We start from the raw sequence: 72,089 nt of genomic DNA, 5'->3' as shown, positions 1-72,089 counted from the left end.
TTTTCTGCATCTATTGAGAAGACCATATGGTTTTTATTCCTTAATTTGTTAATGTGGTGTATCACATTGATTTGCGTATATTGAAGAATCCTTGCATACCTGGGATAAATCCCACTTGATCATGGTGTAGGCTCCTTTTAATGTGTTGCTGGTTTCTGTTTGCTGGTATTTTGTTCAGGATTTTTGCATCTATGTTCATCAGTGATATTGGTCTATAATTTTCTTTTTTTGTGATATCTTCTTCTGGTTTTGGTATCAGGGTGATGGTGGCTTCGTAGAATGAATTTGGGAGTGTTTCTCCCTCTGCAGTTTTTTGGAAGAGTTTGAGAAGGGTGAGTGTTAGCTTTTCTCTAAATGTTTGGTAGAATTCACCTGTGAAGTCATCTGGTCCTGGACTTTTGTTTGTTGGAAGATTTTTAATTACAGTCTCAATTTCATTACTTGTGATAAGTCTGTTTATATTTTCTAATTCTTCCTGGTTCAGTTTTGGAAAATCATACCTTTCCAAGAATTTGTCCATTTCTTCATGGTTGTCCATTTTATTGGCATACAGTTGTTTGTAGTAGTCTCTTATAATCCTTTGCAATTCTGCAGTGTCAGTTGTGATTTCTCCTTTTTCATTTCTAATTCTATTGATTTCTGTCCTCTCCCTTTTTTTCTTGATGAGTCTGGCTAATGGTTTATCAATTTTGTTTATCTTCTCAAAGAACCACCTTTTAGGTTTATTGATCTTTGCTATTGTTTTCTTCGTTTCTATTTCATTTATTTCTGCTCTAATTTTTATGATTTCTTTCCTTCTACTGACTTTGGGTTTTCTTTGTTCTTCTTTTCTAGTTGTTTTAAGTGTAGGGTTACATTGTTTATTGATCTGTCCATTGGTGTAAGTGAGGTGTTAAAGTCCCTCACTATAATTGTGTTACTGTCGATTTCTCCTTTCATGGTTGTTAGCATTTGCCTTATGTATTGAGGTGCTCCTATGTTGGGTGCATAAACATTTATAATTGTTATATCTTCTTCTTGGATTGATCCTTTGATCATTATGTAGTGTCCTTCTTTGTCTCTTGTAATAGTCTTTATTTTAAAGTCTATTTTATCTGATACCAGTATTGCTACTCCTGCTTTCTTTTGATTTCCATTTGCATGGAATATCTTTTTCCATCCCTCCACCTTCAGTCTGTATGTGTCCCTAGCTCTGAATTGGGTCTCTTGTAGACAGCATATATATGGGTCTTGTTTTTGTATCCATTCAGCCAGTCTGTGTCTTTTGTTTGGGGCATTTTATCCATTTACATTCAAGGCTATTATCGATATGTATGTTCCTATTACCATTTTATTAATTGTTTTGGGGTTTTGTTTGTGGGTCTTTTTCTTCTCTTGTGTTTCCCACCTAGAGAAGTTTCTTTAGCATTTGTTGTAAAGCTGGTTTGGTGGTGCTGAATTCTCTTGGCTTTTGCTTGTCTGAAAAGCTTTTGATTTCTCCATCGAATCTGAATGAGATCCTTGCTGGGTAGAGTCATCTTGGTTGTAGGTTTTCCTCTTTCATCACTTCAAGTATATCCTGCCACTCCCTTCTAGCCTGCAGAGTTTCTGCTGAAAAATCAGCTGATAACCTTATGGGGATTCCTTTATATGTTATTTTTTGGTTTTCCCTTGTTGCTTTTAATATTTTTTCTTTGAATTTAATTTTTGTTTGATTAATATGTGTCTTGGTGTGTTTTTCCTAGGATTTATCCTGTATGGGACTCTCTGTGCTTTCTGGACTTGGGTGACTATTTCCTTTCCCATGTTAGGGAAATTTTCAACTATAATCTCTTCAAATATTTTCTCAGACCCTTTCTTTTTCTCTTCTTCTTCTGGGACCCCTATAATTCGAATTTTAGTGTGTTTAGTGTTGTCCCAGAGGTCTCTGAGATTGTCTTCAATTCTTTTCATTCTTTTATCTTTATTCTGCTCCTTGGCAGTTATTTCCACCATTTTGTCTTCCAGCTCACTTATTCGTTCTTCTGCCTCAGTTACTCTATTATTGATTCCTTCTAGTGTATTTTTCATTTCAGTTATTGTGTAGTTCATCTCTGTTTGTTTGTTCATTAGTTCTTCTAGATCTTTGTGAAACATTTCTTGTATTTTCTCAACCCGTGCCTCCATTCTATTTCTGAGATTCTGGGTCATCTTTACTGTCATTACTCTGAATTCTTTTTCAGGTAGATTGCCTATTTCCTCTTCATTTATTTGGTCTTGTAGGTTTTTACGTTGCTCCTTCATCTGTGACATATTTTTTTGCCATCTTATTTTTTTTTTTTTTTTGGAGTGGGATTGTGTTCCTGTCTTACTGGTTGTTTGTCCTGAGGCTTCCAACACTGGAGTTTGTAGGCTGTTTGGTAGAGCTGGGTCTTGGTGCTGAGATGAGGACCTCCGTGAGACCTCACTCCGATGAATATTCCCTGGGGTCTGAGGTTCTCTGTTAGTCCAGTGGTTCCGACACGGAGCTACCACCACAGGAGCTTTGGCCTGACCCCCAGCTCATGAACCAAGATCCTGCAAGCCATGTGTAGTGGCAAAAAAAAAAAAAAGAGAGAGAACAATAACAAAGTAAAAAGTAAAATTAGACTAGGAAACTAACAGATATGTTGTAAAGAATATAAAAATATAGATGAATCAACAACTGGAAGGTACAGTAGTACCACAGTAGTAAAAAAAAGGAGGAGGTAAAAGAGGGAAAAAAAGAAAAATAGGGAAAAAGCTTTGGCTGTGGAGGGCAGGGCCTAAGCAAGGGAAAGGTTTGGGGGGTGGGCGGGGCCAATGCTCAGGACCCACAGGACTGGAAAAGGCCTTGGGGGTTGTGGGGGGTGGCGCTTAGGCTCAAGGAACAGAAGGGGCCCAGACGTACCCCCCACCCCAGGTCTCAGAGGGTGGGGGACCTCACCTGGGAGTCCAGCAGGCTTCCTGGGCTCGAGTGGGCAGGGCAAATGCCCTCCTCTCCTCTCCTGCTCCTCCTGCTTCTCCTGTCCCAGGGGGCCCCTCCCACCTGCCTCTCCTGTTCTCCCCTTGTCCTTCTTCCTATGCCCCCAGGACCAATGCACCCAGGGGAAGGAGGGGAACTTGGAGGGCAGGGGGCTGGCCTGGGAGCTCTGCAGGCTCCCCGGGCTGAGTGGGCCAGGCGATTTCCCTCTGCTCCTCTCCCACTCCTTCTGGAGGGCCCCTCCCACCTACCTCTCCTGATCTCCCTGGCCTCAGGGATGCTGATCCTGTCTGGCCTCCACTTCTCCTTCCCCCTCTGTCCCCGCACATCCTACTGGTTCACTTAGGGGTTCCTCCCATCTCCTTGGGTGTCAGGGTCCCCCACCAGTGGCCAGCAGGCGCCTTAGTTGCAGGGAGACGCTAACTCGATGTCTTCCCACACCGCCATCTTGACTCCACCCTCATTATTTGTAGACGTTTTGATAATGGCTATTCTGACTGGTGTGAGGTGATACCTCCTTGTAGTTCTGATTTGCATTTCTCCAATAATTAGCAATGCTGAGCATCTTTTCATGTGCCTGTTGGCCATCTGTGTATCTTCTTTGAAGAAATGTTTGTTTAGGTTTTCTGCCCATTTTTTTTGATTGGGTTGTTTGTTTTTTGTTATTGAGCTGTATGAGATGTTGGTATATTTTGGAAATTAAGCCCTTGATGGTCACGTCATTTGTAAATATTTTCTCCCATTCTGTAGGTTGTCTTTTCATTTTGTTTATGGTTTCCTTGGCTGTGCAAAAGCTTTTAAGTTTGATTAGGTCCCATTTGTTTATTTTTGCTTTTATTTCTTTTGCCTTGGGACACTATACTGTCTTCATCTTATACACTACACATTATGTTTTGAAATTAAATGTTGATAAAATAGCATATCTTTTTACATAAATTATTTATCTGAGATAATAGTTACTTCAGCACCAAGGCCACTATGTGGTAAATATAATACTTTAACTAAAAAGTTTGAAAATGAATAGAGTTTGCTCAGCCCTCAAACATGCTTAATTTATTCAGAGGGTTTAGTGTTCACACTTGGAAGATCTTGTTCTATTTATACCCACAGAGTGTGACTCTGTGTGGACTCTTTATTTTGAAGAAGCAAGTGCAGAATTTGCTGGGTTTGGGGATAGAAAAAGAGATGTGCCTACAAAAATTACATTCCACCTGTAGCCAGAAACTTTAGAGAGAGCTGTTTTAGAGTGTACTGGGCACTCCCTGTTGTTTCTCCCAAAAATGGGTTGCAGATGTAGATCTGTGTGTGTGTGTATACCCACTAGTGTGAATTTCTTAAAAAGTCAAGTAAAAAATAAAGTACATATAGTCTGCATATATACAGACGTATAAGGTAACAGTTATTTTTCATTTGGTGTTTTTGTGTATATTATTGCATTTGATCTTTATTTGCATTTGATCTTTATTTGAACCCTTTGAAGTAGGTTTTATTATTCAAAAATCTCCCTCACCTTTGAGTTCTATTCTTCCTCATCTAAAAAAAACAAACACAAAGCAAAAACCCCATGAAAAACAAAAAATAAAAAATTGCTCTACACATACTTGCCAAATTGCTTTTCCCACGAGCTACTGCTACTTCAGTGTCTCAAAGTTTAACCAACTTTTTGTGATATGCAAGGCTATAACCAATCCATCACTCAATCAGTGAGTTTTTGATGTGTAACAAACCACCCCAAACTTTACTGGCTTAAAGCCACAATCATTTATTAGTGCATAATTTTATGGGTCAGCAATTTGGGTTGCGCTCAGCTGGACTGGGCTTCACTGAGACTCACTCACGAAGCTGCACTCACTGGCAAGTCAGCTGGAGGCTGGTTACTTTAGAATGGCTTCATTTAAATCACTCATGTGTCTGGCAGTTGGTTCTTACTATTAATTAATTCTGGGTGTCAGCTGGAGTGATGGGTCTGACATGTCTCCAGCAAGTTAGCCTGGCCTTGGCCACATGGTGGTGTCTCAGGGTTTCCAGCATCAGCAAGAGAAGTGGAGCCCAGTGCATAAGTCTTTTCAAGCCTCTGCTTGCATGTTTGCTAATAGACAAGTTCAGAGTCAACATAGGAAGGAATTACCCAAAAGTGTGAGTGGAGAATGCATGAATCATTAGGAGCCAATACTGTAAAAATCTATCACCATCACCATGTATGCATCCTCAATACGTTCTTGAATCACTCCTTTCTTTTCCATTTTCACTGCCGTTGCTCTAGTCTAAGTCTTTGTTTTATCACTTGGTCTTCCTAACCTTCCTCATCCACAATTCACTCATGCTTTATACTTTTCTCCCTAAATCTCTCAACGTGACTTGTTGTTTTTAGTTATAATAAACTATACATTTCTTAGCTTGAACAAGACCCTTCAAGATCTGACCTCAGTTCATGATCCTCCGTGTCCCATGATGCTCCTTATACTCCAGCTACACCCAACTACTGACTCCACCAACTAGCCCTTTCTTGCCTTTGTGCCTCTGTACATTCTATTCTGTCTTCCACCTGTGAATGCATACCAATCCTTCAAAATTAGTTCAGATGTTCTCTGTGAAGCTTTCTGACTGTCCTCCTTGGACTGAGGCTGCTCTTGCCTGAGATGGTCACTCTTGCCTTTGTGCTCTTAGAGCACTTTGTGCATGTAACCATTATAGTATTTATCTTGTTATATTCTAATTTGTCTGCCTCCTCAAATTCACTGAGAATATTGAAAGAGAGAAATCATGTCTTATTTATTTGTGAATGAAGAGAAGTTGGAGAACTGCTACCACTTTCCATTCATTTTTGTAATAAATATTTGTAGGTATCTACTATGTACCAGCTATGGTTTAACATATACATCTAATATTTGATTTGCATGTTATATTTTTCCTTTTTACTATATGTATTTATTACAACACTATGTGAGAAGTAATTCTCAAATACACATAAAGTAGTACATAATTTACTATTATATATGGACTAATCTAATCTATTTTCTTCACTGTTGCAAACATACAATTGGTCTTATATTAAAAAAAGACTGTTAGACTATCTTGTATTTGAAACGGAGAGAGAAGTAAGTGGTTATTTACATGTGAAGGATAAAGGTTACCGGAGACACTGGATGTTAAGGTTGAGCAAAGTAACTTTCAATAAGAGTAGAGTGATTTTATTTTAACTAAATAAGTGAATATTCAAATATTTGAAATATACTCTCTCTCCATTTTTAACAGTAACTTTGTAATAAATATATATATATTTCTCAAGCTTTAATATATTTTACGTGTATATATGCACCCCTAGAATTATATAAATATCTTTTATTTATAAACAACCAGAGGTCAAAATTTTACTGAAGATAAGATTTATCCTGCTTTTTAAATTTTGTTTTGAAACAGTTTTGATCTAGAGAAAAATAAAGTGAGTAACATAACACGCACATATGTACTCTCTATCCTGGTATTTTTACTTTTCTAAACAACATATCAAATAAGAAATAAACATATTAGCATCAGTCACTCAGCAGGCTTTATAGTATGGAGAGTTACAAGGCAAGAAGAGTATCTTATCACAGCCCTTCGGAAAATCTGATGAAATGTCTAGACACCTGAATGGGGCTGAGCAGCACTCTCTCAGTAGAGTCACTGCTGGTTCAGGACTGAGTTATTAGCTCTTGACTTCAGTTCAGGCTTAAGCTTCTGTCTATCTTTGGAATGATGGTGGTAAAAGAGGTAACTGTTATTCATGAAATTGTCTGGTAACTGTATTTGGCAATGGCTACAGTGAGTTCTGGCTCAGTGTCAAGCAAGGAGCTGAGTGATTATTTTACATAGCAATTATTTTATTTTATTTTGTTTCATTTCATAGTTCCTAAAAACTGCAACCTGGGAAATAACTTTTCTTTTTCATGCAAGACTTGTCCATTTGTCACCAGGCAATGTTGATCTTCCCTTTAAATAACATTAATACCTGCCATTTATCCCATTTCCAAGGACACGTTGCCTTTCCTGGTCCTGATCACTGCCCGGGTGGAATCCAGCCATAGCTTCCTTGAAACCCGTGTTCCTGGCTTTTCCCCAAATTAATTGACGTTTTACATTGATTTGCAGTTATGGGGGAAAAAATGGTTCTGCCTGCATCTAAACTGGAGCCATCAACTAAATTCTAACCAACTGGACATATTTTATCTTTATTTTTATTGACTCCCTCAATCCTCTCAACCATTTCTTGATCCTTTTTCTTTCTTTATCTCCTCTTTGTTCTTTGTTTTCTAGTACTTCTTTCTCATTCTACATGCAGTAAGAACAAGGAAGAAAGGGGTGGAAGGGGGGCAGGGAGAAAGGAGGGAAGGAAGGAAAAAATAACATGGCACACTCAAGACTGAAGGAGGAAGAAATTAGACTTGAAGAAGGAATGTAGACATAATTAGCTGAAATTTATAGGAAAATTGCAAAACTAATAGCTCATATTTTAAGAATAAGCCTGGGAAGTTTGTCCAAACTTTGTAAATTTTCTTCATAGCAAAGTCTTGGACTAAGTAGTCATTCTTATCTGGTAAGATATCCTTATAACTTGAACTTGCCTATTTAAATATTTTTTCTTTATTGAGATAAAATCCACCATTTTAACCATTTTGAAGTGTACGATTCAGTGGCGTTTAGCATATTCTCAATGTTGTGCAACCATCACCACTAATTCCAGAACGTTTTCATTACCCAAAAAAGAAACCCCATATTCATTAAGCAGTCACTTCCCATTACCCCCACCTCCAGCCTCTCACAATCACTAATCTACGTTCTGTCTTTATGGATTTGCTTATTCTGCACATTTCATATGGATGGACTCATACAATATGTGGCCTTTATATTTGACTTCATTCACTTACCATTATATTTTAAAGTCTCACCCATATTGTAGCATATATCGGTTCTTCTTTATTTTTTATAGCTGAATAATATTCCCTTTTATGAATATACCACAGTTTATTAATCTACTCAATAGTGATGGACATTGGGTTGTATCTGCTTTGACTATTATGCATAATTATGCTATAAACAGTTGTATTCAAGTTTTGATGGGAACATATGTTTTCAATTCTCCTGGGTAAATATATTGGAATGGAATTACTGGGTCATATAGTAGCTCCATGTTTAATTATTTGAGGAACTGCCAAACTGTTTTCCACAGTGGCTGCATTCTACATGCTCACCAGCAATGTATGAGACTTCCAATTTCTCCACATCTTATTTTCTTTTTCCTTTTAGAATATTATAACCATCCTAGTGGGAGTAAAGTGCTATTTCATTGTGGTTTTGATTTGCATTTCCCTAAGAAAAATGATATTGAGCATCTTTTCATGTGCTTATGAAACATTTGTTTATCTTCTTTGGAGAAATGTCTATTCAAATCTTTGGTCCATTTATAAACTGGGCTGCTATCTTTTGATGAATTATAACAACTCTTTATATATTTTGGATTCTAGACCCTTATCAGGCAAATGATTTTTAAATGTTCTGCCATTCTGGTGTTTCCTTTTCACTTTCTTGTTAGTGTTCTTTGATGCACACATTTTAGTAGAGTTCAATTTATCTTTTTTGCTTGTTGCTGTGCTTTTGGTGTCATATTTAAGAAATATTTGCTTAGTCTCGGGTCATGAAGGTTTACACTTAGGTTTCCTTTTAAGAGTTGTACAGTTTTAGGGACTTCCCTGGTAGTCAAGTGAGTACGACTCCTCACTCCCAATGCAGTGGGCCCGGGTTCGATCCCTGGTCGGGGAAGTAGATCCCACATGCATACCTCAACTAAGAGTTGGCATGCCACAACTAAAAGATCCCGCGTGCCACAACTAAGATCCGGCACAGCCAAAATAAATAAATATTTTAAAAATAAAATAAATAAAATAAAAGAGTTGTACAGTTTTAGCTCTTATATTTAGGTCTCATCCATTTTGAGTTAATTTTTGTACATAGTGTGAAGAAGAGTTTCAGATTCATGTGGATACCCAGTTGTTTCAGCAGCATTTGTTGAAAAGGCTATTCTTTTTTCATTGAATGGTTTTAGCATCTTTGCAAAATCAGTATTTGCTTCATGTATTTGGGGGATCTGTTGTTAGGTTCACAACTGATCTTACTTTTATTTGAATGTAGCAACAACATGAAATTTTTTACCTGAAGGCAAAATAAGTAGTTTCTATATTTAAAATGTAATCTTGGTGAACATAAAAAAAATTAGGTGAGGTAGGAACTTTCACAGAAGAAAGTTTCATAATATATGGTCACTGCAGATCATACTACACTCAGAAAGAGTCTAGACAAGGAGCAAGATGTTTCTCAGAATCATTCTGCAATGAAAGAAAAAATTTTCTTTTTTTTTTGCCTATGAGCACTGAAAGGGATCTAAAGTTTCAGAATAAAAATATTAGGTACCTTTTATTGAATGCTTACTGTTCCAGGCACTGTATTAGGGTTTTTTTAATAATGTTTTATTTAATTCTTACATCAGCACTATAATGTGGTGTCTTATGTCAGCAGAACATGAGTCAAGCAGTCATCTACAAATGTGATTTTTAAGAAAGTGTTTCTAGGAGAAACAGGTAAAGGAGTAGGGATAGCAGGACAGAGAAGGGGAAGTAGCCAAACGAGGATGGGATTCCAGGAATTATCCAGCAGAGAATGCTTCAGCCTGATCCCACAGAGGAGTTCTGGATTGTAAACTGCAACTCAGATGTATCTACCATGAGGTTAATGAGCTGGACTTTTATTCTCCTTAATCATCAGTCATTGGCTAAGGGCTACCTAGGGGATGTATAAACACTGAGGTGCTTGCTCGCTCTGCCTATGGGCAATGGTGGTCCAGGAGCCAAGGACAGCTCCTCCAAAGAAGAGTCTCAGGTGCTTTCAGGTGGTGTTCGTGGTGGAGCTGGTTACTGGAAACAAAAGGAAGTTGAAGCTGGAGAAAGGGTGGTTTGAAAATGTGAGGGGGATCCAAGAGGATCTGGGCAAGCACCCATGAGTCTGCTACAGATAACGTACTATTTTTTCCAATTTAGAGAGAAAGAAACAGAAGGGTTAAGTGCGCAGAGTCACAAAGAGAATGAATGTTAATGTATCGGACTCCAAATTCCTTTCCCCTTTAATGTGGTGCCTCCAGTCAGGAAGGTAATGTCATTTGGGAACTTCCAAGAATCTCCTTTTTTGTATATCGTTGTGTTATTTTCTTCAAACAGAATAAACTTTTTTAGATATACTTTTTTGGGATCTGTCAAATTGCATGCAGAATTTTGTATGTGTGTATGTGAGTGTATGTGTGTGCTTTTTTTCTTCTGGGGAGAGAATCTATGGCTTACACAAATTTCTTAATGGGAATATAAAAAACAAAATGTTTAGAATCACTATTTTAAAAGATCATTCTCTATATTTGCCTATTTTCCTGCCTAGGTTTTTATGACTTGCTTATCACTATTATGTCTCTAAAACATTGTTCTCATGAGGTCAAATTATAATTGTCACAGATGGCAATTTAGGATGATAGAAGGTTTTTTTCCCCTGCTCACAACACCACTTTTACTGCATCACATAAGTTTGGGAGGGATTGGCATTAACTCTTTTAAACATTTGGTATAACTCAGCATTGCAGCCATCTTGTCCTAGGCTTTTATATGTTGGAAGTTTTTTTATTACTAGTTCAATTTCTTTACTTATTGTAAGTCTTTCAGATTTCTATTTCTGACCAGTAGTACAAAGAACTTACATGTTATTTTGTTAGGCAGAGAGTTTACTTAAAATTAAGGCAAAAAGTTCATTTAGAGCCTTAAATGGTTTGTGTTTTCACTGATCAATTCTGGATAAGTGCCAGATATTCACTTAGTGTCTGTATGACTTACACACACACACACACACAATCAACCTGGATATCAAGCGCTATTAAAAATTTTTTTTTATCCCAGTAATTTTCCTGAATGTTTTTCTTCTGATTATGTGATATAAGTGGGCAGAGTCCTGTTGTGTACAGTTAACCACTACGACTTCCTTTACAAAATGAGTCTGAGGGTGTCTCTGTAAAGAAGGAAGATTCTAAAGTTTAGTATTGTAGAGCTAAGCCCCATGGACTGAGAAAACTCTGAGGCTTTGGGGGGGGGGGACTGGGTAGAGGAGATTGATTTGCAAAGTTGTGGGGAAAGGTGGTGGTATAGCCTCAGAACTTTGGGTGCCTGGATGGGTGGATGGCCCCAGCCTGGACCCAGCTTCTGGAGGTACAACTAAGGAGAAAACCTTTGACAGAGAGGTGGTGCCTTTCCCATAAGTAGTGCGAAAAAAAATGGGTAAGGGTCAAATACACTCATAATCTTGGCCACCTAGGCAAGTTAATGCTCTTAGATTGTATTACTCCTCCCCCAAATCCACCCTTCAGCCATCTATCACCTTGGGTCCCATTTTGTTTTTCCTATGTTATATTTTGATGTAATATAGTTTAATATTAAATTAAACTTCAGGGGTGATTTATCTTTCTAATGCTCCAAATGAGGGTGACAGGTTGCAGGTTGTGGTGAGGCGATGTGAACCAAAGCAGGATTCTTGCTCTTTCTGGAGAGCACTAAGCATATAGACAGCAAGCACAGGGCATTATCTGTCAAAAGAACAGAAGATGAAAGGAATGAAGGATTATGTGGCAGTCAGGCAACAGAGACCCCAAGTCTATTGACTTTTCCTTCTTAAAGAGAGAACAAGATATTTTCCACCACATGACTTTCTTGCCATTTTGGATTGGAAATGAAATATGGCGATTTCTTTCATTTTTCATTTCAACAAACGTCCATTGCACTACTACTAGGTATAAGAGGTGAGGAATCGTCAGGGACGGGTTTAAATTACAAAACATGTAGGGAGTGAATGCATCTTTTCCTCCAAGCTCAGGGCCAGATCCTGGAGGGCAGAGAGGCCCGGCATTCTGCGCCCGGGAGCAGGGCCCTCTGGACACTCGTGGGATGCGATGGCGTCTGTCCCAAGTCACTGAGAAGGGCCCTCACCACCCCCTAGGATTACTCCAGGAATAAATCCACCGAGGACATGTTGTGCAAAGACTGAGCGGTGCTCTGGGGTCCTCCTCTCCTGGCCTGGGCCTGCAGAGTCAAGGCTGTCCGCGGAAGCATCCTTGTTTTCTCCTTAGAGTAGGGATGGGGACAGTCGCTTTTCCTCCGAAGATGACAGTGGCGCTTTCTTGGTTCTTTTTGGGAGCTTTGGGTGTGGAAAGAGTGCTCGGTCCCAGGGCAAGATGAGAGAAAAGGAGGAAAGAGGGGAAAGGAGATGTGGGGAATGGGACTCCATCGCTCAGGCTCGACGAGCGCAGGTGAGGAAGTGAGTTCCAAGCTGAGCATCTGCCAGGATGGCAGACAGGTGGAGAGAGGCAGTCCCGCCTCGGCCCACCCAGTTCCCAGGGCGGTCCGAGCTGTACCTGTGCGCGGCCTTCCTTCTCCGCGACGCCCGGGGGATCCCGAGCCGCAGCCTCCGTCCCCGCCCCAGCGGCCCCGGGTCCCCAGCTCCGCCCCGCCCCGCCCCGCCCCGGCTTCGGGGCTCCGCTGGGAGCCGGTCGAGCGGCGGGTGCCCGAGTCTCCGTGGCCAGGAGGATGGCCAAGGTCCCGGAGCTGGAAGACGTCTTCCTGCAGGTGCAGGCTTCTCCCCAGGTTTCCCCCGAAGTCCAGGAGGAGTGTTGTGTGCAGCTCCTGAGCAAGGGTTTGCTCGTTTTCCCCGAAGAAAGGGTGTACCTGGCGGCTGAAGCGCAGCCCGGGGGTGCGCTGGGCAGCGGGGAGAAAGGGGACCACCCGGAGCTGCCGGTGGGAGTGAAAGCCGGTGAGTGCTCTGCCCCCTCCCGGGACGTGATTGGGACGCGGATGTATTTTTTACAGGGCATCCGCTAATAAAAAGAAACATACCGCAAACGCGCATATATTTCCCCTAGGAAAATGATTGTTAAATAGAAATTAAGTCGAAAGGATTTTGCATAGCTCTCCCCTGAACGCCCCATAGGCCACCCTGTTTGACGCCAAGATACATTTAGAGGCTAATTAATTGATTTTATATTCTGATTTTATTTATCATCTTTTCAACTTGCAATCAGAAATGCATTTAAGCAATGGTAACTTTTCCTCTGAAGAAGAGGTTGCAGACAATCAAGACAGCAAAACCAAAGCAACCGATCCACACCTCTCTCAGAAGAAAACCATCACGCAGATTATGAAGGATAAAAAGAAGCAGACTCAGCTCACCCTGCAGTGGTAAGACTCGCCCAAGGATACCCTTAAGCACCTGTTGAATTTTTAAAGTCAGTATATTCAGATTCTTTGCTTTTCTCAATTTGCTTCTCCCTCAGATTTTCTTGGAGAAGTTTAAAAGACCAATTAGAAATTCATCCAAAAATTGTTTTCACTGAATATTTGGTATAGAGACATACTCTGGTACTGGTGAAAAATGATCTGCAATACAAATAAAAACCATCACTCTGTTCATTATTGACTAAAACTATAATTTCTTCGAATGTAAGCAATAATGAATTTTTTCTTACTTATTTGCTTAACATGCAATCAATTCAGTCCTTATATATTTGTTATTTTTATGTTGATAAAACATGATTCTTAAAAACAACTTAAAAGGAGGAAGGATCTTAACGGTGCCTTTATCCGTAGAGGGCAAATTCAAAATTGTGTATTGGCTATAAGATGAAATGTGTTTGAACTAGAAGACATAGAAAAATCAGTTAAGATGACGCTATTAACTTAAATAAATGTTCAACTACCTTTCACATATGATTTATTACAGTGAAATATCACTAATTGGATTTTGTGGAAAATCTTTTAAAACCAAGAGTTTATCAGTAGGCTCTCTACATATACAGAACATTTTATAATATTCTAAAAGGAAGAGAAATTTAAAGTAAAAACATAACATTAATCTTCCCTATGTAGTGTGAAGAAATAGAACTATAAATTTCCTCCCAAATTCCAAATAAGACGCAAATAAGTAAAAATGTCTATTTGCTGATAAGTTACATAATCTGTTTATATGTAAAGTGTGATCTAAATCTTAGAAAAATACAATAGAAAAAACAGTATCTTAAAAAAACTAGTACATCTTATTTTATTTAAACACTGAATTGCAATTTGCATGTAGTAAATTTTTGTAATTATATCCTTAACTCTTTCAGATATTTGAAATATAAACTAAATATCTTTCTAAAATTACGGTTTAACTATTGAAGTTGATATCACATTTACTGGTTAAGAATATACTAGAGCAGTAAATAGTTGAGCTAATTATCTGAAATATTTAGGACACAACTATTTTCTTTAGGATAATTGGAGCTAAAAGATTTTGACTTCAGATATGTTATGAAGGTCTTTTGAATGATCACTTGCATTATTCAGTTCAACTTGAATGAATGGAAACAAACTTGGGTTTTTATTTTATAAATATAAATGCATTACAATTAAAGAAAAAACGTCATACCCCAAATTAACATTATACTTATGTCTAGGATTTTTCAGTATTTTGAAGACAAAAATAATGCCTACACCATCAAAATAGCCAGGTGAAAAAGTGGGCATTATATGCGTGTCATTAAAATATAGTTTTAAATAGTTGAATATTTCTCAGTAGTTTTCATATTTTTTGAAACTATAAAATGTTGTCATTTTGTTTGAATTCTCCATACTCTCTCTTAAAAAAGTGTTACATAATTTAAAAAAAAATAGCCTAGGTGAGTTATTTACCTTCTGATAATTTTTTCCTTAAGGTTATAGATTATAGCAGGGATGTTAAACAGTAGAATTGAAAATTAAAGTGAAAAATCTGCCTAACTTCAATTTTCACTGTCAACTAGGTGTTTGGTTTTATTTATGCAAATTTTATTGGGTTTTGATTCTTTTTTTCCTTTGTCATAGAAAAATGGATGTCTGATGCTTTACCTGCTTAGGAAACACGTCCTGTAGCTTTTATCTCATGCACCTTGGGAACGTGTTAAATCAGAAATCTAAAGAGTTTAGAAGAGTTTCACTCAATTTTAATCTGAATGCATATTCTATATTGCATTGCTCTTGTATAGTAGTAATTATGATTTTACTATACATAAAAAGAGTATAAGTAAATTTTAGCCAATATCATCTACTGAAAGGTTAGAAAAATTGAGAGTAGGATCTACAAGTTCTGATTTCCTGATTGCTGTTCAGATATTTATAACACTTAAATATGTTATTACATTTATATAAATTGTGTGTAATTGCAATTGCAGGCATCCAAATTAAAGGGAATTACTTCTAAATTTTCAAAGTTTATATAATTATGTTTATAATATGGAGCTGAACTGATATGTCATGTTTGGGGCCATCTATAGAGAATAACAGTGTGTTTCGAGTGTACAGGATCTTTTAGGTAATTGTAAGTACTGATTACAGTAAAAAGTGTAGAGATAGAAATAGATCAGTACCATTTCGAACTTAAGTGAAGTTAATTTACTCTTATGTATTTTGCAGATAAATGTATCACCATGCTTCCCTAACTATTCAGTGTTTGGAACTAGTTTGTGAATGAAAGTAAGAGATTATAGACATTTGCCAACCTGAAGCCTGGCAGCCCTTTAGTGTTGAGAATGTTATTTTTAAAAACCATCACCTTCAATTTCACTATTCATATTTGATTATCACAGAGCAAAGCGTGATGAACAGGGAAGACTTACACAGAAGTAAGACCTATTCTTTGGGAGGTGGACCAGGCAGGAATGGTTTTGTCTTAGCCATGGTATTTTAACTGCACTAGCAAGTGTTCATTGGGGTTCTTGCTCTTCTAACTTTAATCCTTGTGATCATATTTTTAATATTATCCAGAATAAAAGAAGTCTACTCATGTCTGCTCAAGAACTCATTTGTATAGAGTCTGTATTCAAAAGGAGCATTAAATCAACGTGAGAGGGGAAAGGAAAGAAGAAATAAAGAAAAGGTTTGACCTAATTCTTTGCCCTTTTTCTTAGGCTTGAAGAGAATTACATTGTATGTGAAGGAGTTTGCTTACCACGGTGCATCCTTTATGCACACTATTTAGATTTCTGCCGGAAAGAGAAACTGGAGCCAGCCTGCGCGGCCACCTTTGGAAAGGTAAATAACACATATTGGCTATACTACCTTACAACTGAAGTCATGTCAGGCAGACAGTATGGAAACAAACTTATCTGTTCAAATTTTCTTATAGAATATTAAGAAATCTGTTTTGTAAATGAAATCTCTTGGCTGTATTTGGAACTATTATATGTTTAACCTAGATTTTACCTACTATTTGTTTTACCTTGAATTACTATATGCTTTGAATATTAGAACCCTGGCTATTAGAAGATTTAATGTGACCTTAAAGGAAGCTCTATTTGAGCAATAATATTTCCTTTCAAAGATGGATACATTAAAGAGTATGGTATGGCCTGTATTGAGAAGCAGAATTAAGTGGAGGTGACAAGTATCTTGTTAATGTAATTGGTGACTGTGTTTATTCTATTTCATAAATAGTTCTCCTAATTCTCCATTTGCTCTAAGTATATTTACACTCCAAACTCCAAGATGTCGTGATGGGATTGGTTAAATTTCTCTCATTTAAAAACATTCCTTTTTACCCAACCTGTGTGGTTAGGATGGGAATCTATATAGCTGACATTACTGTACTTACATATGCTGATCTCATTTTAAGAATCAGGAAACAATATCAGTCTCTTGGGAAAGCCTTGTTCTTTGAGATTCTTGTCTTGCTCTATTATCTAAGAACCAAGGATATCCCAGAAAAATTGTAAGAAGCTTAGATCTCAAATATTGCATCTCTTATAAACTGAAATCCAAATTCTAACCTGTAGAGGGACTCGTTGTCTAGAAAATAATGATTACTATGGTCTGGCTTCCCGGTTTTTTTTAACTAAAATAATTTATTAATTTATTTTGAAAACCTATCGTTTAAAGGAGACAGTGTGATAAGGGCATGGTAATCCAGTGATTTAGGTGCTAGCCTGGACTCTAATTTGCTGCGAGACCTGAAAAGCACTAAACTTCCTCAAAACTCAGTTCACTCATTCTGTAAAATGAGGAGGCTGCATAAGACAACTTCTAATATCCATTTTAGCTTTAATATTTTATTAGTCCCCCTTATGGCAGTCATTCTTAACTGTTTGGGGAGCCATGAAACACCTTGAGAATCTGATAAAAACTACAGAACCAGTCTCCAAGAAATTAACACATATTAATACACAGAGTTTGCCATGGAGCCTTTAGAAGATCATGTATGGATCTCCTAAGATTCAGGTTAAAAACCCTGTTTTATGTAGAAGAGATTTTTGTTCTTTAATCAAATGCTAACTTTTAGCCAATTTAGAGAAAGGAATGTAGAAAAGAAAAAGTTTCAAACACGGCTGTGAAGATCTGGTAAGGCAAAGAAAATTTCTATGTCCTTTCAGGGTTGGAGATAGATACTTAATTGTGGGTAAATCTCTGCAAAGAATTACTATAAAGAAACCCAAATCTTCCCACAAAGCACATACATGATGTAATAATTGCTTTGGCAGTAACATCAAGCAAGAGCAGATATTGGTATGATCTGCTTTGGACATTGAGAAAAGGGCAGTAGAACAATGTCATCAAAAAAGCACCTCCCTCCCTTTGCTGATGTGTCATTATGTATCAATATGTGTATGATATTATTTTTTCCAGACTAAATATTTACTCAAAGTTCAACCTTTGCTTTCTAGAATTAATTGAATATGAGAGGCTTGCAACAGAACCACGCACTTTCTAAAAACTAAAGTAATTGACTTTCTTTTTAGACAATTCGTCAAAAATTTCCCCTGTTGACGACTCGGCGGCTTGGAACAAGAGGCCATTCAAAGTAAGACACATGGATGAGCACATTTCAGATCTGTACATATGATGCATTGTATATGAGGACTAATGCAATGTGAAACAAGTATTGTCTTTATCAGTGAATAGAACTAGGTATTCTCTTCTTGATAAAGCAGACTTTTACCAACTCTAAGACCTAAAAAGAAAAATAAGTGGATTTTAGAATAATGTTTAAAAAGCAAAATTTACACAGAAAAATCATAATATATTATTTTTTCTGATGAAATAATCTAAATGAATCATTTTTATAATCTTAAAGCCACGACTGAAGGTACCAGTGTCATGAAAGGGAAATACATATGGCTACGTAAGTGACCAAATGGAGTCCACAACACTTCCAAAGAGCAAGGCCAAAGCCAGGGGTTGAACATGGTCCAGGTTCTTCCTCTGGTTTTCTTTCCCAGATAATAATTTCTTTATATTCCCCTCTTTTCCCTTCAAGACAAATGACATGCCCATATGACTCAATGGAAATATAAATATAAAATAAGCAGTCATGTATTCTCTCTCTTGATAACTTTAGCTTTACTTATCTCTTGTGGCAACCTCTGTAGAACCCCCAGTTACAGGTTCATGTTCATCCATTATTTCTTCTGTCCGCCGTGTTTTTAGTTGTTCCTTTCCTTCTGTCTACAAACATATCCAGATCTCTTCTGTGTTGATAAAATGAAATCGTCTCAAACCTGCTATACTCTTTGTTATTGCTCTGTTATTTTTCTTCTCTCTGCTATTTCTTGAGAGTAGCTATCTGCTCACTTGCCTTACCACTGATCACATGCCTCTGTCCTGTCCATTTCTTTACCTGGGCAAAAACTCAATGGCTCGTTTTTACTGTTACTGATCTTCCTAGGCACCTGTCTAGCATTTGAACCTGCTGATAATGTCTTCTTAAAATAAATAAATGCATAAAACTTCCCCTACCGCTTCTCTGTTGCAACACTGCCAAGTCCTCTTCCCTCTTCTGCCACTTATTTTCTAGTTTGTCCAGTGTCTCCTTCGGCTCTAACATCCAGTTCAGCATTGTCCAAAGAAATATAATGTGACCACATATTTAAATCAAAAATTTCTATTAGCCACGTTAAAAAAGTAAGATGGAACAGATGAAACTGATTTTACTATGTTTTATTTAATCCAACATATCCAAACCATGATCGTTTAACCATATAATAAAAATTAAAATTATTAATGAGATATTTTACATTCTTTCTTTCCTACCAAGTGTTTGAGATCCCGTGTGTATTTTATACCTACAGCACATCACAATTCAGACTAGTCACATTTCAGATGCTTAATACCCACATGTAACTTGCACCTATTCTATTGGCTAGCTCAGTCTTTTGGCTCAGTCACTTGCCAAAAGAATAGATCCTACTTTATTATGAATTCTCTTGAATCTCTCTCTCCATTCTCACTTTCAAAAACTGGCCTTGACTCTGTCTTTTTAGTCCGTTCAATACCATTCTTCCAAACTGACCTTCTGAAGTTCAGATTCAATCATTTCTCTGTCATCCTCAGACATTTTCACCTGCTCATGACAAACTTTTCTCACCTTGACATTCAAGGTCCATTATGATTTAGTCCCAAACCATTTTCTTACCTTATCGTCTACTTCTCACTTTTCAGCATGCAGCCTACGCTGTCACCAATTTATTGCCCAGTCCCCTTTGCTTCCCTCTCAACCACCACTGTTTTGTTCATGCTGTCTTCCTCCACGAAAAATGCCCTTTCCCCTAGAGGTGTGTTGAAATCCTATCCATTTAAAAGAATGTCTCCTGAACGTCCTCGTCTTTTGAATCTTTTCTTAGCCTCTTGATGTTTTGTAGGCTTTTCTTTGCACCCTCCTAGCAGTTTTTGATACCTACCCTAATGCGAAATTAACTTATCTACCCTAATGCGAAATTAACTTATCTCCTCCCCTCAAAAGGTTGTATTTTGAGGACAGAGACTTTGTCTCACCCATTTTCATACTATTTCTGTGGTCTGCTACATAATAGATTATCAATTTATATCTATTTAATTGATTCCTATTAATGTTAATAGTATTGTGGCCTGAGAAATGAAATGCCAGATTGAAAAAGACAAAATGGGCTCATTCCTTCTGACCAAGTCAGCTTTTTTTCAAAGTCGAATCAGTTTAACTGCCTAATTTCTACTGAACTGATTCCTACTGATTTGGGTAGGTAAAGATTAGATAGTGTTTGAGATAGATAGATAGTGGAAAAAGAGGCAAAGCAATGCAGAGAAATCCTCTTCACAGGATCTACAAGAGGACAGGCAGGCAGGCTGCAGAGAAAGTCAATTAATCTTAGAAGGAGCCTTTAGGATTAGGGATGAATCATTAACCTTGTCCATTGTGACACAATGAGGCTCCAGTGTGTAGGTTTATGTTGTAACAGTATGTAGTGACTTCAGGCAATTTGTTTGATATCTGAGAACAGATGCCCAAGAGCATAGCATTAACAATTTGAATTTTTTCCTACTTACCTGATGTGCCATTTGCTTTTTATAACTTGCATATTATATTTTTGGTATTTTCATATCATGGGGAAAATTTTTTTCTGTATGTAAACTAAGTATTTTGAAAGATATGGCAAGATGTAGAGTTTGTGTATCTTATCATTGGTAATATTCTGATGTAATTATTCTTAGCAAGATACTTTTTCTGACTTTATTTATTTCCAAGAAATACCCTTAGATTTTTTTATCTTGGAAGATAATATATCAAAAGGCAGAGTTGCCTTGTGGTTAGGAGCATGAGGTTTAAAATTGGACAAATCTGAGCTTTAATCCCATATTCCCATATACAACTAGATGAGCAGTTCAGCTTTTCATCAATAAGTTGGATATGCCATTATCTACAGGTGTAGTGTGAGACCTAAATGAAAAAGTATAGGAATGAATGGAGACATGAATATGCTTTCAACCTCACTATCCTTAATAGTAATGAAATTATTAATAATAATAATAATAATATAAAATTAATAATATGATATTCACAGTGCATCCAAAAATCAGCAATGCAATTAAAAGTTATTATTTACTGAGCCGCGCGCACACACACACACACACACACACACACACACACTCTCTAATCCTCACAATGACAATACAAGATTGGAATTACTGTGTTTTGCAAAGGAGGAAACTGCAGTTCAAAGATCACTGACTTGCTCAAGGCCACACAGATACTATAAAATAACAATGTTGGCATTTAGATCAAGGTTTATCTGGCTCTAAAGTTTGTGCTTTGTCAACTGATAAAGCGTCTTCTTTCCTATATCAGTCATATCAACAAAATATTGTTTAATTGAACTTTTGAGTTTTTGAGGTATAAATTTTATTTATTTTTTCTTTTTTTTTTAACATCTTTATTAGAGTATAATTGCTTTACAATGGTGTGTCAGTTTCTGCTTTATAACAAAGTGAATCAGTTATACATATACATATGTCCCTATATCTCCTCCCTCTGGCATCTCCCTCCCTCCCACCCTCCCTATCCCACCCCTCCAGGTGGTCACAAAGCACCGAGCTGATCTCCCTGTGCTATGCGGCTTCTTCCCACTAGCTATCTATTTTACGTTTGGTAGTGTATATATGTCCATTCCACCCTCTCACTTTGTCCCAGCTTACCCTTCCCCCTCCCCCTATCAAGTCCATTCTCTAGTAGGTCTGCATCTTTATTCCCATCTTGCCCCTAGGTTCTTCTGACCATTTTCTTTTTTCTTTTTTTTTTTAGATTCCATATATATGTGTTAGCATACAGTATTTGTTTTTCTCTTTCTGACTTACTTCACTCTGTATGACAGTCTCTAGGTCCATCCACCTCACTACAAATAACTCCGTTTCGTTCCATTAATCTCCAAAACATACAAGCAACACATGCAGCTCAATATCAAAAAAACAAACAACCCAATCCAAAAATGGGCAGAAGACCTAAACAGACATTTCTCCAAAGAAGAGATACAGATTGCCAGCAAACACATGAAAGAATGCTCAACATCACTAATCATTAGAGAAATGCAAATCAAAACTACAATGAGATATCATCTCACACCAGTCAGAATGGCCATCATCAAAAAATCTACAAACAATAAACACTGGAGAGGGTGTGGAAAAAAGGGAACCCTCTTGCACTGTTGGTGGGAATGTAAATTGATACAGCTACTATGGAGAACAGTATGGAGGTTCCTTATTTATTTTTTCTGATCTAACGGTTTTAAATGTTAATTAGTATATTAGATTCTTCTTCAAAGAGCTAACAACATTTCTCAAGCATCAATCATAAGGCATTTTAAATTATTTTATATTTGTTTAGAGATATTTATGTTTTCTATAAAAGCAAATTTGTAGCACAAACACAATTTTGCTTTCTGCTTTTAATTTTTGTCCAAAATGTTCTCTGTGTTGGTCTGTTATCTTCACAATCATCATTTCTATTGGATGTTTAATATTTCAAAAATTTACATTTGATGAAAAACATTTTTATGTATATGGAAATATGAACAATTGATGATATAGAAATATAAATGAAGAAGTAAGCATATTTTGGAGAAACAGGAATTTATAATTTCTCCCAATTTTACTAGTAATTTTGTAAAACTTTGTATTGTTGTAGTGCCCAAAACATACTATCACTAAATATCTATTGAATTATTTCTAATATATGAATAAATTTGGTATTAATTAATTTATAAATAAATAATAAGCTCTGCACTCCATCCCTTCATTTTCTCTTACCATCCCCTCCCTGCCAAGAAAACCAACAATCCCAATGGCAGATTCTGCATGTTCTCAAAATCAAGATAAAAACTGACTTTGCTTTTGTGTTTTTCTTTTCTTCTCTTTGATTTACCACCAATGCTAATAATATACCCTGATACTTTTCCTGTGCAAAATTTTTTTTTTTAATAAATTTATTTATTTATTTTTTTATTTTTGGCTGTGTTGGGTCTTCGTTGCTGCGCGCGGGCTTTCTCTAGTTGCATTGCGGGGGCCATTGCAGTGCTTGGGCTTCTCATTGCTGTGGCTTTTCTTTGTTGCGGAGCAAGGGCTCTAGGTGCATGGGCTTCAGTAGTTGTGGCACCCGGGCTCAGTAATTGTGGCTCATGGGCTGTAGAGCACAGGCTCTGTAGTTGTGGCGCATGGGCTTAGTTGCTCTGCGGCACGTGGGATCTTTCTGGATCAGGGCTCGAACCCGTGTCCCCTGCATTGGCAGGCAGATTCTTAACCACTGGACCACCAGGGAAGTCCCAAAATTTTTAAATTTAGATTTTGAATAAATAAAAATGAATCAAAATTCTATAGGTACAAAGAGTATCTAATGAAAAGTAATTCTTGCCTATTTTATGTTATGAATCTATTATAGCAAGGATAATCAATCCATTCATATTTATATTGATGACAAAGCATGGTGCCAAAGAGTTTTTGAGGTGCAAACAATAGTAAGATAGGGTACATGCTGTCAAAAAAATTTCACTATTAATATTCATTTATTTAGTAAACATTTTACGTCTGTCCTGGTGCTGACTAGGCCCTAAAGATACAATGATTAGCAAAAGAGGCCGTGTCCCACCCTTGCTCAAAATGGCTCAGCAGTGTAAGGGAGAACACAGTTGAGCCCACCAATTAGATTTCATGAGATTTCATGCACACAGTAAACTGTTTGATTTGAAGTTACATTTTAATTTCTTGTAGACTTTGATCAGTCAAATCTTGGTTTTCAGACATGACGGATAAAAGCTATTATCTTATTTATTAGTAGTGATTTAGTGGGTTAATAAAACTGATATGGCAGCTGCTCTTATCATAGTAAGTTATTGCAAGTCCCTGAACAACTTAATCCCATCATTTCCTTATCAGTTATCATTTGGGTAATGTAAACTAACATCAGGGCTACTAGCTCAGTGGGAACATATGTTTCAGGAATTCTATATAATGACAAAATGGAAAAGAAGAAATACAGGTGCAGGTATAAATTGATCAGCAAATGAAGAAAAGTATTAGACACAAGGTAAATACTTTAGTACTAAAAAGAGGAGCAATAATTTCATTTGTCCTATTAAAATATAACACATTCACTTTAAAATGTGGGCATAAAAATTAATTAATTATTCTTCTTTATTCCTAAAATGTAAATGATATCTGTCACTTGATACAAGGCTAAGGACAGTTGATGCTAATGAATGAAGACAATTTTGTTAGATAATCACAAAGACTACTTGTATTATGCAAACATTTTCTTAGAGAAATTAGCTAATCATATCTAGGATTTTTAAGCAGTTATCATATTTCTTTTAAAATAAAAATCATATAGGGAGAAAGAACTGTGAAATGTTTGGGAATCTATATTCAGAGTAACCTACAGGATAGGCATTGGCTATTGGAATATAAATTTTAAAAACTAGTTAGCCCACAGTGAGGCAAACCTCACTTTTTATTCAACATTTACCTGTATATATTCTTGTTATGCTAGAACATTTCTGGCAAATATTTCCTAGCAAGATTTATTTTAGGGTAATATATTAACAACAAAATAGTGATATAAAATGTTGCAAGTGAGATGAAAAATCCATGTATACTTTGTATGAAATTACTCTCCCTGGTTTTATGAGGTTTATCTTCAGCTGTTAGGAAGACAGAGAGCTGCTCGTTTATTATCTCTTCTCAAAGACACTAAATCATCACTCAGACAATAACATGTTCCTAGTTAGACTAAAAGGAAGATTAAAGGGGAAGATTATTTTATTGGCTCCAGAAGAAACTGGATATGAAATGTGCTAAAAGCATTACAATGGTCATTGCAAAATATTGAGATTTGTATTTCTAGCAATTTCTAGTCTTTCCACATAAATACGCTGATTGCATGTCCTTTATATACATTGTTTAGGGATACAACTTTTGTTCAACGCCAATATTTTACCAGTAACCTGGAAAGGCACAGTCCTAGGAAGCAGTTATTGAAAACGATTGGCTTTAAGAGAATTTGTGTTTTATCAGTTTCCAGATTTCTAGCAGAACACATTGACTGGTCCAATAAATGAGGATTTCTCTTTACAGTAATTTCTCAGGGGGAACACAATGAAGGGGAAAATGAAATTCCCTTCCTCCAAATCTTATAGGTTAGTAGGGGAGGTAAGCCGTGTATACATATACCGTTAGTACGAGATGCAAAGCTCCATGGGATAACTGACCAAGAGAGGAGTTCAAAGGACAGAGAAATTAATTTTGCCTAAGAGACCAGGCAAAGCTTCATGTGTTGAAGCTATGCCTTGAGGCACGGATAAGAAATGGGGACATGCAGGAAGAAGGGCATTCCCAATGAAGAGCTCAACAAAGTAAAGGCACAAAGTGAGGAAAGCACGTGTTATTTGTGGAGGGCAAGTAACTCTGATAGAAATAGATAAGTTTATACAGTACTAGTGGTAGAGTTAAAGGAATTAGTAGATTTCCTTACATCACATTAGACAAGAGGCTTTTTAATCTCTACCAGATTTTAAATTGTGCTATGTTTAAGTATATGACACTATATGCATGTCCTTTATTAAAAATTCCTGCTTATAAAATTTTCTTTATGACACATTGTTATTTTTAACTTTTTTCATATTATGAATTTATTCATTCAACAAATGTTTGTTGAGTTCCTCTTATAGGGAGCTTATATTCTAGAGGGAGTCTTTGTTTATATATGGAATTTCAAGTATGAAACATTCAGATCAATGGTATAGTTCTTAATGATTCAAGTTAGTTATCAATTCTTAAAGATTCATGCTGAAGTTGAAGAGAGAGTGTATATGTTGAGTGCAAGCATATTCAAACTATATTTCATTTAAGAATTTCTAATTATAAATAAAACTGAGATACAAAATTATATATACATACATATTTTGCATCTTGAGTATAGTCTATTGAAACAAAGAGTGCTCTGTGGAGCTTTGGGTTTGAATTTTGTCTTCAAACCCATAACTTTTCACATATTTTTTCCAAACAAATCACATAAACTTTTTTGAACTTTGCTTTGAAATGGAGATATTACTTCACTTGCAGGCTGCTGTGGAAATTTGAGATGAAGTATACATAAAGTTTTTTACATGTAATAGTTGATCAATAAATGGTAACTATTTATATTAGTACCTACTATCACCTGCTTCAATTTTAGCACATATTAATTTTGTATTGCAGTTCTTTCTTTGCATGCTTCTTTCCCCCGCAAGACTATCAACTCCTCCAGGGCAGAAACCCTCATCTGTCTCTTTTTGAATCCTCAGCACGTAGCACACAATAAGCATTAAATACATGTTTGAAGGAAAGAGTTCACTTTTTCACTCGTTCCCTGTGGGCCAGCGTAATTATAAGATTGTATTGATATAACATGCTCAGCTAAATCAACATGTCTAAATTATGAGGCATTGCTAATGAGAAAAGGACATGCTGCTTCTCATTTGTAGAGTGGAATGTAGCTGACCAAGTTACCTTCCTTGGGTGTCAATGTGTGTCTGATTGATGGTGTCATTTACATTTGACCTACGAATAAAATACATTACTTAAAAGATTTTTTTTTTAGATGTAAAATCTTGACTCTAAATGTAAGTGGAGGTATTAAGTACTTCTATTTTTAAAGATATTCTGACCTAATAATTAGAAAGGAGGAAGCAAAATAATACAGTTGTTTTATAAAAATAAGGAACAAATGAATTGTGTAATAAAAATATCCTTTCCTTAAAAATCCTAAGTAAGAAAAGAATTACAAATCCATGTTACTCAGCATTTTTTGGGTCCTAAAGGATGTTGCCATTTTTACAAAAAGTGTTCATCAAGTGATTTTTTAAAAATGGAAGTAAAATTTGCCTCAGGGCTGCTCATTGCGGTCACTGTTCTGTGACTGGCAGGCGGTCTGGCTCAGGAAACCATGGTCTCTAGGGTGGAATTCAGAAGCATATATGTTCCTGACTCAGTTATCCATGTCGGTTTTTAATCATTGTATTGACAGCTCTCACAGTGGTCAGGATTAGTGTGCCATCTAATATTTGTTGAACTCATGGCTATCCTTTTGATTTGTCTTGTGATTTTTGTCTACCACCCGTGAAGGCAATGTAGTTTCTTCTCAATCTGCATGGCAAACCACTTTACCATGGTATAATATTATTTACACGTTGAGACAAGGATTATAGATGAGAAACAAGAAGATCAAAGTTATAGTAAAAGAAGATTTATCAACTTTTAAAGCAATGCTTAACATGTATTGCTTTAGCAAGTGGCTAGAATGAAGTTATTTAAACTGTAGCATCTATAGAACAAACAGCAAGCTTTGCAAAAGACCATGAAATTGCAATATATTTCCACTGTAATAGATTCTCTTGTTCTCAAGCATCTCTTGCTTTATTTCTTCTAATACAAAGACATTTTCTTTGGTATCTTAGTTCTAAAATCTAATAAAGAAAAATAGTTATACTTATTTCAGACTCATGTTCACTCACTAATCCTAATATGCTTGGCTGAATATCATCTAAATCTGTTCATTTGTTATGGTTTTAGGTATTTACCTTATCAATTTCTATTACTATAGCTGCTTTTTGTAATGTCCTTTGCTTAAGTTTCATATTTCCTTCATTTCTCCCTTTCTTCCAATATACTGTAGAGGTTCTTTTCCCTTATCTACCGGAGGAGTATTTTCTTACTGTAAAAATGAAGTTTCTTCTGTTCAGGTTAACAGACTGCTATTGTCCTTCTACCAAAACTGAGGATTTGAAAACTCGTTCCCAGTCTGCCACACTCATAAAATACCTTCACTACCGTGATCACCCTCCATTACTGTTTCTCAAACATAACAGCCCTTTCTGAAACATTTCTTATTATAATATGTGTAATTTTTTCATATTTAAAAACTCTTTCTTCTCCATCTCAAATGGCCCAGGGTCATTAGAGGCAACTTCTCTGCCCTTAGAACCTAACGGGAGAGAAGCCATCTCTGGGACTCATGCTTATAGAGGGTTCTGTTCCTCCCCTCCTCCAGCTGATCTCCTTCCCAGGAGACCAGGAGTCCATAGCCTGAGTGATTGTGTCCCCCAAGACTGCATCCCCCTTCAAGCTCACATTTCAGGTCCGTGGGGCCCAAGAATTCCAAACAGTCTCAGGCCTGCCTCCTGGGCCTAAGTGGGCCTCTTCCCTCATCCATCCTCAGGAGACATAGAGCAGATGGGTGCCTCCCCCAGCGGGCAGCTCTCTGGGGTGTGTGTGAGAGTGCGTCTTGGACATGGAGGCTGGAGTGTTCTCAAGAGGCTCCTCACAGTGAACAAAGGAGCAGAGGCTGGGGAGATAAGGGAGCTGGGGTGGCTCTTCTCCCACCACCATGTTTCCTCATGGAACTCCAGGAGTCTAGGCATTCTAAGCTCAGAATTACCTACTAGATCATTATGGAGGTACATTGTCAAGATAAGAGGACAGGGACATTTTATTTCGCAATGTGTTCGCTTGATTTATATATTTTAAGTAATTAGACGTAAGGTATGTGGGCCTCCATTTGTACTCTCGTCCTGAGCCTTGAAAACGTTTAGGGGTAGAGTTGCTCTGACAAGTCCCTCCTTTATTACTGAGGTCAGCAGAGGGGCCTTGAAGCGTAGATCCTTCATTGTCCTGTTCACTTTAAACTCAGATGGTGATGCTAAGAAATGAAGTTTTAAATATGGTTACACTGAAGTCTACTGGAAACCCCCTTATTCTTTTATTTCATTCCTTCCCTGATCTTAGATGAACGCAGATTGAAATGGTAAATAACCAAATAGGTAATGGTGCTGCGTGGTGGGCAGACAGGGGAAAGAAGAGTAAAGGCAGAAATTAGCAGGCTTTGGTCACCCTCACTAAATACCCAGTCTTTGACTAGCGGTTGTGTCACATGTGTAGCATTTGTACTTGGGCGTGGAGTAAGTCTGGGGAGTGCAGTTTAGGAGAATGAGGTACAACGTGAGAGATGCTACATTTGCCTGTGGCTCAGGATCCATAGATACATTTATAACAAATTATTCATGACACTGTTGCAGTCCATGTTTCATATTTCCATTGATTCATCACAGAGATGTTTTTTTCCCCATTGTTGCACAGAAGTTTGAAGTGAAAATGACAGTGACTTGGGCTTCTCATTCCTCATGAGGAAAATAACTTTCAAAGGGTCAGATGCTTCGTACATATTCCTATGCATGACATCAACGTCTTTCCCACACATAATGTCATACTCTTTTCTCCATTCAATAGATGTACTACAAAGAAAACCCACCATTTCCTTCTTCAGTTGACCACATTCAAATTGAACCAAGCAGTCTGCAGATAGATACGCTTGATATACTTAGAGCCAATGTCTACATTTACAAATTTAAGTGCCTGCAGTTAAATGCCTGCAATTATAATTTTTTTTTGGTTTTGGTTTTTGAAACCTAATTTTTTAGAGGTTTGAGGGGGATTAGCAGTAGGCAATTCTCCTGTCTTTTTCAAGCTTAGAGCCAGAAATATGACCATAAGTAGAATTAGTTACCATTAAAGAAGGATTAAACACATTAAGATGTTACTTAATCAGGAAAAAATCAGGAAAGGAAGATGCAGACCAAGAGGTTGCAGTTCTTACTTGCGGTTTACTTCAATTCTACTTTAGTCTCTTTTTTCCCCTTCAAAAAACTACATTAACGCAGAGCTGGTTCCTGTTCTTGCTCTAGGTATCATTATTATGGGATTGGCATAAAAGAGAGCAGTGCATATTACCACTCTGTTTATTCTGGAAAAGGCCTGACAAGGTAGAGTTCCACTATCTTCAAGATAAGTTCTGTATGTCTTTAAATATGTATAATATGTATTGAATAAAATGACTTACTAATTTTGCTTAGTGAGATGTTTTCCTTTAAGCATCATACCTTAATTTTAACTTTGTATGGACATTTACAGTGACTGAGCAATTAATATACTTTGCAATCATTAATAAGAAATTAATGGTGAACCAGGGATCCCAGAGAGATGTAAAAGAGAAATCAGGGAAGCAGAATTGCTTTTAAATTAGTATTTACTTTTAAGGCTGAGTCTGTTTTCAAGGTAGATTCAACAAAATAAAGGCAGAAAATGTAATTTTTTTTTCCTAAGAGATAACCTGTTTTAAGGATCTATGTGCTTGGCCAGTATCTTATAAAGATGAAAAGTTTATTATAATCATCTCGAATCACATATACTTTGATATACCAGCTTACCTTAGTAAGATAAAGCTACTGACCTAAGCTACTGAGTCTCTGTGAAAGAAAAAACACATATGAATATAAAGAACATATTGCTCTAATCTGTCATCAACTATCAGGAGGAGGTTATTGACAAGTAAGGTGACATCTAATGAAACCAGTGATAATATGCAATTATTATTTTTTAAAATACTGGAGCTCCAAATGATTAAATCTGCATCTGAGATTGCTTTATTGCACGATTTCCCAAGAACTGCTCTCAAAAGAATGAATTAACTTTAAAAGTAAGGTATCTTGTGGAAAAAAAAATTTTAGTCACCCGAGTCATACTAAGATGAACTCAGATATTACAAAGAACATAGCGGCAGCTTACTAACCACTACTCACTGTGAAGTGAAAATACAGGCCAGAACACACAAATATTTAATATCAAGTGTGCTTTGATTGCCTCAGATCTTACCTGACTTCTCTAAATATCCTTTATTTAACTTTCCCGTAATAGACTTATTTTGTTAGTAAGTTGAGAAAGATGCTTGGGTCCCTTTGAAAAGCAAACAGATTTCTCCAGATTTATTTCACTGATCGTGATATAAAGTTACAACTTTTGTAGGTCCTCTGCATTTCCTTGATAGATATAACTGTATATGTATTTTTTAACTAATGAAAAATGTTCTGATTTTTAAGGTTTTCTGGAAGCAAGCTGAAGAATGAGGTAAGAATTAGTTTCATTTCTATTTTACATCTGTTATGTATTACAAGTTTAACAATAGGAGTTATTCATCCTTATTGGCAAATATAGAAATAAATATTATTTATTGAGTCCCTTGAATGGCTGAGGACTTTAGACAGAGCTAAGTTAGATTTGGGGCAACTAATGATTCTTTACATGGACCTACTGAACCACCTGCAATTAACCTAGGAGGGGTAATTTTTCAATTACCCTTACCTAATATCAGATACTGAAAAGATTATATAAAAAAAAAAAGACCACTATTGATCCAAGAAATTTTTATTTAAATATAAACAAAAAGCCTACAGCTGAGGATATGGAAAGAATTAATATTTGGAATATACCTATCTAGACAAAACGTTTGATAGTTATCAAGAAACCCAAATGTTATGCTTGATTGTTTCACTGTGTGTGTGTGTGTGTATTAGTCAGTTTGCTTATCTCTTCTGCACTGGGGGTGGGGATAGGGGTGGCAGAGGTGGGAGCTAAGGAGAAAGGGTCCACCACATGCACAGCACACACTTTCTCCCTAGACTCCCCTCCTCCTTCCCACTCCCAACCAAAGAACGGATCAGCAAACTGACTTTATCTAAATGAGTTAAACTACCATTAGGGACTGCATGGCTAATTAGGCACATGATAAGGCCTTCATTATCCTCAAGTTAACTAATCATTAAAGGAGGTGCCACAGAGCTGAGGGCACATGACAATGTGTTGTGTGGTAAATTTGGACCTGAGGTAAATTGTAACTCCATTAGTTTGGTGAAATGGTGCAGGCATATGAAGAAATAATATAAAGCCCCCAACCCTCTGAAATGACCAGTTTCTTTCCACCAGTGCTTTTAATACAGTTAATGGCTAATTACATAATAAAATCCTCCAGATTGCTCTTTTTATCAATGAAATAATAGCTCTTTATTAGATAAACAGTTGTGAAAGTGCAAAAATATTGACTTAGAAATACACTTCAGTTGACTGAAGTTTATGTCAATAGGGAATTTAAGTCATTTTCTCTTAGGTGTTCTTTCTACCACTTTGAAGAGGCTGGTGGTACCAGCGGTCCATTAGCTGGTACAGCATGCAGATGGCAAGCCTCACTTTATCGGATAAAAGAAAAATCTCCCGCAAGTCTACTGCTTCCTCCTTAGAAGAGCGCAATCAAAACTCAGGTGTAGGTTTTGTTAATCAAGTAAAACTAAAATATTTTGGTTAGTCTATACAACCTATTTTTCTAAAGCTACCGGAAGCAATAATAGAGTATCATTCTTGTGATGATTATGTAAATGAGCACAGTTAAGGACTTTCTAAAGGCTCAAAAATACTTAATACTTTTTTTAAATTATGATAAAATATTTGTTTAACAAAGTTGAAATTTTAAAAAACTATTTTGTACCTAGAGTGACCAGCCATCACAGTTTGCTCAGGGTGTGAGACTTTCAGTGCAAACCTTCATATACTTCAGGTCATTTGAACATCAAGAACGGAGAGGTAGGGAAAATAGGTGATAATATTGCCAATTTACAGCTAGGGAAACTGAGGCTGAGATGTATTTGTTTTCCTAAAAATTCACAATAAAGTTCTATTTTTTTAACCCATGGTTGAAATGTTAATCAGTAGATATGTGGTGATACAGGTATGAGGGGGCAAAATAGTGAATGGATAGATTTGATCCTTTACAGTGTAGCAGAAAAACCTATCTTGAGCACGTAATCATAACTAATTATAAAGGGTGTCTTGAGAGTTAACGTGGTTTAAGTGGTTAAGGACATTTCCTACAGGAAGTGACATTTAAAGAAAGAACTGAGAATAAGAAGGAGTTTAGAGGAGGAGTAGGGGCAGAGGGAAGAAGAGTGGTCCAGACAGATGGAACAGCATAGATTAGGGTTTCTCAGCCTTGGTACCACTGACATTTTAGGCCAGATAATTCTGTGTAGTGGGAGATGTGCTGTGCATTGTAGGATATTCAGCAGTATCACACTGTCTCTGGTTTCTATCCACTAGAATCCAATAGCCTTCCCTCCCCCTCGTTGTGAAAACCAAAAATGTCTCTGACATTGCCAAATATCAAACACTGGCATACGGGAAGGCAAACAAGAGGAGCATCATGTTATAGATGTATGGCTAGTCTGGATAAGAAAATATCTGAATGAGGATAATAGCCCTAGGGATGGAGAGAAGTGAATGATTTTAGCTAGGAAACACTGGAAGAGAAGCAGGTAGAAAGAACAGAAAGATAAGGGGTTCAATTTGGAACTTGCCATATTTGATGTGCTTGTAAAACATCCAGTGTAGACTTGAAGTGAGCAGTTGGATATATGTGGCTGGACAAGAGGATTTAAGTATTTAGTTTGATGGTGATTGAAGTCAGGGTAATGAATAAAAATGTCTAGGAAAAAATAAATAAATAAGAAGAGAAGACATTACGAGAAAAGAGTTGTGAAAAGTGGGAAAGAAAAATAGGGTCAGCAAGATAACTGAAGAGAATCCAGAGAGGTAAGAGGAAAGAGAATACAGTGGCACAGAAGCCAAGAGGAAAGAGTGCTTCCAACAGGAGGGAATGGTTGCTACTATCAAATGGTGCTAAAAGGTCATCAAGATAAGAACTGGAAAAGATCTATTAAATTAGTTAAGTGGAGATAATTAATGACTGCAGCAAGAGCATTTTCAGGGGAGAGCCGGGGTTTGGTTTGTGAAACGAATGGGCAGTGGCATTGAACATAGAAAATTTAGTCAAGTCAAGAGTGATAGTTGGAGGAGGGCTTGACATTTAGTTTTTTAGTTTTTGTTTCTATAAATTTATTTATTTTTGGCTGCATTGGGTCTTTGTTGCTGTGCGCGGGCTTTCTCTAATTGCGGCGAGCGGGGGCTACTCTTCGTTGCGGTGCGCGGGCTTCTCATTGCAGTGACTTCTCTTGTTGCGGTGCGTGGGCTTCAGTAGTTGCAGCATGCAGGCTCAGTAGCTGTGGCTCGTGGGCTCTAGAGCGCAGGCTCAGTAGTTGTGGCGCACGGGCTTAGTTGCCCCACAGCATGTGGGATCTTCCAGTACCCGGGCTCGAACCCGTGTCCCCTGCATTGGCAGGCGGATTCTTAACCACTGCACCACCAGGGAAGCCTGACATTTAGTTTTGAAGGAAGATTAGACTATGGTTCTAATGTTGGTAAAACAGATTCAATGAAGAGTAGAGACCAAAGATATGAATAAGAGGGGAAAGTTGAGAGTACAGGGTCACTGAAGGCGTGGGCAGGGAAGAGCTTCCGAGTGGACAAAGTGGCCCTGGAGAGAAGGAACACTTACTCCATTAAAACTGGAAAAAGAAATGGGTTAGTTCAGATGCAAGTGGATTTGTGGATTCTGTGGCAGGAAATTGAGATAGTTTGGTGGTTTGGGATTTCTCTCTGAGGTATCAGCAGTCAGTTAGGTCATTTTCTGTGAGTGAAATCTTGGTAGAGAGTAGTAGGAGTTTGAAGAACTTAAAAAAAGTCCCAGATCTTCTCAGTCAGGATTCCCAGAGAGAATGTAGCCCTAATGCCCCAAGGCATCCATTGTATGTAGGGAATGGGCTCTTTTATGCATCTGGAATAGTACTAGCTAAGTGCCATCCTTGGGAGAACTGAGAAAATGGTCACTCAAATCCTTTTCTACAGGACTTACTTTTCTCACAGATTCCCTATTGAGAGAGGTGGGAACAGTCTCTGTGGAAGACAAGAAAGGTAGAACATTATAAAATGTAAATTGCAGGAACCAGCAGAAATGCAAAATATTTGGGAGGAATCATAAAAAGAGAAGAATACTACCTATTTGGAAAAAAAAATACAGCTATAAAAGAAAATTTTAAATGAAAGGACATACCACATATCTGGATAGGAATGCTAGATACTATAAATATGTCAATTCTTCCTTAAATTGGTTTAGACATTTAATACTCTATTAAAATTTTGAGTGGGCAGTTTTTTTTGGAAATGATTAACTTGATCTAGAAGGATATATAGGAAGTAATAGTTGAGAGAAGTATAAACAAGAATAGTCAAAAGGGACTTGTCTGGCAGATATCAAAATATTATGACACTATTATACTGACTCAAATGTAGGTAGAACAAATCTACAGCAGAAATTAGTTACCTGAAAAAAGGCCATAGTGTGTGTAATAATTTAGTGTGTGATCAAGGAGACATTACAACCAATGAAGGAAGACATATTTTTCAGTGAATTGTCATAACTCCTTTATGAAGGAAGATAGAGTACCAAATAAATAAATAAAATTCTTCAGGGCATAATGTTAGAAAAAAATTTTTTGGAAAAAAATTTCTATACCTCATACCTTTATGAAGTTCATATAAATTATTAAATACAAAAATAATAATTAGAAGGAAACATGTATCTACCTCATTTCGGGGTGGGGCGCAGGGAATGACTTTCTACCATGAAAACAATTTAAGAAATTTCAAAGGAAAAAAACCAAAAAGGAAATTGAAAACTCCTTTAAATCAAAGCATCATATACAAAATCTGAAGTCAGAAGAAAGACAGTAGGAAGATATTCCATTGTCACAGGCAAATATGACAGTGGGATAATATCTTTACTATATGAAGAAATCCTATGAATTTAAAAAAATATGAAGACCTCAATAAATAGTAAAAAAAAAAGATATGAATAGACAATACGCATAAGGAAGAAAAGACCAATAAATGCATGAAAAATGAACTACCAAATAAATTAAAATTAACATTTTAAATAATAAAATTATCAAATATTAAGAAATTATTATGAAGCTGGTGAAAGTATGGTGAGATAAGTTCTTTCATACCCTGATGGTGAAGACAGAACAAACTTTCTGGAAAATAATTGCAAGATCTGTGTTCAAGTCTTTAAAGTGTTCATCCTCTTTCTCCCACTAATTTCACTTTTGTATGAGTCTCACATGAAGAAATAATAGAAAATGCAGACAAAATATTATGGACAAAATTGTTATCGACTACAGTGAAAAACTGTATTCAATCTAAATGACTAATAATAAAAATGATTACATAAAAACTGATAGCTAGTGGGAAGCAGCCACATAGCACAGGGAGATCAGCTCGGTGCTTTGTGACCACCTAGAGGGGTAGGATGGGGAGGGTGGGAGGGAGGGAGATGCAAGAGGGAAGAGATATGGGGACATATGTATATGTATAACTGATTCACTTTGTTATAAAGCAGAAACTAACACACCATTGTAAAGCAATAATACTCCAATAAAGATGTTAAAAAAAAAAACAAAACACCAAAAGCTGGTATATCCATACAATGAAATATTATTCAGCAATAAAAAGAAATAAAGTCTTTTTACAAAAAACAAAAGATTACATAATTTATAAGACTTTTATGGGACTGAATATTATATCATTTATTAAAGGGCTCTTTTAATGACATGGAGAAATGTTAATTAGGAAGAAAAACAGGATGCAAAAACAAATATATGTTTATATGGCTTCAAATATGTAAAATGTGTAAAATAAAACTGGATATATATATATCATATATAAATGATAGAAGATTAATATCTATAAATACTATGCTATGCAGTATGGTAGCCACTAGCCACACATGGCTGTTAATTATGTAAAATAAAATATGCAGTTTCTCTGCACATTATTTACATTTCAAGTGCTGGCTAGTGAATACTGTATTTGAACAGTGCAGGTAATAGAACATTTTAGAAAAATGGAACATTTTCATCATTACAGAAATTTCTATCAGATGGCACCGTTTTAGAATATGTGTTCAATTTAGTAATAAAAAGATAACCCAATAGAAATGTAGCAAAGTATATGAACAGGCAATTCACACAAGATGAAAAAGAATGATTGATAAATAGTGTTGGTGCTCGTGGTGTCCATTCTGATTGACCAGGTTCTATAACATATATTCAATAAATATTTTGAATACTATCCCTGCCAATAAACATATCTAATTTTTAATCAGGGAAATGCAAATTAGAACCTAAAAGTAATTATTTTACCATTATTGGAATAACAGCAATTAAAAAGTATCAAAATATGTGTTTTGAATATTGTTAAGAATGTGGAGCAGAGGGACTCTCATAAATGGTAGGAGGGGCAATATCTTGGAAAGTTGAAAGTTCACGCACGTTATGACTGCATTCCTAGAGAAAACTTTACACCGTGCACAAGGAGGCATGTATGAGGATGTTCATTGCAGTACTGTTTATAATTTCAGAATACCAAAAAATGAAAGTCTATTATGATATAGTGGGAAAATAAATTTTTATATATTTAATACAGGAAAATACTATACTGCTTTGGAAATGAGTGAACTGTAGCTATAAGAATCAAATTAGGTTCATCTCAAACACCTAAAGTTGTATGAAAAAAGCTCACTGAATGTAGAAAGATACCTACTGCGTGGTACCAGTTTTAAAGCAATAGTATATGTTATTTAAGAATATTGACATATGAGGTAAATTTTTAAAGGTTTGAATAATAATGATATAAACCAAATCCTGAACATTAATTATTCCTTATGGGGAGGGAAGGAAATGAGATTAGGGAGGGCTACAGAGGCTGCTTTAATATTTCAAATGTCTAATATATTAATTGGGATGGTAAGTACATGAGTATTTATTACTTTTTACCTATACCTTTTTATAAGTTTTAAATAGTTCATAATATAAAAGCAAACAAAATCAACAGCAACGAAAGCAAAACAAAACATGTAGAGGAAATTAAGAGTAATTATCAGTCAATGGTATGAATTTTGATTGTTTTAAATTTTTTATTCATAAATATAGTGGTTCAGATTTCAAAAATGTCTTCGAGAAAGTCTCAGAATACTTTAATTCCCAGGAATAAAAAAAAAAACAAATGAAACCTAGTTTTAATACTTTGTCCTGGTCAAAGGAAGCCTTTCTTTTCCTGTGAATCTTTTAGTGTGGGTCAATTTTGTTTTAAGTAGCTCTAGTAATGAAGTTGCCATTATTTCCTAGGGAATAAGTCCCTTGATTTCATACATTTCAATCAGGAAGTTTCCCTGATAGCTTGAGTTTCCTTCTCCTTAACATCAACCATTCATGGCCAGTTTAACAACTTTGTACCAAGATAAACAGCAAATCCTCCCTCCTTGGTATATGCTTTTCAAATATTTGTAGACTGTTATCATGCTCTCTTTTAGTCATCACTTAGCCAAACTGTGCAGCTTAAATCCTTTAATCTTTCCTCATAAATCAGACCCTCTTGTCTTCTAATCATATTGTTTCTTTTCTGTAGGTTCCTTCTTGTTTTCTTTTGGAAATAAGATTCTTAATAGTTCAACCAAGAGTAGTGAAGTCATCAGTTGAGAGAAAAAAAAAAAAAACCCAGACCTCCATAGCTGGTCTAAGATCTGGCACCTCGTTTAGTGTAATTAAAATAGAAAATCTACTAGTGGAATTAAAATGATCATATTCTAATTTTTCCCAACTTATCAATCTCTCCTTTCTTTTTGTGTTACATGTTCTAGACAGAATATTATTATTTGATTTATACCATGTACACATCTGTTGACATATCCAAACAAATTTAATTTTTGAATTTTTTCTTTAGGTACTCTTGCCCCCTGTTGATGTTCCACATGTGTTGCTAGCTTCTATTACACAAAACTATAATTTATCAACATGAGAGTTTTAAATAAAAATTAAAGACATACTCTGTTCCTTAAGTGTGTTTCCATAGCACTCTAACATTTTTATTTGGTAATGCATTATTTTAACATATGCATACACACACACACACACACACACAGAGTTTTAAAAATAAGCATAAGATGAAAACTCACGACCTACCTCATAGCTGAAAAGAGATAAGTCCTCTGTGTGCCCTCACCCCATCACTTCCCCCTCCCTACCAGAAATTACTGCGCTCCAGAATTTGGTGTTAATTACTCCTTTGTCTTTCCTTAAAGTTTATCACTTATGAATGTATACCATGAATATTAAACACTGTCGTGATGATTACACAACAATATGAATGTACTTAGTACCACTGAACTATATATTTTAAAATGATTAAAATAGTAAATATTATGTATCATTTATTATTGCCCAGTTTGTTATCACCAATATATTATTTATTATTTTCCCTACATAAAAATGGATTCATTTTTCCCTATGACTTTCTGGTTTCGTTCAACATTAGGTTTTGTAATTCATCAATGTTAATATATGTAGTTCTAGTACCTTTTTTGTACTGCTAATATTCCATAGTATGAAAATATCACAGCACATTTATTCATTCCAGTTTGGGAGAATTTTTTCCTTTTTGCCTGAAAAACATTATTACTCTGAATGTTGTCCAGGTGCACATGTGCAGGAGTGGAATTTCGGGTCTTAGGATATACGTACTCATGTTTAACTTTACTAGTTAAGATCAAGGTGTTTTCCAAAATGGTTGTATCAGTTTATGTCTCTCCAGCTGTGTGTGAGCATTCCTTTTGCTCCGCATTCTCAGGAACACTTGGCATTGAATGACATTTGAGTTTTTGCCAGTCCAATAGGTGTAAAATGGTATCTGTGGTTTTCACTTGAAAATTGTTTTTGATAACTACGTCAAAATTATGAGCTTGAATATCTTTTGGGATTTTTATCGGTCAATTCTATTCTATGAAACGTTTGTTCAGATCATATAATTTTTCTATTTAAAACTTTGGTTCAAAGACTTTATGTATTCTGGATACTAATATCCTGTAGGTTATGTGCTGTAAATTACTTCTCTCTGTTAGTGGCATGGCTCAACATTCTATAGTATCTTTTGATGAAGATCATTTTAAACTTTATGATTAGCATTTTTGTATCTTTTTAAAAAATTTGTGTATAATCTAGATCATAAAAATATTTTTCTATTTATTCTTCTAACACTTAAGTCTTTATTTCACCTGTAATTGATTTTTTGATTATTTTTATTGTGGCAAAACATAACATAAAATTTACTATCTTAATCATTTTAAGTACACATATAGTTCAGTGGTATTAAGTACATTCATATTGTTGGGCAACCATCACCACCACCTATCTCCAGAACTTTTACTCTTGCAAAACTGAAATGCTATACATATTAAAAAATAAATCCCCATCTCCCCTTCCCCCTGGCCCTTGGAAACTAACATTCTATTTTTTGTCTCTATGATTATGACTACTCTAGGTACATCATATATGTGTAATCATACAATATTTGTATTTCACTTAGCATAATGTCTTCAAGGTTCATCCATGTTGTAGCATATTTCAGAATTTCCTTCTTTTTTAAGGCTGAATGATATTCCATTGTATGTATATACAACATTTTGATTATCCATTCATCTCTCAGTGGATATTTGGATTGCTTCCATGGTTTAGCTGTTGTGAATAATGCTGCTATGAACATGGGTGTACAAATATTTCTTTGAGATCCTGCTTTCAATTCTTTGGGAGATACACCCAGAAGAGGAATTACTGCTCATATAATAATTATATTTTTTATTTTTTGAGGAACCATCATACTGTTTTACACAGCACTATACCATTTTACATTCCCACCAACAGTGTACAAGGGTTCCAGTTTCTCTACCTACTGGCTAATACTTGTTATGTTCTGGTTTTTGGTTGTTTTTTGTTCTTTTTTTTAGTACTAGCCATCCTAATGGGGATGAAGTGGTATCTCATTTTGATTTTGATTTGATTTTCCCTAATGATTGGTAGTGTTGAACATCTTTCATGTGCTTATTGACTATTGGTATATCTTCTTTGGACAAATGTCTATTCAAGTCCTTTGTTCATTTTTGAATCAGGTTGGTTGGTTTTTTGTTAAGTTTTACAGGTTCTCTATATATTCTGAATATTAATCCCTTTTGAGATATGCAATTTGTGAATATTTTTTCTCATTTCATAAATTGCCTTTTTACTCTGTTGATAGTGTCCTTTGATGCACAAACATTTGTAATTTTTATGAAGTCCAATTTGTCTAATTTTGTTTTTGTTGCCTGTGCCTTTGGTATCATATCCAAGAAATCTTTGCCAAGTCCATATATCTATTTTGAGTTAATTTTTGTATGTGGTATTAGGTAAAGGTCTGTCTTTATTCTTTTATACATGGATGTCAAGTTTTACCATCACCATTTGTTGAAAAGACTGCGCTTTCCCCATTGAATATTCTTGGCGTCCTTGTCAAAATCTTTTGAGCATTTTTTGCAAGGGTTTATTTCTGAGCTCTGTATCCTAGTCCATTGATCTACATGCCTGTCTTTGTGTCAACACCACAGTTTTGATTGCTGTAGCTTTGTATCAATAGTAAGTTTTGAAATCAGGAAGTGTGAATCCTCCAACTTTGTCCTTTTTCAAGATTGTTTTTACTCCTTGGTGTATCTTGAGGTTCCATATGAATTTTAGGATGGATTTTTCTATTTGTGCGAAAAACATCATTGGGATTTTGCATTGAATCTATAGATTGCTTTGGGTAGTATTGGCATCTTAACAATAAATTTTTCAATTTGTGAACACAGGATGTCTTTTATTTATGTTTTCTTTAATTTCTTTGAGCAATGTTTTGAAGTTTTCATTGTACAAGTCTTTCACCTCCTTGGTTAAGTTAATTTTTATCTATTTTTGATTCTATTGTAAATGGAATTGTTTTCTTAATTTCTTTTTAAGATTGTTCATTATTAAATTATAGAAATGCAACTGATTTTTGTGTGTTGACTTTGTATCCTGCTACTTTGCTGAGTTCATTTATCAGTTCTCACAGTTGTTTTTTTTTTTTTTTTTTTTGTGGAATCTTTAAAGTTTCCTACATATAAGATCATATCATCTACAAACAGAGATCATTTTACTTCTTCCTTTCCAATTGGATGTTTTTTTTCCTTACCTAATTTTTCTGGCTAGAACTTCTAGTTGAATAGAATTGGTGAAAATGAGCAGCTGTGCCTTATCCTTGTCTTAAAGGAAATGCTTTCAAGCTTTCACCATTGAGTAGGATGTTTGCTGTGGGTTTATGACTTTTAATATGTTGAGGTAGTTTCCTTCTATTCTTAGTTTGTTGAGTGTTTTTATTATGAAAGGGTGTCAAACAAAGTTACAATAATATTAGCTTTTATACTAATAATTGTTTTTAAAAAAGTCTCTTAAATTATGTAGAAAACAGAAAGTAGACTTACAACTGTTGTTACAATAATACTAGCTTTTATAATTGCCCATGTATTTTCCTTTACTGAGATCTTTAATTTTTTGTACGACTTCAAGCTACTGTCTAGTGTCCTTTCATTTTAACCCATAGGACTCCCTTCAGCATTTCCTGTAGAACAAGTCTAGTAGTAACAAACTCACTCAGCTTTTGTTTATCTGCAAATGTCTTAATTCCTCCTTCACTTCTGAAAAACAGTTTTGTCAAGTATAGGATTTTTGGTTGACAATTTATTTCTCGTAACAGTTGGAATATGTCATTCTGGAATTCAAAGTTTCTGCTGAGAAATCTGCTGATAATCTTATTGAGTATTCCTTGTAGGTGATGAGTTACTTCTCTTTTGCTTCTTTCAAGATTCTCTCTTTGTCTTTGTCTTCTGAAAATTTGATTATAATGTGTCTTGCTGTACATCTTTTTGAGTTCATCCTATCTGGACCTTGTTAAGATTCTTGGATGTTTATATTCATGTTTTTCATCAAACTTGGGATGTTTTGAGCCATTATTTTTTCAAATAATCTCTCTGCTCCCCCTCCTTTTCCTCTGGGATTCCCACAATGTGTATGTTGGTCTGCTTGATAATCTCCCATGGGTCCCTTAGATTCGGTTTACTTTTCTTACATTTTTTCTTTCTGTTTCTCAGATTCAATAATTTCCATTATCCTTGTTTCAAGTTCTCTGATTCTTTCTTCTGCCTACTCAAATATACCTTTGAATCCCTCTGATAAGTTTTTAATTTAAGTTATTGTACTTTTCAGCTCTAGAATTTCTTTTTGGTTTCTTTTTAGATTTTCTATCCCTTTATTGATATTTCAACTTTATTTTAATATTTGTTGTTATTTTATACAGTATCTTTTTATTGCATGTTCTTAATATTTGTTTCTTGATTTTAGAAATTCAATTGACTTTTTCATTGATTTTGTATTCAGCAACGTTGCTGAAAATCTCTCTTGTTAACTGTAACAATTTTTGTGCAGTTTGCTTTAGTTTTCAATGTAATCAACCAACTCAGTTGCAAATAATGCTAGTTTTGTTTCTTCCTTTTCAATATTCAATCTTTCATCACTTTCTCTGGTCTTACTGTTCAGGCTATAACTCTTACAATGTTGAATAAAAGATAGGAGAGTAGGCAACTTTATCTTATTCGTGTTTTTTAAGAGAATGTTTATAGTATTTTACCATCGAGGATGATATTTGCTGTGGGTTTTTGATAAATATTTATTGAATGATTAAGGAGCTTTCCTCTGTTTCTAGCATAGAGGAGGGGAGAGAGAAAGAGAGAGAGGGGGAGAGGGAGAGAAAGTAGTGAATGGTAGATGGATTTTAAACAAATGCTTTTTCTGCATCCATTGAGATGGTTATGTAATATATATAATTCTCATTTTTTTTCTGTTAATGTGATCAATTTAAACCTAAGGTGGCTATGATCACTCTTATAGATTGCTGGATTTGGTTTGCTAATATTTTGTCTGGTACTGTTTCAAGTATGATACTAAGCAAGATTGGCCTATAATTTTTCTTTCCTTTTCTGTCCTTGTCCAATTCTGGCATAAAAGTTTTTAAATGAATTGGGAAGTGGTTCTTCTTTTTCACTGTATGGAAAAAATCTTTTCAGTTTGAAATGATTTGTTTCCTGAATGCTTGAGAAAATTCATCTGTTAAATCTCCTGGGCCAGTTTTTTTTTTTTCCTTTGTAGAAAGATTTTTGATTACTAATTATATTTGTTTCATGGAAATGAGACTATTCTCATATTCCTAACTTAAATTTAATACACCATGTACATTATGTATTGTCATTTTTGGTTTCTATTTCTTTGTCTCTCTTTTCCAATCTCACCAAATTATGCTTTGGGGATGAATAAACATGATATTCCACCCAAGAGAAAAGGTATAAGAAAAAAGTGTAAGCTTTCCTAAAGTTAGAATTTAGGTGCATTTTTTTATGTTTATCAAATGTTAGTTTCATATTTTGCCATGTCATTTCCTTCCAGATTAAATTCTTTATTTTCTTGCATTTTATTATTTTTCCCTATTCATTGACAATACCATTCTTTGTCAGCACAATGATAATTGGTGCTCATAAATGACAACCCAAAGCAATTAAAAATCTTTGAAGCATATCTTGAATTAAGACTGATTTAATTTGGATCAACCATGCTATTATCTCAGTTTATGATATTTATGTAGTATTTCTTTATTAATTTCTTAAAAATTAGTTAATCAGAATAATCCTTTTCTATCCATGCTTGAAAATAAAGATTAACAAGGCTAAAAACTAAAACCTAACCTGAAAGTAATGAAATTCTACTGCACTTTTAGTATAAAATTTGTGTGAAAGCATATATCAAATCAGTCAATAAGAAATTGGTGTTTAAGGACTCAAAAGTCCCCCCAACTTCTTTCTGATTTATCATGATAATTCTGTAAGAGTCTACAAATGTTGGGAATGATAAGACAGGGTAGGGACCCAATCTACCTATGTAAGTAATGAAGCTTTTGTCTAGTAAACATCTTCAATATGACAAAGACACACAAAGAAACACAAAAACTCGAGAAGCAAATATAGGAAAACTATGAGAAAGAATGAAATTTGGTCCTTGCCAGGAACACTACTTCCTTTACCATATTCACAATTTTATTCTTTGCCAAACTTTTTACTAGAATCCAATTTGTTAAAGTTTTGTTTGTGGAGAAGGAACAATCAGTTGTGACCTGGGAGACTGATTCGCCAAGGCTCTGGTTCTGTCATGAATATGCGTTCTCTCTTTCTGTGTGTGTTTCTTGTAGGTACATTAGCACTGCAGTATTATATGTTACTTATTTGTCATTTTTTCTAATTTTCTGAAAACTACCAGAGGTATGCTTTCCCCAAAGGATTCAAAAGAAGAACAAATATCTGAATTTGGCAGGGGGAAGAAGATTGAGGTGGGAAAATCCAGAATACTAGTTTGGGACTCCAGTCACAATTTTACCATTAATTATCTCTGAGGTTGGATAAATTAATTAACTTATTATCATCGCATTTATTTAATCCATAAATGATTTGGTAATCCATAAGTAAATTTGGCAATTTCTGATCCTTTCATATTAAAATAATTTCAGTAGTCTAAAAATAGATCTTTCAAAACTTATGTCACTAACAAATGTAAACTTGTGAACTAAAATTAAATTTCTAAAAGTTGTGAAAAATGGCAAGTGTCTAAACTAAAATCCAAAGTATAAGAAAAATATCCAGACAGTGAAACTATTTATGATTTGGCAACAGTAATTCTGCTGAAATGTTTAGTTTATTCAGTTATTTGATCTAATAAACAGTTACCCCAAATCTCCTAACTTGTCATGGTTTGCAGGATGAAAAAGAATGAAATTTTGTAAGTTTCTATTCTGTTAGAATTGTATTTTGGAGCCAAACAATTGATAATGATTTATTTCTTTTCATTTTTCTAAATTATAGGGTGGCTTCACTCGTAAATATTCGCTTAGCTCAAAAACTGGAACACTTCTTCCAGAATTCCCCAGTGCTCAACACCTTGTGTACCAAGGATGCATTTCTAAGGACAAGGTATCAATTAAAGATACTTCTCTATTGATTTTCTGATATGTTGGTTCCATATCTCAGTTTGCTGGGAATCTCATGGCACTCGCAGGAAATAGAAATCTACATAATCAAACATAATTGACTGATTTATAGGAGGGACAAACATTTACTAACATCGATTAAAGACTTTCCAATTAATTATTTACCATCTCCATGATAGTACATAATCAGAAGGTGGTAAAATAAACCTCTAAAGACTAAAGATTATTTTTATTTAAAACTCAGTATCAAGGAAGAAAATACTAGAATGTGTCTATCACATGCAATTTCTTTAATTATAAGCGTTATATTTTCTATTAGCTCCATTTAATTTCAGTAACTGGTCATCAAGCACTTCTCTAGGACAGAATTTGTTCCTAGCACTGAGGGGGAAATGCCTAGATGAATGCAAGGACCTCACTTGAAGATTCCAAAGATTCCTCTCCATTGTAAAACTCTGTTCTCTGTTGCAAAATTTGTTGAAAATTAAGGTAGAAACAGTTTCATAAAATTCAGTTTATAAATAAACTTTCAGTGCTTATGTAGTAAAGTCTAAAGGTAAATCCTCCTCTATTTCTGAACTTCTAGAGTCATTTGCTGGCTATCTGCTGACTAATAGTAAGATCCATTATTAAATCAGGGCATAAAGATTTCTACATTCTTCTTTCAATTAACATTCATTTTTAAATTAGCATTTGTGGAAAACATCTTTCATAGTAAGTTTAAGTCAGTTCATATTTTGAGGTGCAAAGATAGAGGAATATTATTAACAATGTCCACCTGTATTACTTTAGTAATGGGCTTTTGTAGAAACTAGAAATAAAAATGACACATTCATAAAAAGGTCTATTGATAGATAAGTAGAGATGCACAGCAACTTCTGGTGTTCATTCTAATGACAGACTTACTCTCCCAGTTAAGAACAGGCAAAATACTGAAGATAATTCTCAGATGCTGATTCAAGTCTCCTGGAGTATGTCCCCTTCCTACTATTCTCCTCTCCCATCACATTCCTCAAGGTTATCACATCATTTTTTTAACCATATAGAAATAATGTGTGATATTATGACTTCAGATTTGAGACACCTTCAGTAGATGTTAACATGTGGCACTTTGTGGGGGAACTTGTGGAAGTCTGCGGGACCTCAGGGAACACAGTTCTTTGGGGGAGGGTATTGTTGGCTCACCTTTGTGGAGAGGATAGCTTACATAAAAACATATCAAGAAGATGTTTACTGTGTAAATATACCAGGTGAGGAGGGTAGATGGAGAGAGTAACAAAGAAAAAAAAGAGAAGTGAAGAATATGTTCCAATAGTTTATTTCAGCTTCTCTGCTAGCTTCCAAGGACTTCCTTACCTGCCAACTTGAAAAACTGGTCTGTAGGTCATTTCTCATTCAGTATTCAAGATGCTTAAATAACCCCTGGTTTCTAAATTCATTCCCAGTCGTCCCCATCATGAGCTCCAGGGACTAATACTCTTTGTCCCTTGAGGGCATCTGGGCCCTGCCTTTTACCTTCTTAGCCAGTAGTCAGGTTCCCCAGGTAAGTTGTCAGTTCCTAGAAAGACAGGTGGGGCTGAGGCTAAGCACTTTAAGCACCTACTTTCTTGAGGCAGGAAGGATGGAGACTTCCTAGGGAGAAGCTGACCCCAGTGAGGGGTGCTGGCTGAAGCTGAGAGGCCTGCTTTCTGCCCCCATCACAGTGTCACTCAAGGCAGTTGCCACCCTCCCCCCACTTGCTCACTGACCTTACTAGAGCTAAGCCTTGCCTCTGCTCCTACCCTCTGTAATGTGATGTCTATTCTCAGAAAATTGAGCAAAAGTATGTTTATAAAGACTGCAGAGTATGCTACAGTGAAAATTTATTGTCCTAAGACTATGTAAATATTAAATAAATTATCAGTTATAAGATTTAAATTTTTTGATGATTTGTGTATAGGAGAAAAAATTTTGACACAAATAAATGGAAATATTTGTGAAGATAAAAGTTTACTTGTACTTTAGTAGGTTTCAGGGATCAAAGGGTTAATTTTGGACAACAATTATGAATTCCTTCCTATCTTTCATGCTGTCCTTATCCTCATTTTAGAAATATGTCTTGGCAACCTATCTAAAAATATAAAATCGTTGCTTAAAATAAAGAGCATGTCTCATTTGCATCAATGGTGACATGTCCTGCCAGAGGTGTGTAGTCAGCATACCTCCTTAGAAGTAGATTGGTAATCTGCATGTCATCGTTATACAGCTTTGCGCTAAACCACAAAGATATGTGCTGTTGCTGGGCTGCAGGGACAAAGGTTGGAGAGCAAAGAGTTGGGGTAGGACACCCCCATCATCATGACCACCCTAGATACTATGAAGGTAAAAATAGCTAACAACTGTAAGTTTCTTAACATGAATTATGGGTTACTCCAACCACTTTCATGTGTTAATTTATTTAGTCCTCATAACAACCTGACTAGATATTTACTGTTATTATGATCTCCATTTTATAGATGAGGAAATTAAAACACATGAATGTAAAGTAGTTTGCCCAGCATCACGTAGCAGATTAGAGCTAGCATTCAAATCCAGGTATCCTGCAGGCAAAGCTCACACCTCTAACCTCTAAGCCTGTTTCTGTTCACATAGAACACACAACCTGTAACAGGTAGGAATATTTCTAGCTTATGAAATAAAGATGTTGTGAATATGAATATTGTTAGTTTGCCCGAATATTATCAAGTTCTAATCCATCGCATATTTTAAAATATGTTTAAAACTTTCTATCCCTGCAATACAAATATCAGTGTAACATGGAAATAAAGAATTTTCATAACAGACATTTAATGTTCAAATCTTTTTTTGGTCAACAAGTCATTTGATATTATTACTAATTTTAGGTAATGTAGTAAAGTCTTATACTTCATACCAGGAAAATTGTTCCAGGTGCATCATGTCTCATTTTATCTTCTTTAACACCTTATGAATGATATGTTATTACTACCTTACTTGAAGATATAAAGCTTGGGGTCAGAGACAAAGCAACCCGTGCAAAACAGTGCAGTGGAGCTGATGCTCAGTGTTAGCTGACCCCACAACCGAAACTGGAAACCACTGCACCACACTGCCCAAGCACCTACTTAATAAAACTGTGTGAAGAGTTGATGTATTTTACCATTTTACATTTATTTCTCCAGTCAAAGGTAGTTTTTTTGTTAAGCAGAAAACAATGTTGCTTTGGCCCATAGTTCCCTGAACAATCAGCTTTTTCATCATTCTTATCACACTGTCCTGCAATTGTCCATTTGCTTGCCTTTCTCCCTTCACAAGGCTGTGTGCTCCTTAAAATAAGAATTGTGCTTTTATTTTTGATTCCTCGGATTGAGCACAATGCTTGGTACATAACAGGAACTTTAAAAATGTGTTTGAATATATGAACAAATGAATGCATGAACAAAATGAAGGCAGCGCTGAAAGGGTGCTTTTGTTAAGATTTTTCTTCCTTGAAATAGGTTGATACCCTAATAATGATGTACAAAACTCACTGCCAGTGCATCCTGGACAATGCAATAAATGGAAACTTTGAGGAGGTAAGAGTGACAAAGAATGCTTTGCTGACTATATTATGTAAACGTTCTTGTCCTGTTCTTCATATGAGTTCATGTTGAGGAAAATGTTAATATTAATGTACATACGCTTTGCTCTCAACTAGATCCAGCATTTCTTATTACACTTTTGGCAAGGAATGCCTGATCATCTTCTTCCCCTGCTTGAAAACCCTGTTATCATTGACATTTTCTGTGTTTGTGACTCAATTCTTTATAAGGTAAGCTCCTTAGGATGTCAAACATGAACCATATATTTCTTTAAAAAACATTCCATCTAAATTTTTGCAATATATTTTCAATAAATTTGTTATTCCTGGCTGGAGATACACTATTAATTTTTTTTCTGAGGAGAAAGCAAGCAGTTTAATAGTGTATATTTAAGAGTGAATGTATTTTAATATAACTTTTCATTAAATAAAACAAAATCAGTTTCTTTTTACAGCTAAGAATGATTCTAAATGTGACATACTTCCATAAAAACTTAGTTAATTTTTATTAACTGTTTAAGGTGTTTTCAGAGTAAATAACTTAGTGGCTTTTTCACAGTATCAGTGTTTTGGGGAAAGCAGAATTAAGCACTCTTATGGGACTAATAACTTGAAAAATTTGGAAATCTCTAGCGTTAATGCATTCATGACCAATTCTGTTCTTAAGCCAAATAAGAGTCCCTAAGTGTCTACAGAAGGATCACGAGGATATCGTAAACAAATAGGAGCTGGTTGGCCATCTCGCCAGCCATTCAGCGGGGAACAGGGTGAAGCTAATTCCCCCAACAGTCCGTTCCCTAGTTAGAGCAGACACAAGTCCAAGCTAAGGAAGAAAACTGTATTGCAATCTGGGTATTTTAAAGTGAGTTTGTCTACATTAACCTCCCAAATTGTCAGAAGGAAAAACAAAAGCTTTCCTTTTAGAACATAATTTGAGTGAGCAAGAAAACCCAAGCTGGAGTCCTGTTAAGTGTTTAGGAAGTAAAATCCTTCTAAGTTAGTTGCTGCTGTTACGTTCTCAGCTTTGCAGAGAAGTGAAGCAGAAGCTAGATGAACTCAGTCCAGAAGCAACTTTGCACATCAAGAACTGTAGGTGGGCTTGAACCAGGATGAGGGAGCCCATATTTTCATCCTCTGTTCCGTTCTTCCTCATCGCAGTATAAGAAAATAGAGTCTCTACCTTTAGTTCAAGCTAAAGCTGAAGAAGGACAAAGGAGAGCAAGGATTGTCTCATTTTTCTGGGTCAAATAAGAATATCATCATTTAGAGAGAAAGGGTTTAGTTTGCACTGACAGATGGTCTGAAGTGTTTAAGACATGAGGAAGTAACCAGAAAGGGGAAAGAAGGTGGTTCTAAGAGTAGGTATAAGAAAAGACCTGGACTCGTGCACACACATTTACCAGCATCAAGGTAAAGCTGTTTTGGACTGTGATTCAACACCTCCAAGAAATATCCTTAAAGCATAACTTCCTCCCCCAGCAAATGGTCTATTTCTTTGAGTCCAACACAAAAGTCCAGAGTTTAAGTACCGTTACATGCACAGAGTTTTTCCTCCTCCTGGTGGACCCAGGGAGGCACAGTGAGCACTGTAAATAGAGCAGTGTAATACGAGCTTCTGTAAGATCTTCATCCCATCCCTAGAAAGTGGTCAGCTTTTAGTCCATAAAACTGTACATGATTGCCAAGGCCAGTTCATTGGTAACTAGCATACTGGGCATATACGATACTGTCTCTTGTTTTAGTGTTTCATATACACGGACTACATGTGCATTTTGCTGGTAAGCTGCCCAGGCCTTTGTAGATGACTATCTACTCACGTTTTGAAATATCTTTGAAATATCCAAGAGGACCTCTTGGTCCTCTTCTCCAGGCTGGCACACTCAGTTTATGAGCAGCCTAGGGGATCTGTACTGTTCATATCCTATCTGGTTCCCCATCTCCTTTATTTATCATAGTTTTTCCTGGGCTGGGATCAGTCGGCACTAATTTTTTCTTTTTTTCTTTTTACTAGTTCTCATCAAGGTCCTACTCACCATATCACCCACATTTAAGGTTCAGTCTAGCCCTTTATTTTCAGTGTTCTTTATGTTCCAATAATTAGCTCTCTGTACCCGGTACATTCGTGTCACCTGCTTAACTAGCACTGCAGTGCTTCTATATACCCCCGCTCCCCTTGCCTTTTACACACACACACACACACACAAACACACAAACACACATACACAACTTACATATATACATTCATTTTAGAGATAAAAGTATAACTTTCAGAAATGAGTTAACATATTATTCTCTAGAAAGCTAGGAATACAAAGTAATTGACAAAGAGTAAGTGTGTTTCTATAGAAATATTAAGGATTTATGTTAACTCTCTTTTGCTGTGATTAAGGTTCTAACAGATGTACTCATTCCTGCAACAATGCAAGAAATGCCTGAAAGGTAGGTTCAGTTAATAAAATATGATAGTTGCTTGTGTAGGGTTTAACCTTATACATTATGGTAAAGCAAAACATTAAGTAGAAATTCATTCATTTACCAATATTATTTTCCTATTCCTGTCCCTTTGTATGAGCTATAAGAGATGTGCCTCAGTTTTTATATTCAAACCTCAATGAACAAAATCGATGGAACAATCCTGAAATCCCTTTAATTTGAGAGCTGCCCACATGAAAAACAAATATTTAAGTGTAGTTGACCTTTAGGTTACTGAGGAAGCTCTTCAATGGAAACTGGCTAGAGGGAGATGAATGGGGATAATTGATGGAAAATAATCACAATAATAAAACTATAAGGAAAATTATATTTATTATAACTTTGGTCTTAATTGCCAAAATCAAAAAGTAGCATAATGGAATTATTACCTTCTTTTAACAAAGGAATAAGATCTCAAATTGAAATGACGCCTGAAGATTTTTCACAAAGTCTTCCTGTTGTTCTGATGTGAGAACAATAGGAACTTGAAAAAAAAGCCAATTTTTAAAAAACGAATTCTAATAAAGTAATGAAATTTATTTTAGTATTTTGGGGCACAAATACATATAGGGTGGGCATAGTTGTTTCTCAATAAATACATGATGATTGATAGAACAATCTTTATTTTTGATTTACCTTTTCCTCTAGACTGGTTTATTTATTTAAATAATAATTGATATTGACCTGGTCAGTAGTTTCTTTTAATTATTAATACGTTGTCTTTAAACATCTAGCCTGAGCTCTGAATTAGGTACACTTAACACTTCTGTGTCACAGCAAAATGGCTATGCTTACATAGTGACAGGCATTCAGCCGTGTAACTAATAGTAATAATAGCTGACTTTTATTAAACACAGTGTGGGATTTGAGACTTACATAAATTATTTCACTTAGCCTGAGAAGTACTATTTATGTATTTATCTCTTAAGTATGCAAGTAGTTCATATTCATTTAGAAAATGAAAAACACCCATAAACGCATTTAAAAAATCACTCATATAAAATAAAACTAAAAAAAAATCACTCATTGTCTTACCACATTCTTAATGTCTTAGGTTATTATTGTATCTCACAGACTTTTTTCTAGGAATGTTAAAAATGGAATTATAGTACACATACTATTGCAGTATACTATGAAAATCTTTCCATATCAACAAATATAGATTAGCATTTTTTTAAATGATTGATTGCATAGAAATCCAGCATCCGAAAAATACTATACTTTATTTAACCAATTCTTATCATTGAACAATTGGATTTTTTTAAAACAACTTGTCAGGCTATTCTAAAGTAACTGTTATGATCCAAATTCACAAAGAGGAACCTGAGAGTACAAAGAAATTAATTTATTTGCCCAGAGTCAGCTGATATTTAAGAAGCAGAACCTAGATTTTAATTGAGGTCTGTTTAACTCCACACTCTGCCTGTGTTTTTCCTGTACCATGTCACTGCTCCCCAACATATGCCCCATCCTAAATATATTTAGATCTGTTTTGTTGAGATATAATATGTAGATTGTTGATGGATTTATAAATTTTTGTATGTTTTCATAATATATACACAACCAACCTTTGCAATTTCCTAAATGGAGTCCTCTAATTAGTATGTTTGTGGTAATTTTTGGTAATTTAGTATGTTTGTGGTAATTAGTTATATTTGGATTATAAGAATATGTTACTAGAAACAAATATTAAATACCTGAAATGGCATTATGATCCCTATGCGTGTCTCTCAGTAAGCCAAGATATGCAAAATCAAGTGCACACTTACCTTTTCCCAGAAATATTTTATAGAAAATGATTGAATTATGAATTAATATTAATAATAAATTATGTCTTATTGATCACTTTCTGCCTGCCAAGTTTTAACCTGAACACTTTCCATGAATTATTTCATGTAATCCTCATAATAATCCTGTGACATGGATACTATTCTTTCTTTTTTTTTAATTTTTTTTTTTTTTTTGACGTGGACCACTTTTAAAGTCTTTATTGAACTTGTTACAATATTGCTTCTGTTTTATGTTTTGGTTTTTTGGCCGCGAGTCATGTGGGATCTTAGCTCCCCGACCAGGGATTGAACCCGCACCCCCTGCATTGGAAGGCGAAGTATTAACCACTGGACTGCTAGGGAAGCCCCTGGATACTATTCTTATTCCTATTAACAGATGAGGAAATTGGACCTTCAGGAGACTGAGTATTTTGACCAAGATGATAAATGGCAGACCTAGGCTGACTTCAGTCATGTTCTTGGAATCAAAGAGTAATAATATACCTCCATTAAACTGCATTTATTTAATGCATTTTGAACTACTTAGCATTTAATACAGAGTTTTTTGTTCTTTGGGGATTTTTTGTAGCTTATTAGCAGACATAAGAAATTTTGCTAAAAATTGGGAACAATGGGTTGTTTCATCCTTGGAAAATTTGCCAGAAGCTCTAACTGACAAGAAAATACCTATTGTGCGAAGATTTGTATCATCTCTGAAACGACAAACATCTTTCTTACATCTTGCACAGGTACGTTGGTAAGCCGAGGGTATTTGAGTCACCAAATCAAAAATGAATCATCTGATAGCAAAAACTGGGGAACTTTCAGAGATTGGAGACTAAGTAGACAGCAATTAAATGCAACATGAGATCCTAGAGTGAATGCTAGAACAGAAAAAGGACATTAGTGGGAAAACTGATGAAATTCGGTAGTTTAGTTAGTTTAGTTACTAATATTGTACCAGCGTTACTAGTATTGTACCTGATTTTGATAATATACAAAGGTTATGTAAGATGATGATGTTAGGAGAAGCTGGATAGAGAGTATGTGAAAATACTCTGCACTACTTTTGCAACTTTTTTGTAAATTTTAAATTATTTCAAAATAGAAAGTAAAAAAAGAAAAAAAAACTTTTGAATGAAACGTAAAATGTAAAACTCTTATTTGCCAGATGAATTCAATTAATAAATGAATCCAATTAATAAAATTAATAGGTTATGGGGAATGAGCCCGTGTGATGTTGTGAAAGCCACAACACATTTTAAACTATCTCTAATTTAGTTCTCTTAAATAGGGAGGAAAAAGTAATTCTTAAATTAGAGTTACATGTTTGTATATTGTTAAAATAGACTTGCCCTCTCCTCAAATGATCCTTTGCTTTATGAAGGTTTCTAGCCCCCTAAATTTTGAAAGACTAGCTTGGGATAGTTCCAGATAAGAAATTTAACGTTGTGAAATTCCTATTTTATGACCACGGGTAAAAAAAAATATTTTCTTATTCCAAAAATAGTTTTCAAACCTTTAACAGAGATGATCATGAATCTCAGCTACAGCTTTTAGTTTTAAAATAAAAAAAAGAGTTATTTATGATACTCTTCTCTCAAGGAACTATTTCTCTAGAAGCTAAAATTTTCTTTCGATGGAGGATCAGTGATATAATTTAGTGTCTTTTTTACTTTCTTTATGGAGATTGCCAGACCAGCTCTCTTTGACCAGCATGTCGTGAATTCTATGGTATCTGACATTGAAAAGGTTGACTTGAATAGTATTGGATCTCAGGCCCTTCTCACCATTTCGGGCAGCACAGACACTGAATCTGATATCTACACTGAATGTAAGTCTTCTCTTTTTGTTTAGGGCAGGGTCTCCCAACCTCAGCACTACCGATGTCTTGGGCCGGATGCCTACCTGTTTGATAGGGCAGTGGGGCTGTCCTGTGTATTGAAGGGCGTTCAGCAGCATCCCTGGCCGCTCTCCCCTACATGCCAGCAGCAGACTCCTCCGAGTTGTGACAACCAAATCTGTTTCCAGACATTCCCAAATGTCCCCTTGGACTACAAAATCATATCTGTTTGAGAAAGTCTGGTTTAGAGAAATGCTTTTAATTTTTAAAATTGTTGTCTATTTTAAAACAGTTGTTCTTACTGATTGTGAAAAACCTGGAAAATATAGAAAATATTAAGAGGAAAATAAAAGTCATCTATAATCTCATTGCCTAGAAATAATCCAAATAGAAAAAACCTGGGAATAATCAAAACAGTTTTGAGTTTTGTGAGTTTTCTTCCAGTTTTATATTACATGCATACGCATTTCCATGCGTTTTGCACTCTTGGCATCATATGGCGTATAATGCATACCAAAATGGTATCTCAATGCAATACTGTTTTTCAAAGCCGAAATGCCCTGCTTAGGTTTGGACAGTCTGACAGAATTTACCAAGCCAGGACGTGTGACCGGACAACCAGGTTCCATTTCCCAGGGATAACAACCCACTATTTCTCCCATCGTTTCTCTCTGAAAACACCAAAAAATGCAGCCTCCTATAGGCTATAGCACACTGCTCTCTGGGGACAGTCCAACCTCAGTCCTGCTTTCTGTTTCTTAACATAAAATTATATTACCCTTTGGGATTCAGTAAACCTCAAACTCTTTAATAAAATAATAGTCCTTAACTGCCCCTTTAACTTTTACATGATAAAAGATTATTTATTTAAGTGGCTCAATTCTTCAGGGCAGAATTTAATTTTTGCTAAAGATAAAGGATATTTCAGAAAGCAGGAAATCAACAAGTCTAGCTTAGTTCAGTCATTAGGTTTCAACTAATCTGTTGCATTTAATGAAAGCACTGCATTCAAAATGAATAATCATCTCTACTGACAACAATTCTTCCCTAGTATATAGTATATAAACCTGCATTTCAATATATACCAAAACATATACACTTATGATTAAAATTTTGAAGAGTAAAGAACTAAGGATTTTTTTGTTAGTTTCCAGGATATGAAATTAATTTCTTTAACACATTTAATTTAATCTACCTGTCTTGCCCTTTTATTCTATAAAATTATTAATGATTTCTACTTTTAGGTTTCCTCTTGGGTTCAAAGTAGTGTGCAATATTCTGCTTTTTTTTTTTTTTTTCCTTTTTACATGGTAGATGACTCTATCACAGTGTTCCAAGAACTGAAAGATCTCCTTAAGAAGAATGCCACTGTGGAGGCTTTTATTGAATGGTTGGATACTGTGGTAGAGCAGAGAGTTATTAAGGTATTTTTCAATGACATATTCAGAAAATAAAATTTTGTTAATAGTAAATGCTAAACTGGCTGTAATTTCTTGAATGGCGGGGAGTGGTGATAGGCTGTGTGTAATAATGCTTTGAAAAGCTTTTGAAACCCTACCAATAAGGGAAGTCAAATATCAGGATTAGAAATATGGCAGATTTGAGAGCACTGGGCACAGTTTCAATTCTATTCATCGTTTTCTGACAGACTACAAGACACTATTCCTTCCCTATCAGTCAATAAGTGTACAGCTGTGTAACATCAGTAGTGAAAGATAAACTTAGAAACTGGAAAGAGCTGGCCCTTTTCTTAAAAAGCACGTTTTCATAAAAGCTGACAGAAGATATGGTTTTAAGTATTTACATTTTTTAATTCCAGGAGCTCAGTATTTTGTGTTTTCATGTGGTTTCTTCAACTCTTTCAGTTAACCTTCAAGTCATCCATCATGAAACAAGGCCATAAGAACAAATATATCCATCACCAGTTGGTGTTAGCCATTCCATATCAAGGAAACTAGTTATAGTGTAGGGACTTTTTTTCTCCTGGAAGGAAAACAGATTATCATTCAGGACCAGAGAAGTCAGAGTTAATCATTCACAGAAATATATAACCCTTCCTTCACATTTCGCCTTCTCTTTTTAAAGCTCTGTCAAAGGAAAATTAAGAGAGAAAATATTTTGTAAATTATTTCATTTCGTTGTCCAATTTATTAGGTAACAAAACCACATAGAATAAAGATCTGTCAGCCTGAAAAATGATGGCAAAGCCAGATGAAAATTAAAATCCCTAGACAAATCATTGTATTTGATAAAATAAATGGCATGCCCTGTCAATCTGTCCATTTGTCAGTTTTTCTACCTCTTGATCTTACGTAGGAAGCATGTAATAATGAAATGACAGATTTTATAGTTTCATTTTGTTCCTTTACTTTTAGACCAGCAAACAAAATGGAAGATCATTAAAGAAGAGGGCTCAAGACTTTCTGCTAAAGTGGAGCTTTTTTGGTGCTCGAGTAATGCATAATCTCACCTTGAACAATGCATCTAGCTTTGGTATCTTATGTGCTTTATAAAACTCTTCTTAGATGAATTACATCATTCATTTCTCAGTCACATTTCCTATCAATTTTTAAACGTGTGGCACTGTCATTCCTCAAATCAGACTCTTGAGCCGGTAGAGAATGGTTGGTTTTAGCCTGGGTTTTGTAGCAGACCACTTGCAGAGTTAAATCCTAACACTGCTTCTCTTTGGCTTGGCTTAACCCAAGGTAGGCTGCTCACTGTAGAAATGGGAGAATATTTCTTTCATTGGGTTATATAGGCACTTGAGTGACGTGATATGTATAAAAATACATTGCCAGAACCTGGTAAACACAATAAATAGCAGCTATAACCATTACACTCCATCAGTGCTTAGATAAATTTTCTTTGTTAAACAAGCAAATAAACAATAATTAATACATTATTTTCCAAAGCCACTATTCATTGAAATATGGCAAATGTTTGCATCTTTTCCAGGAACCTGCCCTCATAGCTGTATTCCAAGAATCAAAGACCAGCTTGGAAGACATACTGTCATATGTTTTTGAACCATCTATCCTGATTTATACAACTTATGAAAAAATTGAGTCGTTAGCTTTTTCAAAAATTGAATACCTTCTTTTTCCTAAAATTTCTGAGATTCTTAGTTTGTAGTTATAATGCTATCTCCTGGACAGTACCTCCACATTTAGTAGTTGCATTTTGAGAATCCTCGCATTATAAAATAGGTTACAATTAACTAAATTTGTTCATTTAATTTTTAACAGAATTAGATAAAATCAGTGAACTTGTATTGAGGGATGAACAAAATATATTGTCTATTATTTGAAATATGTTGCTTATATTTAAGGTTTCTTAAATTATACAGTATTTAAACCTGACCTTATTATGAAAAAAGACTTTTGTTGGAAAATCTGTTGAATAGTTAAAAGAAGTTTAAGGTTTTCCAGGACATCTTCCACATGAAAATTACTTTTCTCCTTTTTTTTCAAATGAAAGAGCATTTTGTTTCAGGCTAGAAAGACATCTCCTTACTTGATACTTTTTTCAGACCATGTTGGCTATTGTCTAATTATTTAGTACAAAGTAAACAGAAATAGAGCAGAGTAGAGCTCATTCTCCCCAGGTTAAAGCTTATCACACTCCAATGTGTGCCCTCTTAAAGCATAAAGCATGTCTCACTTTCATCCGAATTTTCCTTTGATGTAATTAGTGGCCAAAGAGCTGGCAGGACAGTACACACAGTGAGCTGGGCAGGCGGTACACAAAAAGATTAGAGACCCAAGTTAAGCATGTTGGTCTTAGCAGGTCATTTAAAGTCCAACAAGTATTTGTTTATTTCAGTTGCTCCTTGTAAAGTGTTGCGAGATGGTCACAAAGATAACTTGACTTCTCTCTTTCTCCTTCCTTCTCTTTCTCTCCCTCATTTCATCTCACAATGCCCTCTCCCCATTCCCTATCCATAAACAAGGTTCTTTCCATTTGATCCGAATGCTTCTTGATGAATACATTCTGTTGGCCATGGAGACCCAGTTTAATAATGACAAAGAGCAGGAGTTACAGAATTTACTGGACAAGTACATGAAGAACTCAGGTAATTTAAAATGTATATCTTGTTTTGCATATTTCTTTGTTGAAATCTAAGTTGGAGAATTTGTAAGCCCACATGTTAAATGGATTTATAACAGTCTCAGATTTTACCCCCAAAATGTCACTACTAACACAAGATACTAACACTAAGAGAGCCCTATTTTTTCTTTCCTCCATTGGTATATAGAGTAGTCAAGGTACTTTACTGGAAACTCTGAAGAATACAAATCAATATTCTTAACTTCTGAGAACTTAGGTAAAATTGGAGAAGTGACGATAATACAAAAATAACTAGAATTTAAGACTGCGCACGTGGTATACCACCTTATAAATGGTGTAGAGATGAGTTCTATAGGAATTTAAAGAAAGAGGGACACAATATATTTGGGATCTGATGACTTGCATTTTGAAGGCTGTTCACTACAGAGTGGATTATTTAGTGCCCTGAAGAACACACCTACATCCACAAATATACAGTTAACAAAAACCAGCACCACTGCCAACACCAAAGATCTGCCAGTCTTATTTCCCATGGAAAACACTTCTCAGGAATTTCCAGATTTATGACACAACCCTAGAACATTTTCAGTTTTTCTTTTAACTTGGGCTTATCCACTACGAATGTGGCAATGATATTAGCTTTCCTATTTAAAAAAATCTTTCCAGATGCAAGTAAAGCTGCCTTCACTGCTTCTCCGAGTTCATGCTTTCTGGCCAACCGTAATAAAGGGAGCACTGTTCCCAGCGATACTGTGAAGAATGAAAGCCATGTGGAAACAGCCTATCTTCCTCTATCATCCAGTCAACCTGGAGGCTTAACCTCTGCTCTGCACCCATTCCCAGCTGGGAATACAGACAACATGCCGCTCACTGGTAGGCTGTGAAACAACCCAGAAAACCACATAGGCTTCAGTATGTCTCACAGGAACCTATTCCTTTGTTTTCTTAAAGCTGGTAAACTCCAGGCATTTCAAAAATAAAAAGGCTTATCTTCACTGACTTATAACAAAGCTTTATAATATTTTTGTGATTTTCAACATTTGTCATTCACATTATTATCAATACCATTTTTAAGATAGGTATCACATTTTAACATACTCTCTTAGTTATATCAGAGGTCCCAATAATTGGTTATTTTCATTTAGTGGAAGAAAAAAATAGATTAGGTGTTCACAAAATCATTAAAATACTTTGAAAGTCGAAAAATGTGAGCTTCTTATTTATTTTTGGATTTTGAGGAGACTTTATTTCTCCTCCATTAAAAAGTAGATTCAGCTATTTTAGGATTACCATTACAATAATTTTCCTCTTTGGTCTAGGGTCCCATTTCTGTCAATCTGAATGTTTATGGCTTAAACTAGCTACTAGATAATACTTTAAGTCTGCTTATTGCCTTATGTGTTCTTTGAAATCCTTCTATATACCTTACTTCATTGAACATACAGAATTTTAAACCTGGCATGGGTAGTTTAGGGGCGTAATTCCACCAATGGAAAATTGGAGACCTAGGGATTTGGTGGCTTTCATAACTCATTGCTCATCAGTGGGGTCTGCATGAAGTTTTGAATTGACCGCTTTGAAGCCATGGTCATTTTGACATTATTGCCCTTTTCTTTTACCCTAAACTTCAAACCATTTAGCCTTCAGCTTGTTTTTTAATTACAGAGAAATGTGAACAGCAGACCCCTTGCCCTTCCCAAGCTTGGTCTCTAATCATCTTTATACCCACGGAAGGATGAAGCCATCCCAAACTTTCCTCCATAGTCACTAACTCCAAAAGTTGCCACTGTTGTGAAATACACTGCTGTGATGATGCTTTTTAAACCTAGAGTTTTATAGGTCCCTAGTCCTGTTATTTTTGGAGGTTAGAAATGAACTAAGCTGGAAAAAAGGTATAGTAATAAATCGTGCATAATTTTAAAAGATGTGAAGCCATCTATTTTTAATTTGCCACTAGTGAATGCTCTGGTAACTTTTTTCCAGGTCAAATGGAGCTTTCCCAGAGCTCTGGTCATCTGATGACACCACCCATTTCTCCAGCCATGGCGAGCCGAGGAAGCGTCATTAATCAGGGGCCAATGGCAGGGAGACCCCCGAGTGTGGGCCCAGTACTGTCAGCCCCACCACACTGCTCGGCATACTCAGAGCCTGTTTATCCTACTCTCCCTCAAGCCAACCATGACTTTTATGGGACCAACTCTAACTATCAGACTGTGTTTAGGGCACAGCCTCACACCCCACCAGGACTCTATCCTCATCGCCCCGAGCACAGTCGATGCATGGTCTGGAGTGAACAGCAGCTTTCTAGAGACTTCTTCAGTGGCAGCTGTGCTGGGTCCCCATATAATTCTCGGCCATCTTCCAGCTATGGACCATCCCCACATGGCCAAGATTCACACAATATGCAGTTTTTAAATACAGGAAGCTTCAATTTCCTGAGCAACGCAGGAGCTGCCAGCTGCCAAGGAGCAACATTGCCTCCTAATTCACCTAATGGTATTGACATTTTTAAAGAAATTTTCCCGGCTTTTGAGTTGGCAGTAAGGCAAAATCAGACATTGAGTTCTACCTCTGGTGAACAGCATGTCATCCCATGTAGAGCTTTCTCAAAATCATGGAATCTTAGATATTTGGAGCCAATTTCTGCCACATACAAACATATCCCTAATTCTTGTGACTTTATTAAAGTTGCCCTTCTAAATGCCCTGCATGATGCAAAAATATTATGTCAAACCATATGTTTGAGACCAACCTTAATAGCCCAAAAGAAGAATGTTCTGTCCTTTGAAAATTTAGTGAATAATGTTTCTTCCGGAGAACTAGCAGCAGATCTTAAAGATTAGGACCCAAGCAGTGCCTCCTGTTGAAGTACCTTGAGGTTACTGAGTTGGAAAAATCTGTGGACTTAGTCAGCCACCAAAGTAAGCTCTGTGTAGAGGCTGCTCGGATGCTCCTCTCCTCAGTGTAGGCCAGTCCTTCTCCCAGAAACATGAATCTGTAAATAAAATTGGTATTTGACAAGTAATCTTTGTGAGAGGCTGATAGTGCCTTTTTTTTTCTTCATAAGCATTGTAAGATCTTATTAATTTAAATAAGGGAAATATGAGAGAGGTGTTGTCTTACATCTCAAAATTGATAATACGATAATGCCTATGTATTTTTTAAAACAAAAAACAACATAATGAACCATATCCATATATAAGCACAAATCCAACCATATTGTAAATGTAGATGTAAATGTAATATTTACAGTATGATATCTCTAGGGCTCTATCCTATTACCTTGTCCTTTTTTTATCTTCCTGGAATATTACTTGTAATAAGTTAACTGTACATTCTCAACATTTTCTGTTGTAGGGTACTATGGAAGCAACGTAAACTACCCAGAGTCTCACAGACTTGGTTCGATGGTGAATCAACACGTTTCTGTCATCAGCAGTGTTCGCTCCCTGCCTCCCTATGGTGACATCCATGATCCACTCAACATTTTAGATGATGGTAGTAGAAAGCAGACCAGCTCGTTTTATGCAGACACACCACCTGCAGTTGCATGTCGAACTCCTGTAGTAGGTAAATTATATTAACATTTCTTGAAAACATTCTTTAAAAGTTGTTAACCTCAGCTATGCAGTGTTAACTGGGCACTCACGTTCCCACAGTTGGTTTATCACTTCGGATCTGAAGTTATGTTTCTGAATCTGTTAGTAAAAGCCTTGCTATTTCTCTATATACATGTCACCATGCAACCTACTGCTAGATCTGGTATTCTTTCCAAAACAAATCTCTGGAATCTATTATGTATGCAGAAAATTCATGTAACCTGTCAAATGCAGTCCAAAATTCTGTTAAGTTTTACAAGGGCAATAATGATATCTTTTTCTCACTTTCTCTTGTTCACTGTTGGAAGCAGGGCCAGTGCCAAGAGCTGTCTTTGGACCCCATAATCTCCATCAGTATCCTAAAACCACTCCAAGTTTTAAAAAATGGTGACTTGTGATGATGGTTACCATAACTTTCTCAATTGTATGTAAAATGTGATTAGATACCTCTGTAGAAAATGTTGCTTTCTTATTCTATAACATACATTTTAAGTAAAAATGAACAAAACTGTATGTTTGCCATGAAGTCCCCTAGCTTCTTATTCCAGCCAGGTTGCTGTCCCTAGGAAAATACGGCAACTTGTACTAGATGCGTCACCGACACCCAGCAGAGAGTCTGCCACATAGTAGGAACTCATTACATCACTGAGTTGAAGAAAGGGGCAGAAACAAATGCATAGATTTAGTTTCTAAACCTGCTAATAAGGTATCACAGGGCAAGTATTATATCCATATAAGTATCAAGGTGGAGTGTTAATGTTTATATGAGATGACTGAAATCTTCCACTGGAACTGATTTCAGATTAGCATAAGTAGAGGGCATTGACACCCAAACAGAGCATAAGGGAAAATGAAATAAATTGCATCTCTCCTCACTCAGTGTATTTTTCCAATAATTCAATAGGAAGCACTTCTTCCCTTCCTATGACCATCACAGACGCTCCCTGAGCAGAGTCTGCTATCATCTTATGCTATCTGCAGATGGTCATTGCTTCTGGGTTACTCTAATGTAGCAGAAAATTCCACTTCAGGAAGTTTCCTCACTGTGAGACTGAAATGTACGGAGTTGCTATTGTTACTATTAGTTCTGTTTACTTGTAGTGATGGTGGATGCTTTGATGGAACACAGTTTGGGTCTAGGACAGATTCTAAGCTTTAGTTGTCAGAGCTGGCTTACAAGTAAATTGCAAAGAGGGCTTCAGGGTGATAAGAGGGAATAGAGTGAGTGAATGAGTAGTACAAGGGGAGTTAGGGCCTATAATTATATTTCCTTAATTATAAAGCCTGGTTTTTAGTGACAGAGATGATGGTACTTAGAAAAAGAAGAAAAACAGCACTGAGAAGGCAGGAACCAAAAATGCAGGAAAGGTAGTGCTAGTGAGCCAGTTAGTAAAAAAATTTGAGAACCTACTATTATGTGCCGAACCTCATTTTAGGTGTGAGGTTATGGTGGTAATCAGGTCAGAGTTCCTGCTTGTAAGAAGTTTACATTCCAGTAGGAAGAGATAAGGCAATGAAAATATAAACAAATGCATTAAAAAGATAATTTCAGTTACTCTCAGGTCAATTAAATAGGGTAAAATGACAAATAGTAATGGAGGAGCTGCTTTAGGTAAGGTAGCTCGGAGAGGATTCCTGAGGCAGAAATATTTGAGTTGCAAGTTGAGTGATAAGAAGGAGGCAATGATGTGAAGATTTGATGATGGAGTTCCAGGCAGAAGAAATGGAAATTTGCATAGTTTCTGAAATGGGAACATTTTGGGAAAATTCAATGGGCAGAAAGAAGGCTCGTGTGTTTTGAGTACGGTGAATGAAGAGAGGGGAGTAAAATAAATCAGAAGGCAGAGACCAATTCATCTAGGGTGTTAGGAACCAGGGCAAGGAGCTTGGATTTTGTTCTAAGAGTAACGGGAAGTCATTGTAGCATTTGAGAATAGGGACAATTTGATATACACATCAGCAAGATTATCCTGGCTGCTCTCTGCAGGGTGAGGGTCATGAGACTAGTTAGGAGGCTGCTGTGTTGGTCCAGGTAAGAGAAGATGGTGGTTTGAACTACAGTTGTGGAGGTGCAGTTGGAAAAAGGACGTAGACTGGGGATATATTTTGGTGATACAGTTGTCTGAATTTATGTTTGAAATTGAATTTTCTTTGTGAAATGTATTGAAGGAAAATTTGTGGGAGAATAGCAGGGGGGAAAATGGAAGAAAAGATGAGCATTGCTCTGAGAAATTATACACACTCAAATTTAGTACAGATATATGTGCTCAATGCACAAGTCGTAAAGTGAGTGGCACAGAAAAAAGAAACTGTCAGTCAATTTTCAATTGCTGATTATATTTTCCCTTACAGCATCCAGCTTGCAAACCCCAATTCCTTCCTCCTCATCCCAGTGTATGTATGGAACTTCCAGTCAATATCCAGCTCAAGAAACCCTGGACTCCCATGGAGCAAATGGTAGAGAAATGGCATCCTCTCTACCACCAATCAATACTGTGTTCATGGGAACAGCAGCTGGAGGCACTTAAACCAGCACTGTTCGGTAGGGGTTGAAACCTGAAAAGTCTCCAGCGCTCACATGCTATCTACTCAGACCGCCGTCAGAAAAAGAAAATGGAATATCCAGTGGCACGGTATTGTTTTTCAGGTCACTGGTGTAAAGCTATGGACAACACCATAGTGAATGGAAATATTCGCAGAGTTTGCCTTGCACACAAGTTGTTTAGAATGTGGTCCCGTTATTAATCATAGTTTCAAACATTATCAAATGGAACCAGTGGAGCTTTGAAGATGCAGACATTTCAACTCTGAAGATTTAATATTTCACATCTTAATTTATTGAAAATCTGTGTGCTGTTTCACTTTTGGTTTTTAAAAAAGAGAAACATTTATTTAATGCTTTTAAAATACCTTTAATTTATTAGGATCTCAGAATCATTGTTTACTATCCCTTATTTGACAAAAAGTCAAATGTGTATGGCTACCTCCTATGGAAATGTTTACAAGATCAACACTTAATTCAATTCAGCCTCGACCAAAGTTGCTTGACTTTCAGTTTCTGTGCATTAGTATGATGATTTCTGTTACATAGCAGTGTTCCAATTCTATGTAACTGAATGGAGATTAAAAATGCTTTCCTTCTTTATTTAAAAAAGATAGGAAGAAATAAAGTATGGAAATATTTTTAAAGGCTTGGTTGTTCTCAGGGCTGGTTCTGTTTCTGAAGAATCCTGGGGATTTACAGGCAAAGCTCCTTTATATATCAAATTAAAGAGTAAAGTTGGTTGGTCAAACAATAATTCTAGAACATTTGCATAACAGATCCATGCATATAAATATAAAGAAATTGTGATTTGTAGACTGTTTGAACTTCTGCAGATGTGGAAGCAGTCTTTAATTGAGAACTTTGCTTAGAAACTGAGAGTGAATGAGTGTTCAAGGGTCATCTGGATGCAAAAACAAACTCAGAAGTGAAAGATTCATTACATATAAACTAATACAATTTGATACACCATTTATCTAGCTCTGTTTCTTTTTCTTTTTCATATGTCTTAACTGAAAGGTCTGTTGTAAGACTCATGGCCTATAATGGGAAACTTCCATTAACTTTACAGGCTTCTCCTTTAGTCTTATGACAGGTCTTCTATTATTTGTATTAAGGATTGGGTTATACTGTAAGCCCCAGGTACATTATAAAAGGATCTGTAAGCCCCAAACACCCATTTTACATCATGATGTAATTTGGTAGAGACAAACTGTGGAATTGTTATTCAGCAAGCAATAAACAATTATCTGTGGACTTGTTGGAGTGTTGCTGCCATTTGCTCAGTAGTATGTAGTTTATGAGCTAATTAATTAGCAGAAATATTTTGCAACAATAACAAATCATGAGTAATAGAAAACTAAGTGTTCTATTCTTTGCTATGGTAATATCATAAGAGTGCAAAGGAAATGAAAATAAGGGCTTGGACTGAAGAAGAAAACAAAACAGCTTTAAGAAGAGTTTGGACATAAATCTTAAAAATTGAGAACCAAATCTCCATTTTATGGTAATTATATATTCAGCATCTGTTTCATGTCCGACACAATGGAAAATACAAAGATGAAAAAGATGAAAAAAACACAAAGATGAAAAAGTGCCAATACCTTTAAAAAGTTTTGATGTAATGATGAAGGGGTGATAGGATGTAGAAGCTCAACTGAAGATTTTTGAGTAAAAAGCAAGGTGAGGAAAAGATGTTTAGGGAACATCTAGCAGCAGTTGGAGGGAGGAGGTGGACTTGTTAGGAGAGGAATTAGCCTAAGAATGGGCCACTCTGAAGGCTGTTTCTTTCATCCAGATGCTCAGCGGTTAAGTGCAGAGACTTATGGGGAAGAAGAGTGAATGAGAAGAGGAGAGAGAAAGAAGCACAAGCATCATTTTAAAGAAACATGAGGATCATTTCAAAGACTACATTGAAGGATTGGTGACTGACTAGATAGAAGAGGAAAAAAAGGAATATGTCACTAGCAGCTCTAAAGTTTTCCTTAACACTATTTGCAAAGTATTGCAGTGTAAATAGCTGACCCTATATTGGTACTCCCTCCTGCCCTTTTAAGGTGAGGGAAAATGATTGGAGCAGGGAGAAGTTCAGAAGACAAGTGAGCAGTGTCTGGGTGTCATGTGCATTGTAACAAGGTGCCAAATTTTGACGACAAGAAGACTAACTTGCTCTTTTCCCCAGGTAGTGAACTTGAGTTTATTGCTATTAGACGTAGCACAGTATTTCTCAGTGCAGGCACCATTGGCTTTCAGGCAGGGCAGTTCTTTGTTTTGCAGGACTATTCTGCATATTGAACAAGATTTAGTATTCCTGGCCTCAACACTAGATACCAATGTACTCCCGACACAGCCTTGTGACAACCAGCATCCAAGTGCCCCTGGAGAGGCAGTGCTATTCCAGCACGAATTGACGGTGACAGCATCTTTAATTTTACCAAAAGGAGCTTGAGACATTTAATACCTTTCTGCCCATCAGCTACTCTCATCGTTTAAGAATTGTTTCCTTCATGGATCTAAAACTTGGCTGCTTAAGGCATTTTCTGTTATTCTTTAGGTTAACTTTGATATAGTTAAGAGGATCTTGCCTAGGTTTTTATGTTTTTAAAAGTAAATAAATCATTCTTCAAGTAACTGTTAGAAGTTGTGGAGTATCAATTATAAAGAAGTGACCTGTTCAAGCTAATGCTTATGTGAATTGCAAAATGAAGGTTAAAATTTTTTAAATGCTAGGTTTATTATAACTCAATTCTTGGGGTACTTTCTTTCAAATCTTACGGTATGGTGGTTACTAAATATAAAAGACATGAAAAATGAATGTTTCAATTAATTTGGTGGATTCTTAATACAATTCAGAGACCAAGAGCCTATTTTGTAACAACTTGAAGAAAAACTAAAACCCAGCTACGTCATTAACCTAGAATCACACACAGATCAGAATGGATCTAGTTTATTTTCTTCTCTCCAGGTAGAATTGCACTAAGAAAAATTAGAGCTATCCTCAGTTATATGTTCCCAAGTCCACTTTCAGGTCAGAAAGTGTTTTTTGTTTGTTTGTTTTTTAATAAACATCCAATTTTATTTACAAAGCATTAAAGCTTGAGCAAGAAGTACCCAAGTCTCATCTCATACAAAACTACAGAACATTAAAAAGCAAAACCCTGGGGAGTGGGGAGATGACAAAAGGGAAAAAGAGAATATGCATATATTGTACAAATTGAGAAAATCAAACTGAAATAGACAGAAGGTTTTAGGAGGTGAAAAACATTCCAAAAGCATAAATAATTATTAGGAACTGCTGCCAGAGACTCTTTGACAGGGCTGAAGTTGATTTTCTCAGTAGCCGGTTTAGGAGGTGGACAGAGCTTGACCAACCAAATACTCAGGCAGAGGACACCCAGCTACTCTGCATGTGGAAATAAGGCAGAAACCTCTTGTATCACATAGTTTGCATACAGTACAGAGAGAAACAAAATGGAAATAATGCCTGCAAAACAAAAAACATGTCTAGTGACCCACCTACCAATCTCAACCACTGGTCTGATATGAAATAGGAAATGAAATTCACAAAATGAGCATCTGAGGAAAAAGCAGTGGCATCTAAAAATATAGACATTTTGCCACTGAGTCAGGGAGAGCTCTTGCTTCAACTACTGAATGTTTTGGTTCTAAAGACGGAATGGAAGAGGCTCTTGCTGATGTGTTCTATTTTGATTTCTATGCTAAAATCCAAAAGGTAATCAACTTGTTTGGCTACCTGTTGGAGCAACCACCAACTGACAGAGATTTCCCAATAAGCACAGTGTTTAACTCTCCTTTGAAAATACTGTGAAAATGATGATCCAGATTAAGCACTTCCAGTCAGCTCAAAGCTCTACTCAAGAGAGGCTGGAGAGCTTCCTGCACACCTGGTTTCTTCACTCTGGATTTTCAGAGAATTTCAAACACCTAGTGTACACATCCATCCAATCTGCTACTTTTATAAAAGAACAGCAAAAGCAAAAATTAAAACTTTTTAAAAAAAAGCTAAGCAACCTTTCACAGAAAGGAAGTGACTGGAAACATGTACGAAGGAAAAGGGGTGTGGATACAAGGAGGCGAAACATGATGACTGATGGGAAGGACAGATGTCCACGAGCAATGATAAAAAAAATGTTGCTTGATTTTTTTAATTTTAACTGTGTTGTCGCTGCTTTGATTTTGGACGGTTTTATTTTAGTCCTTGCATAGATTCCCCCACCCCCAGTAAAAAAGAAGCCTGCTGAGAGACACCTCAGTTTGTTTCCATCTCTAGAAGCTAGTACAGGTAAAGCAATACAAACTACTGATGATTCTTTGCTGGAGACAAATGAACTAGCTATCTTCAAAACCCATGATTAATGAGAATGAACCAATACTGGAGGGAAACATGCAATGCAAAGAATACAAAGAAAAACCCTGACCCTCTTACAGCTCAGCTTCTTGAGCAAAATGTTATAGTATGTTAGAAAAGAAGGGGCTTTTCTTATCTTTCTTCCAAGAAAGGGTTTTTTTTAAAAAAAAATAATTTAAGCTAAATTTCAATTACAATTGTGAGGTAAAATCTTTCTCTTTGTTTCTACTTTGAGAGAAAAGAGCCCATGGGACTCTCAAGGTTGCCCAGATCAAAAGCTTATTTTGGAAATGGGGAGGGGGATATTTTTCATTGGCATGGTGCCTAAAGAGGGCAGGTGCACTGACATTTAGTGTCAGGACCAGGGGTGTGAATATCCTGCAGTGTGTGGGAGAGATCTGAAGAACTGTCCCCCTTCAAAAGCCAGTAATGCTCTATGGAGAAATAGACGTAGACCACTAGGCTGTGAGGGGATTGCCCCAAAACTTTGCCCAATAATGGCAATCTGTATTAAATGTTATTTAACTAATCAGATCATCTCTTCAGGAACTGTGACTGAGAAACTCACACACACAACCTAGAGAAACAAACAGGCAGAGGAGTAAGGCCAGAAGCAGAGAGAAAGAAAAGAAGGAGAGCTAGAAAGAAGCTGAGTTGGGAGAGGGGTCCAGCAGGCAGCAATGGGTGGGCCCCTCTAACGGGGTGCTGAGACAGCCCCAGAGCTGTGCCTGTGCCATCCTGACCAGTGAGGAACAATGCCAAATCCTCCTCTTTCCATTCAGATTTGCCCTGGGAGCCCTTGAAGGACATGGGCTCCGTTTAGCCATCCAGAGTAGAGCTGCTCTGACTACACCCCCAAGTCCACAACAGTATGTGTTTCCTCTTCTTCAGAAAAACATGATAAGCAATAAATTAGAGGCTCACTGATTATGTTTTTGGATCACTGATTTATGCTTATACAAATGCAGTCCACAAAAATAGGACAAAGAATACTGCCAATCCTTGAAAATCAGCTCAGATGGTGCATTATCTCTCCCCTCACCTCTCACCCCCAAGAAAAAAGAGAAGGAAGGAAGGAGGGAAAGTGAAAAGAAAAGAAGGAAGGAGGGAGGGAGGGAGGAAAGGAAGGAAGGACAGATGGAAGGGAGGGAGGGAGGGAGGAAGGAAATAAGGAAGGAAGGAAGGAAGGAAGGAAGGAAGGGAGGGAAGGAAGAATTCTTTGGTGGTCCAGTGGTTAAGACTTCGCCTTCCAATGGGGTGTGGGTTCGATCCCTGGTGGGGGAGTTAAGATCCCACATGCCTCTCAGCCAAAAAAACAAAACATAAAACAGAAGGAATAGTGTAACAAATTCAATAAAGACTTTAAAAATGGTACACATCAAAAAAATCTTTAAAAAAGAGAGAAAGAAGAAAGAAAAGAAAGAAAGAAAGAAAGAGACTTTGAGATAAATGAATTCTGAAACCCAAATCCAAAGTTTCATCTTTTCAAAAAAGCGGGAGGCAAATGAGAGTATGTCCAAACTTCCTGGAAAGGGATATTACAGGTACTCAGATTTCTTTATAAATCTGAGTAAAAGGGAGTGAAATTAATTGTCATACAAGTCTCACAATAACAGCTATGAGCTCTTATAAGGCCTGGAGTAATAAACTGTTCATACAGTATTTTGAAGGCAGATTTACAATCCTAGGTGAGTTATAGAAATTTAAACAAAAACCTTCCAGAAAAGTAAACAATAATGATTATGGCATACGGGACATTTTGTGCTTTGGGAATGATAAGAAATGATGAATTTATATAAAAGGTCATTACACTATCTCACTCAATTATTGAATTCTAAATTAAATCCTTGAGTTTGTAAATGGCAGAGAACACAACCTGTCTGTTCCAAAAGCACACTGATTAAATGAAAAGAAAATAAATTTCAGTTACTCCTTGATTATAGGCATTAGCAATGGCTGGGAAAGATTGATAGTTTTAAGTAGACTCCAGTGAACAATCTATTCGCTAATTTTGAGATATCTGATTACAAAATAAGGTCTTATCTCTGTTCTGATTGGTAAAAAGGTCTTTGATTAGTTTTCTAATATCAAAATCTTATAAATAGTGTTTAATTTTTGTTGATATTGGCTACATAATACTATGGTAGAAATGTTTCCCATTTTAAAAATAGTCTATTTCCAGAATGAGCAAAATAATTTAGTTTTTTTGTAGAATCTAATCCAGTTGGAGACATCTCTGATTTTTCCCCAAATTTC

The 72,089-nt window shown here is 36.0% G+C and overlaps 1 protein-coding gene across 1 annotated transcript; it reads left to right on the top strand.

The window, feature by feature from the left end:
• The first annotated feature begins 12,603 nt into the window (after positions 1-12,603).
• On the top strand, positions 12,604-65,450 carry RFX6 (regulatory factor X6). The gene is made up of 19 exons (XM_059941973.1): positions 12,604-12,826; positions 13,095-13,251; positions 15,996-16,119; positions 17,820-17,881; positions 29,595-29,672; positions 30,786-30,813; positions 45,467-45,574; positions 49,086-49,163; positions 49,286-49,399; positions 51,558-51,607; positions 53,999-54,158; positions 55,099-55,243; positions 56,567-56,676; positions 57,628-57,745; positions 59,205-59,327; positions 59,990-60,196; positions 61,307-61,819; positions 62,681-62,893; positions 65,275-65,450. The coding sequence occupies exons 1-19, from the start codon at positions 12,604-12,606 to the stop codon at positions 65,448-65,450; spliced, it is 2,787 nt and encodes a 928-aa protein (XP_059797956.1).
• Positions 65,451-72,089: the final 6,639 nt, after the last annotated feature.

The sequence above is a fragment of the Balaenoptera ricei genome, chromosome 12 (assembly GCF_028023285.1).
Source record: "Balaenoptera ricei isolate mBalRic1 chromosome 12, mBalRic1.hap2, whole genome shotgun sequence".
NCBI classification, from domain to species: domain Eukaryota; kingdom Metazoa; phylum Chordata; class Mammalia; order Artiodactyla; family Balaenopteridae; genus Balaenoptera; species Balaenoptera ricei.
Note: the sequence above shows the minus strand (reverse complement) of the source record. Positions and strands in the feature narration are given on the sequence as shown.

Excerpts from the sequence above, each read along its gene's own strand:
- RFX6 (XM_059941973.1), top strand. The coding sequence starts at position 12,604 with ATGGCCAAGGTCCCGGAGCTGGAAGACGTCTTCCTGCAGGTGCAGGCT. Across the intron at positions 45,575-49,085 it reads GATGCATTTCTAAGGACAAG|GTTGATACCCTAATAATGAT; the intron begins GTATCAATTAAA and ends TCCTTGAAATAG. Across the intron at positions 51,608-53,998 it reads ATGCAAGAAATGCCTGAAAG|CTTATTAGCAGACATAAGAA; the intron begins GTAGGTTCAGTT and ends GATTTTTTGTAG.